The sequence below is a fragment of the Sparus aurata genome, chromosome 4, assembly GCF_900880675.1.
Source record: "Sparus aurata chromosome 4, fSpaAur1.1, whole genome shotgun sequence".
Lineage (NCBI taxonomy): Eukaryota > Metazoa > Chordata > Actinopteri > Spariformes > Sparidae > Sparus > Sparus aurata.
The window spans coordinates 11378977-11451065 of NC_044190.1; positions in this window are offsets into that span (position 1 = coordinate 11378977).

Sequence of the window (72089 nt, forward strand, 5' to 3'; positions counted from 1 at the left end):
TGGGTGCATTACTCTGAAGTAATAAAATATGGAAAACACAACAAATTAGAGGAGAAAACACATTTGATTTCTACTCAGCTAAAACTCTAGCAGAGCTACACTTCACTTTATCACAACTAAATAACCTGAACTGATGAGTCAGTGGTGATGAAGATGATGATGCTCCCCTGAAGGTGCTACAAAAGTTCTTTCTTGTGTTTTTCGTGGCCTTGAAAGACAACACAAGGAAAGAGTGGGAAGATTCAATAAAAAAAACAACAAAAAAAGGGTGAGGGTCCCCCTCTCTTTAAAGAAGTATCTACAAATTAGTGTTGAATGTGTTCCTTGTGACCTTTTGGAAAAGAGAGGTTTACAGAGGTCCAGGCAGTTACGTGAGAGAATAAGCTGAATCACAGTCTGTGCTAGACGAGACTCTATCTGTGATATTCCTCACTGGTTCTGGCTCAATCCAGCCTGTTAATAATGGATAATGATTGAGCAGGTAGATTAATGTTAACACCATTTGGCCATGTGGCCCATCTGCAGTAATGATATTAATAGGCAGGCTGGGAGATGCAAGAATCTCTGAGTAAATTCTCAAATCAATATTCTTTTCATTACGTATCTCGTGTTCACAGCCTCTCACAGCTGTGCTCAGAGGAACCTAGTTGTCTATGTGTGCAGGCTTGTGTCCCGATGTACAATATATACTATATGCACTAGTGTGTCTGTTTCTATAAGCACGTGTCTGAAATGTGCCCTCACTGCCTCAGCACGTCTGTCTATCCATCACACTGAACTACGAAGTAATGTCCATTTTCATAATGAAACACCCCATGACACACTCCCAGGTGGGAAAAAAAAGACACCATACTTTCTCACCAACACATGTTTACCGTTCCATTCCAATCCCGACAGAGCGCATCAATTTGAGTAGCAGTTACACGCTCAGAATATAAAGGTCCAGCCTGTGACTAGCAGTGCCCAATCCTTTAACAATTACAGATAACAAGATGAACATTGGAAATGAAAAGTCATCAGGGTTCCCTTTCAGTGGAGAATGAGTGACTGTATCGGCCCCCTCCATCTCTGTGTTAACCTTGGCTTTGTGTGTGCTCAAAGCCGCCACATCTTTATTGGCATTAAAATCAAGGTAGTGGCGGGTGGTCAACACCCCCTACCCGTTCATCCCCTACCCGTACATACACACACACACACATCAACACTGTTAACTCGTGTTTGTCATTTTCCCAGCAGCCCCCATTCTCTCTCGTTTTTTTTCCCCAGCTCCATCTGCTGAGGTTGAAAGGGTTTTAATTTTTGATCCAATCGCCGCTCTTTGGCTCGTAGTGTTGCAGCATACTGTAGCCATAAAGAGCAGGGGTGTGATGTTTGTGTGGGCCGGGTGTTAAATGCTACCTGTCCCTGTTAAGCCTGTCTGGCCATGCAGATAGCTTCCACTCACAGGCATTAGGCACAACTGGAATAGTTCTCATCTGCTGCAGGGAGCATGGCTGCGTCTGATAATAAGGTGTTGATAGAGGGCATTAACTTGATGGCTTCTGCAGCCTGATATACCAACAGACCGTGGGCAAGGGCAGGCTCAGGGAGAGACAGAGACAGCAGACAGTAGTCACACGTCAATTCACATATCAATCATTCATTTGCAGAATGAACGCATTGAATTGATTTACCCGCAGATTTAGATCCGGTTTCTAAAGGAGCCTCTGTCAGGTTGGACTTTATTCTGTGAGGTGTTATTAAAACTGACATGCATGCTAAATCAAAATGATAGTGTTTGTTGGCCCTAGTTAAAAATATAGTAGAGCACAAAGCAGGGAAGTATATCTGACATTAGCACACACACACAGCGTCTCCACAACTTGGCAAAGACTCGAGTCCTGAATGAAAACTCTTGTCATTGTGGACTTAATCTCAAATTCACAAACTTTATCACTGAAAGGCAGTCATCCAGCATGCTATTTAATGATGTGAAATTAATATTTTTTGATTCATTCATCCAGTAAACACTTACTACTACTGATAAAGGAACTCAAGTTCAACTTTAACTCAAATGTTACATCCATGTGGACCATTTGCACCAACCAGACGCGTGTGAGTCCCAGTCAATAGAAATAAAAGATCTCTGTTGACATTGAAATGTCAGATCATGTGTATGCGTGGAAATAATATCGAAAATGTGTTTTTCCCGGCAGGTAAAAGAACCCTCAGCAAGTCAGAGCCACTAGAGCTTCATGATGATCAACACTCTAAATGTTCACTCAAAAACCATACATGAACAAGTATGTATTTCTTAATTCTGAGTAGTGAAAGTGTAATTAACCAAGTCTTGAAACAGTTTTTTGGATGTTTTGAACTTTTAAATCAGTTTTTGGGTGTAGTAATAAAACTAAAAGATGCAACTTACGTAAAGAGCAAACAGAAAATATCTGTTATAATAAAAAAAAATCTGTTATGTAACGTGACCAGGCTTATAGTATTTCAACACTGTCTTAAGGCCCCCCGAGAGCAACGGCGCTGTTTTAAGATTTATCCACTCTAGAAAATTTTACAGGAGTTTTTAAGATTTATCTAGCTCGAATATATTCAAAGTCTGCATGTAAGTCATGCTTTTATTGTATCGCTGGTTATTTTACGACTAAATACCCTTTTTACGTACAGAGAGGCAGCGCTACTTTTTTAAGGGTAAGCAGTAACATGCATAGAAATGTGAGAGTTGCATTACTTTGTATATACTGCAAAAATGTGCTGTCACACAGAGGTGACCCTGAGATAACATGATTTGATTTTGTTATGAGATCATTTAGATCAAGGCTGAAGTGAAGGGAATTGGCCTTTCTATCCGGGGAGAGGATAGAAAAGTAAGTTATGGGGACAAAATAGTGTAATGGTAAAACAGATGCCATGAAACACTGGAGAGGTTTGGATTGTGGTTAGTCCAGAGGGAAAAAAAAGGAAAAAGTAAGACAGCGAAGACAAACAAAGGGAGAAAAAGAAAATCCACGAAAGGGCAAAGAGAAACGCTCGTCTGTCTTTTCAGTGTCTGGGCCATTCAGAAATCTGATAAGCAAGTACCCTCCAAAGCACTGCCGCCTCCACTGCCATCTCCACAGACTTAAGGGAGAACACGGCGCGCAGTGTTTATCACCCCATTGCCGTCATTAGGAATCACACAGATTAGCCTTGACATTCTCGCAGATGAGAGGGGTAACAAAGGGAGCAAGCTATTAGGATGCTAATGCGCATCAAAAGAGTTCAGAGTGGTCCTTTCATCCAGGCTTAAGCCCTCTGTTCTGCTGAAAAAGGCACAGACAATACATTTCTGACTTACCTGTGAGCGTGTGTTCATAAGTATACAAACCTTTGCATGAGTGTGTGTGTGTGTGTGTGTGTGTGTGCGTCTATTTTCAGTGGATACATATGTGTGTTGCATGCTCAGGTGGTTTCACAGAGCCAGTAAATGAGGCTACATTTGAGCTTCTTAGCAGTGACAGAGACAAAGCTATGAAGGCTAAAATACAACAATGTTCAACTGTTAAGCAGGCAAATCTGCCATTATTTGCCTGATACTCCTGCTTGTGAGTCTGCCTTTCTTTTTCTCACAAGATGGCAGTGTACTGCCTTGGTTTCTTTGCTCCAGAGGGAGAGAACCCGTCTCCTGGACATGATCAAGTCTCTTTGTTTGGACTTTGAAGTGACAGAGGTATCAGCTGAAGCATACAAAAGTAGCGTCTTTCAATCCTAATAATGTGCTGTGAAGAGATGTGCGTGGTCTTATTGATTGGACAACTTGGACTAAATGAGAAACAATGGCTTGGTAAGTGTATGTGTGTGTGTGTGTACGTGTGTGTGGACTGGAACATTGTGTCTCCCATTGAGTGCATGCATGCGCTTGCATGTGCATACACAAGCATGTATTTACGTGGGTGCACATGTGCTTCAATTGTGTCTTGAGTGATACGCAAGCACCATTGTCTCATGTTACTTTGCATTGATAATTTCAGCTTCATCCTTTGTACACGCAGCTGCATCGTTTGTTCAAAATGAGGACAACACGCCTCACATCCCTTGCTACCCTCATATGGCTGTAAAAAGGAAAAAAAAGGGAGAGCATGGCATATTAAAAAAGCCTCAACATGCAATTCTTTAAGCATGAGTATAATCCTCAGCCTGCTTCTCATTTTCTAGGATAAATGGGCATTAAAAGCCTTTAGTAAATGAGTTCATTATTTAGGCCTCTTAACGGCAATCCTGGCCTTTGAACGTGTCTTAGTTGCTCCCCAAGGAGTGCATGTGATCCATATTGTTCGCTGAATGACGCTGATAGACGATGTGATGACAAGTGTCCGGATATACATCAAGCCAGGGAGATAAGGCATTCTCTCGGGAAGGATCACATAGAAGAGTCTGAAGGAGCCAGCAGCCTCGCACAGTAGCTAAACAGAAGCCGAAATAAGCTGCGCGCAATATCTGCTGCTCGTCTTCAAGCCTCTGTGGTGTTTGCCAACTCTAGGACATAGCTGGAAAGATGTTGGTAGGCTGGTTTTTGACCGAAATATAGCATTTATTTATTTATTTTTTTTTTTTTAAATCTGTCTGTCTCCCCAGTTTAACCAGAAAGTTATTGGTAATGATAAGTGCAAAAGTCCAGTCTCACTCAACTGAAATGAACAGGTATTCTTGTTCAGAAATGTGTTTATCCCCCCATGGTCTTTAGACTTGTGTATTTAATTTGTCAAAATTGTAGTATCCAAAAACAATATATTTATATATTTTCTTTACTGCATTACAGCCCTCTTTATTCCATTAGCAAAAAAAGCCCGCTCAGCGAAGTCACGACTCTTCTCTGTTCTGGCACCTGAGTGGTTGAACAAACTCCCGACCACTGTCAGGACAGCAGAGTCACTCTCCATCTTTCGCAAAAGACTCATATCTCATTTGTTCATATTTCACCTCGACCCTGCATATTGAGGACTCCCTCTCAACCACCCACCCTAAAAAAAAAGTATAAGAACTAAAGCTAAATGCCCTAAATGTAAATGTGATAATGCTGAATCTGGTACTTTTAAGGCAGCCGGAAGAAGTATATTAGTACTACGAAATAGCAATTCCTATTTATGTGAGTGTGGATCAGTATGGTATAGAGAGAGAGAGAGAGACATCTCCCCAAAGCTCCTTGCTGCGTCTGAAATTCCTTACCAAGATGCTGTTTAGCTCACCAAAATAGTAGTTCAAATGTTAACAGTACCCAACACTAGTGTCCATGGTGGGAATTCTTGGTACTGACTGACACTGATGGTACTCATGTGTTCATTGGTGCGAATACTGTGTCGGGAGGCATTAAACATAGTGATATTCTCAATTCCCTCTGCCAGAGAGGCAGTAAACCAGCTGAGGAGCTGACATTTCAGCCGTTGCTTTGAGCACTCCCTACATTATCTTTGTGACTTCATTCTGACAGTCAGCTTACTTCACAATACATTGCAAAAAGACAAAAGAGTTAGCTAAGCACCCTTGTTTTTTTTTAATTACCACTGAGTGGAAACCTTCTGCTAACATCATCTACCTAGCTAGGCTACTTGCTTCCACTTAACCAAGCAGAATATAAACTGTGAAACATGACGGCATCTCACAAATGTTTAGAGGAGAAGAGAAAAATATTTAAAATGGGGGACAAAAATATTTCGCGTTCACTTTTGTATACTGTACAGGGCTATGACATGCTCCAGTCACTGGTGTACCAATGCTAGCTCAGTATTGCCAGATGCCAGATAACTGCTCAAAATCAACTGAAACTGATATAAAAAAACAGCCAAATAGTATTTAAACGAAACAATATAAATACATTCATTAACAATCAGAAACAGTATCGTTGTTCATCAGTTTTTTTCAATGTAATGTGATTATTAAACAACGATTCAAGTGTTCTCAGCCTAAACTTTGTTTCCTCAAATATCTCCAAAATAGTTTTTACTCTGTTTTAGTTCAGGTGTGAATAATGTGCACAATAGCTGCACAATCACTGTAGCTTGTTTACTTACAAAAAAAAAGTGAGAGGAGATTTTCAGTGTATAAGCCAAGAGACACAACATGCTGCAACTTCCCCTTTAAAAGGTGCTCCACTGCGGATAAGCAGGTGACCCCCATTAAAGAAACGGAGGCCCTGTACAGATAAATATAGAAGGTGAGAGATAAGGCGGATAAATCTGCAGTGTTATAGAAAAAAACAAGGAGATGGAGCAAGAACCAGAGCAGAGGGAGGGATTGGGAAGGTACCCTGTGTTTTTCCCAGTGTGATATGATCTATCTGTCACACATCACACCCCAGATGTTGAGACTTTGTAAGACTGACAGACCATCTTAACATCTCTTTCTCTCTTTGTCTTTATGTCTTTTTCTTTCCCTTTTTTTCCCTCTTTTTCTTTCTTTCCCTTTGCCCAAAAAGCCCACCACCTAACCGCTGGTCAGCTGCCATCAATCTGGAACCTTGGAAGTACAAAAGTATCGACTTTTCCTTGTCAGCCTCAGCAGATAGATGCTGGCTTATTATTTTGGTTCAGCCCCCAAATATCGAGACACACAGTCGAGGGACTCTTGGCTTTATTGATTAACCATTAAAAGGCTGGCTAGCCTTTGGCTGTGTGTCCTGTGGAGTGTAAAGAGACAAAACACACACAGAGGTGTTGACGGTGAAAGCAGTTTCCGGCCGGCCTTTCGCTCTGACACTTGACCTTTCAACTGGATATGGTTTAACTCTCCATGGCCTGAGGGAGCTCTCCAGGAGCGTCTTCCATTCCCACAAGTAAAGTCTCCTCAGTATCTTCACCTGCTCTTTTCATCAGCACACAAATGCTTGTAGTCAGTATGATGATGCAGCAACAATCAAATATCATCCTTAGCTCTAGCATTTATTAGCAGAGTCACCTGAGAGCATTATATAAAAGGTTATTGCATTTAAATTTAGATGGATTCAGGGATATCTAGTTCTAAAAACTATAGTAATCCGGTAGTTCACAAAGTGATTAATATAAGTAATATTCATATTATAAGTTTACATTAACCATGACCTTACTCTTTTCAAATGCGGGCATTGCATACGAAATACTCAGGTGATATGCAGGTGATATGCCAAAACTGCTTGGTTCGGTCTAGGAAAGGATGATGTCATGTACTTCTGATAACTTATCGATGCAAAGTAGAATTAGAATGGCAGCAGCAGTCCCCTTTAATTCAATCAAGTTGAATCTAATATCAAGCTCAATGGCCCTGTATCACTCTAAATTTTAAACCACCCATAACTGTTTAACCATAATTTAACCAGGTCAGTGACAGCCAGCCACTACAACGACAAAAGAATGCAGATGGGATCAAAATCCTAATTTTCAATCATCATCATTTCATTAATAGATTTTAATAAACATCTGCATCAAATCGCACTTCAGGCACTTAAATATGCCAGATTTTTTTCATCAAGATCGATCCATTATTCCCTGAGAAATTAACATAAATGTGGCCGAAACATGCAATTTCGCAGTTTGGGTCTATAGTCTGGGCCAAGACCTATTCTCTATCTAGGTTTCATGGAAATGTGTAATCCTGCTGACAAACCAACCAAGCAACCAATGGACATGACTTAAAGATGACCTTGTCAACACTGACTTTGGTTTCATGCTGGACATGAACACTGGTCCAATGGCTGAAAGTTTGTTTGACCCATCTGTCAACCGAAACCTCCAACCATCACCACAACCACAACCAGCCTGCATGAAAGCTGAGAGTCTAAAAATGTGTTATTTGTAAGCAGATTAAAGCAACTGGGCTAGTATATTTAAGATGACATGCTAAAAACATCTATTTTAAACCAATTGGACTGTGATAGGTGCCAGAGTCAGAATAGCAAACCAAATGAAACCCCAGAGTAGTATTTTTACAATACCACGGACAAGCATCACTTCTGTAACAGTACACACATTTGTATGAACATGTAGTTGAAAATGCAGCTGTAGGATACAAAATAACATTATAAATAAATGTCAGTTGCTTTTAAAGCTGCAAGAATGACAAACATGTATCTCACAAAGGGGAATATTTACAAAGTTATAAAGCAAACTTCAGCTTCTGTTTTATGACAGCACCTTTATTTCAGCCATGAAAACTACAACTTGCCAACACTCAGCTCTCATCATCTCTGCACCACATAAATTATGTATGCTATATGCAGGCAACGTTTCCTTTGTTTTTACACAAACACTGGTTTAGGGGTTGTCTCTGGTAACAAAAGATGAAATCAAGACGAAATGACTAAATGCTTCAGTTATTGTTGTGTGATTCTCCACAAATGAGTCAACACAAGAGGAAAAGCCTCGGTTGATGGAGGCTTCATGTTAGAGCACGTCCAAGTCATCACTTGGTCTTTCTCCAGTCGCAGCCAGCAGATGATCATTTTGCACAGCACCTCCGACCGGTCGGGCCAGGAGGGGATTATAGAAGCCATCATATCCCATCTATTCCCTCGTAGCTTCACTTCAGCCACTCTCTTGCCGTAACTTGGCAGACATGCAAATGATCCTGTCAATATCGCCCTCGCCTCACACCCCACAGCCCCCAACCCCGCAAATAAGTCATGCCCATTTGCTGAAATGGGGGCTGTGACCCAGGCTGCCTGTCACACTGCATACTGCTTCTCCTCAGTCACTTTGGAGATAGCACTGACAACTCAACTAAGGGATGGAGGAGAGAGAGAGGGAAAGAGTTAGAGATTCATGTTTGGCTGCATTTATTCATGGGATAATAAGAACTGCTTTGGCAGCATTTAGAGGAAACCATTACAAATTCCATGCCCATACAAATGCATATGTAGAGGAAAACAATGACATTCACAGATCTGTTCCAGTTTTAACTAAGTTTTGGTGAAAATCGATTATAGATCTCTTAATTGTACGGATTAATCTGTGCCTATGGAGACTTTACTGCACATGCATAAATTGTAATAATCTGTAATACTGCTAGATAATGTTTTGTTGAGATTTAAAAAAAAATAAAAAAAATGATCAATGATGACAAAGTAAAAAACATATTTCTGCTTAAAATGATGATATTCAAGCCTCAATTGAAGATTTTGTTGATTCAAAGATGGCAGTGATTTGGGGCTTTTACCCCTCGTGGGTATCAGTATCTGCACCAGCTATGCACACAAGAATTTTGCGATTTTCTTCCATCTTAAAATGCAGATGTGCTCAAGCTTACTCAAGTTGGATAAGGAGCATCTGTGACGATCTGTCTTTAAGTTATTCTGGAGATTTTCAAAGGGATTCAACTCAGAGTTCTGGCTGGGTGACTCAAAGACTTTTTCATATTCATTGTCAGAAGCCATTCGAGTGAAGACTCAGTTGTTTGATTAGAGTTACTGTCCAGGGCATGAATTGTGTCCTAGAACTATTTTTTTTTTTTGGGCAGATTCTCTTCAAGGTATTACCCATCTACCCCATTTACAATGAATTTCCTAACTGCCTGACACCAGCTTGATTCCAGATTCAAGATGATTTGTCATAATGAGATGCAAGATTGTACGATGAAATTACCGCAATTCCTTAACCCACATACACTAAAATAAGCTACTCATGGCTACTCAGTGCTGATGCTGAGTTCAGGAGACCCTCATCAGGAAACACAGCAGCAGATACTTCTGTCTAATGTTAAGCTTCTTTAGGAGCAAGGCTGTAGTAATGACAATGTCAGCTGGACCAACACTTTGATCCAGAATATACTATCTTGACTCAACTGGAGGTACAGACATTCATGACATTGTAACACAGGTTGTGAGTATGCTAATATGCTATTGTGCTGATTGTTGAATGCCAAAAACATGCATGTTAAAAGGCTTAAAGGTCCGATTGGTAAGAATTCCCAAGTCATCAAACACTGAGATTTTTGATATGTTGGATGCTTTGGCTGCCATCCCAAAGTAACAGTATTTGATGAGTTTGCAGAAGCACTTTTTCATTTCTGGGTGAATTATAAGCAGCATGATATAGTCCATGAATTGTGAACACACCATTCATACACTAAATTAAATGGTGCGAAGTAAATGTAGTGCGCTACAGATCACGGAGGGTAATTTTGGACAAAGCCAAGGTAGTATAATATGTTCTAGAGGCATTGTATAGATTATTTATGTACAGTATATTCTGTATAGCAGATAGCTCATATTAATCATAGTGTCTACAGCTATTTCCATAAGGAGCGGAGACACATGGAGAGATTGAGGCCATTGGCCAAATAAAATAAAGCTGCTATCGCACCTAATTAGCTGGTAAGGCCATTCCAGCCCACTGCCACCACACTGTAAATGTGACATGGGCCCGACACCAGGACAGTAAAGAGGCTGGCCAATCACAGCTTAGCTTTAAGGGCTGCACTGTTGGCTTTGAATGTGCTAAACCGGAAGGGGCTCATCGAGGGGTTGGTTTGTTGGTTGAGTGTGTGTATGTGTGAGGATGAATGTGTACCTCTGTTTCCCAGGCACTCTGCCTTCAGAAACAGCCTTGTCTTCACCTCGGAACAACGGGAGACATGACAGCCATACGGTCCCTCTGCAGCTGGCTAATTGTGTTCAACATGTCTGTGGAGTGGCTCCGTCAAGCCCCCCCACCCGCCCTTGTCTTCAGGACTGTGTTGACGATAAAAGGAGGAGACACGGTCTTATGTGTGTAAAGGGTTGATGGTCAGAAATAGCTATGACCATTAAACTGTGGTTGGATTCGGCTGTAAGGTTATTCTTCTGCTGAGCTGTCTGCGGCTACAAAAAAATAATGATATTGCCCAACATTTTGTACTGAAATAAAACATAGGCCATGACCACAATCACTCCCTATTTCCTACAAGGTGCACTATATTTGCCATCTGCCAAGTGTGAAAATATATGAACTATGTTGCCTTTCAAAATTCTTACAATGGTTCAAACCTGCACCTGTTAGCAAAGGATGCAAACTGGTAATGATTAAAAAGTGTGTAAAATCTCTATTTACCTAGACACACTTACACCCTTGATGTACTGTAGAGCTCGTGCACCCACTTCCGATGATAATGCTTTCAGCTCCGTAGATTTAGGTGTAAGGTTGTAACTTTACCTAAATCAGTTTTGGATGATTCTTTATTAACATTTGCTGCTGAACATCATGTTAGCAAAGTCATTATGAGGATTCTTGGTTGTCGATTCTGAATCGATTTTCAATTTATTGAACCGAAAAGGGGGCACTTATCTCAATCAATTGCTCTGGTACACCATGTGCCAAACTATTCACTGGTGTCCTTAATCTGCTGAAAGACAATATGAAACACAACTGGACATTACGATAAAACAGCTTTTCTTTTTGTAAACAAGTTAAGAGCATTAATTCATGAAGGAGCTAATTAACAGTCACGTATAGGCTCCATTGTTAGCTCTGGGGTGGCCATCATTGTACAACTTCACCACAAAGTTTGTTACACGTGTTGAATGCTGCGGTGTGTTTTTAGTAGCTTGTTAGCGGTTGTCAGCTCAATGTTCCTCTTGCAAAGATAATTATCCAGTCATTAAAGAAAAGAAACAGCCTGCCTTATTGAAAGATGAACTTCAAAATACGTGAATTGATTTCTTTTACCCACCCCCAGTTGGGAATGATTGCCAAGCTGTCATTAGCATTTAGCTTAAAGCACCACTTGTGCTCTGGGCAAAGCTAGTCTAACTCATCATAGGTAGAGTGTTAATAAAGACCTGCCATCAGGCAAATATTTCAGTCAGCATTCTCAAGTACGATCTGTGTGTTAGCATTTTCAAAATCCCTGTCCCTACAGGGTCTGATAATAAATGACCTTGGAGGAATGAACCTACGCGCTGGAAATGGCTTGATACCTTTACCATGTTGAATGTTAAAAGCTGCTATCTCATATTTTGCAGAGATTTAGCCATTTTAACACCAAGAATGATGCCCCAGACAATTGTAATTTGTTTAGAGAAATCCAAACAAGCTAGAGCATTTTCTCCGGACCTCTATACCAGGAATATAACGGCTGCAGCCAGATCTTTCTCCAGCGCTGACACAGCGCAGAGGAGATTGGAGGTTGGGTTACACTAATACGCTAAACTAAGGTACAGCTACAGTACTGTAGCTTCCTGTATGTTTTTCTTTTTCTTTAACAGCCATATAACTTTTCAATTGAGAATCACTGTGGTAACAGCTATTGTGTGCAACTCTTTACCACTGTCAGAGATGCCACGGGCCCGCTGGTGGTCCTCCTCACTAACACAAATGGCCTGCTGAAGGCGGTTTACAGCTGTCAGTGCATACCACTCTCCAAGGGATATTCACTGATATTCACAATGCTCTTGTCCTTTTCCTGATTGGTAGTTATCCAGCAACAACTGCATGTAAAATTGGACTATCACAGATTTGTTTTGAATGTTTCTTAGTCTCCATGATCTAAGAAATTGACCGGATCTAAATGAATACATTTGTGAGAATATATTTTGCCCTTTAACAGAAGAAAAGGACTCTCAATCAGTGGTAAGGTCCACTGTGATTATACCTGTGTCTTCAACACATCGATAAAAATATTCAAAATACATGTTTCTGAAAAATAATGATAATACAAAAAAAACTATATCTGGGATAAAATTAAAATGGGCAGATCAATCAAGGCTAAATGATAAGAGAATAGAAACAGTGGAAATCAGAATAATAGGAGAAGATGTATGCAATTACCTGTGAGAGAAATAAAAGAAATGCAAATTCCCTTCAGGATGAAAGTTAATAACACAGTGACGGCGTGTGTTTATCTGTCTGCCAGTGTCTGTGTGCATTAGTGTAAAATACATGGTGGAGGCACTTACATAGCAAAGTAATGAGGAGGGAAAAGGCAGGAAACGAAGAAGGAGAGCAAACGTCTGGCCGGCTGAGACTGCTGTCGGGAGCACACCATCGTCAGGTTTAACCTTCACACTAACAATGGAATAGACAGATCAAAGCCAATGACCTACTTTCACTTGCCTAATTCAATCTAGCCCAAATTTACCTTGAGGGAAAGAAAAGGGAGCCCCGGAAAGGGGAGGAATCCCTGGGGAGGAAGCGTGATGGTGGGAAAGATGCTATAAACATCAATAGAGAGTGAAGGAAGAAAACAACTGTGGCACAGTCCAACCTTCTATTGTGGCGTTCATCAAACATTAACAGTGAGGACGAATACCGTAGAGCAAAATGTTGCGCTTGGAGAACAGTGATGATGAAAAGCCCCCAAATGCATCTGACAAGGAGTAAATATTGAATTGAAAGATAAACAAGGTGAATGGCCTTAATTATTTATGCCAATGGGGAGACAAGGAAACGTTATAGCACTGAAGACAACATCCTTTATCTGTCTGGCCCTCTCATGAAGCAGACCCCCTCTCAGACACACCGGAGGCCAGGTCAAGGCAAACTCTTACGTGTGTGAGGAAATGTTATTTTACTGCTCGACAGCATATAGAACTGGCACAGAGCACTTCTGTGTCTCAACATTATCTCACGTTATCAGGTTTTCAATTCCCATTGTAATGACGGCTGTGCACGCGGCGGCCTCTTTATGATTGGGCCATGGAGCACACTCCATTTCTATTCATGTGGTGCCGAACCTTATTGCGAGCTGCTCTGCATTCAGAGGGTCTATTATCCCCACAGATCCATGCTCGGGATGCAAGGTTGGTCTACTTTCATTTCAGTACTGCTCCTCTTTCAAAGCCTTTGTAACACAGTACAGTCGACACATCTGTGTAAGTCTCCCAGTGTTTCCATTCTAGCTGTCCGTGTTTATTTTCCATTTGGACATGGGTTTATTTGAAGGCACAGGCAGGCAGTGATCCCAGTGCATACATTTTAAATATGCATGCTACTTATTACATTTGTGCACTTATTTTTACAACTATTTTTAAAATGCTAAAGTTAAAACAATGTGAAAGTAGAGGTTTCTATCATCCAGGGTTTTTTTTACCGCCTATTATCACTTAAACACAAATGTAGAATCTTTGAAAAAATGTTAAAATATTGCAATAAAGGTTTTTTTTTTTTATTTATTTTGTGATTAATGTGACAAAGTGCAATTAAAACAGACTTAGCTACAAATCATGAAACACATGAAGGAAGTGACTTAAACATCCACTGAGGCCACGAACATTTTTCAAGTGACAGCTAGCGTTGAACTTCAACAGATTCAGTCACTGAGTTTCACCTCCCAGCTGTGTTTGTGGTGACAAATAATATTGTTTGCTATGCAAATAACTGGGCTAAGGTTAACAGAACGGAGCAGATGGACAGACGCTTGGTAAGCGGTAACCTGCAGACGACTGCTGGAGCTGCCGAGCTCTGGAGGAAACGGCTGTAGGTTGGGTCCAGAGCTCCGGGGGGAATAAACACCAGGAGTTTTGATTTTAAATTTAAATTTTAAATTTTAAACTTTTAGGATTTAAAAGATGGATTTATTTGAACTGTCGCCTGCTATATTGAGCTGAAATCCACCTTAATGTAAGTCGGGGTGAGTTTAGGTGTCATATATTATCATGCACACAGCTTAATCGAGCACTTCACCAACAACGTAATAAGAACACAGCTTTGTGAGGATTTAAAGGAAATTAAACATGCTTAGCAGCAATTTGTTGAAGGTGATTCTTTGATAATAATGTTGGAGGAAGAGTATTTACAGGCACTCATTTGACAGCGACTCATGACAAGCCCATCGTTAGTTAGAGACACACATTAGAGCAGGTAGCTCTGTTGATGTGGACATGCCTGTCATGCCGGGCCAATGTTAAAACAAGTCAAGCCTGTCAAGCCGAGCTCACAAACGTCTATGGAGAAGTCTCACATGAGGTTCACGTTTGTGGTTTGGATGAAATCTCTTCAAATCTATACTCAATGGATTTCCTGCACGTTTTCATCTTAGCATGACAAAATGTAATAGATAAGCAAAGCTGTTTTATTCACAACTTTAAAACTATCTCCATGTCACCACTTGGCCTGATTCATGCTTATTTTGTGAGACTTGTATGCAAGCAGCGACCCTCGAGGTGATGTTGAACAAGTCATGAATGGATGTGATTTTCAGGTTAGCTGAACCCTTTTCTGACCTCTCAGGTCTCCAAAGTTGTTTTGTTCCTACATTTCACAAAATAATTGCCAAATGTGTCGACTCAAGGTTTTACATATCCCTTCACTTAATGCATCCAATTTAAGTGTTGAGAACAAAATCCACACACGCACACACACACACACACGCACCCCATCCAAATTCAACTTGGCAGCCATTTACAGGGAAGCGATCGTCCTCATCATTAGGCCGGCCACCTTCTGTGAGGATACCGGGGTTAGTGTCACCCCGGCCTGTGCCAGCGTCACCTTCCCCTTCTCATCATTCGCTGCAGCTACACAGTCCAATAGCCATTGTTTTACCTCGGCTCCTCCGGTGCGCCCAGCAAGCATTTTACTGAAAGTGATTTACAGGAAGTGGCCAAGTTCTACAGCAACCAGAATGAGGGACAGATGTTAAGTATAGTGTAGATATGATTATGGCACAGCAGACATTCAGATTGGAACAACTTTGAAAAGTACTCGTTACATCGTATTCAGGACGTACACACTGAAATCAAACAGACCATTCAACATCATGACACATTAACAACACGGACAATGTAATCGATGGGTTGAACTTTGGATCGAAAGGGGATTTTCCTTTTTCTAACATCTTGTTTACAGTGAGGCTGTGACCTTTTGCTTTGATTTACTGTCAATCTGCCACAATTTCACGAGCAGGTAATTACAAAAACTGCTTGGCTATTTTTACAATAACAAAGTATCAAATGACAGTGTGCAAACAATGTGAGAGCTGTTCCTCATTGTGATGTTTTGTACGATTGTCTGTATGGTACGTAGCCTATGACGGATACAAACCTGGACACATCCTTGGTTTGTAGAGTGTAAGCGTATGGTTTGGCTGACTAGTTTGTAAATTTGCTGTTTTGGTTCTCTGTCACTGGCCTCATGACGTAAGCCCTCCCACTAGTTCCCACGAAAGATAATCGATAAAACAAATGAATTGCTGTCCGAGACAGATTAGGGGATGAGAACAAATCAGACATATGAAATGGCGATCAAACTCGACAGTGATGCAACATTTTCTCTTTATAACTTTGTTTTGTTATGTGATGTGTCAGTGTGAACAATGGGCATGGTTCTGCTGCGTTCTTACTAACTTCAGTTGGGTATCGAAGAAGTAAACCAGTAAACTATGGCTTTAGTTACTGTATCAAACCACATCAGGTTTTATTGTCACACACACGCAGTACAACTTATAATGATACTCGTAGGTGCTTAGCTTCAGGACAAATTGACAAATTAACAATAAGATGAAAGATGAATCTAACAATAAAAATGTAAGAGAACCTAGCAATGGATACAATAAAACAGAAATATATAAAAATGAACAGTGGAACAATGAACAGAGTTAGTAATGATTTTCAGTGCTGTCTTTAAAGTGATATTTTCTTATCTGTTTTTTCTACTAGATTTTTTCATCAAGTGTGAAAAAAGAAAGGAAGATAATTACATTGGTATTCTTTTATAGATATTTTTCATTTTAACATACACTAAAAGGGCACACTGCTAAGAGGGGGATGATATCGGCTTGTTACGTTGTTTTATAGCAACTGATGTGTGATTTGTAGGAAAATAAGTCAGCGTCTAGAGCCTTTAGAAGTGACAGAGTAGCACACAGCACTGCTGTAATTTGTCTCTTCTTCTGGATCTTTTAGCAGGTCACAATCCAGCAACGCTGTCCAGATGTCTCAGATCGGTTCCCTGAGAATCTGGGCCATTTTCCCAACATTCCCCTCTGCATTCCCTCCCCAGTTAGCAGTCAAATCCCCAGGCTGACACCACTTTAAAGGACACCCTTGCTATATATATATATATATTTTTTCCCCCTCTTTCCATCTCATCTTTATCCTGACTCTTTCTTGTCTCTTTTTCCTTCCCTGAGTGTGATATATGCCCCTGTGCCCAACTGAGTGATCCTCCTGATCAAAAAAATGGCCACTGTTACTTTTTCATCATGTTCCAACATCTCCCTTGGTGTTTCATTTGTCGCCAAGCAGAGTTTTGGGCCATCGCTCGTGTGTAGTGCAGAGCTCTTCAGTGCAGCAGTGGGATAACTATACAGCACAGTGCTCACTGTGTGTTGTTTAGTCCTTTTTCCTCGAGGCTGTGTGCATTCATCTCCATGTTCTGCCTTCGCTGCCATAGCCACCGCGCGGTCGCCCGGTTATAGCTGAGTGGAAACGCAGTCCTGCACCCTCTCAGGCCAACTAATTATAGACTTTGATTATTCCCATTTTGTTTTAGTGAGTGCGGCGCTTTCGCCAACAGGCGGGCCGGCAGAAAGGCCAGCACCATTGATTGTCTCACTTTCGGGCCTAATTGAGCCAAATGGGAATGGCTGTTGCCAGAGTTCACTCTTCTCCAGTGTTTACATGCTGATCCACCAGAGAGACATTCATTACCGCCTCGCTGAAAACTCCTCTAGACACGCTTGTACACACACATACATACACTCACATTTTGCAGTCATATTGATGAAGGGTTGAAGTTCTCAGTGGTCTGCACATACAGCTGGGCCTGCAGATGCTACTGGGAATTAATGCTGTTTTCTAATGGTGCTCGGGTCTACATCACAGAGCCATTATTTCTGTCTCTGTTCCATTCTCGACATCACAGTCTGAATGTTTTGCAACTGTTCAACCCACACTGGCTTATAATTGCATACAAGTGCGCATGGTGTAAGATTTGTTGTCTGACTGAATCATTAAAATTCACGCGTGTGAAGTTGCTTTCACAGACATGTTAATTGTGGTCAAGTTATTTGACATAACAGACAAAGAGCTTCTCTTCAGGCATTTATTTAAGGGCAGTGGGCCCCGACATGACTTTCATTAATCTGTAGTCCTTGTGTCAGGAATGCAAACACTCTCTTTTAATTTAAGCAAAGGGAAATGGCATTTGTACCAATTTGAAGTTGTGCAGATTTGTTTAAATAAGGGTACTTAGTCAGTTTTGCTTTTGAAAACACTCATCGTCAAGGTAAGCATGCCAAACAGGTGCTAAATCCTTTTTAAAAAGCTGCATCATACCAGAAAAAACATCAAATTCTTTTACTTTCATTGGGATACAGGGTGTGTGTGTGAGTGCGTGGATTAGCTGAATATTGTCTGCCCTCTGATCCAAGTGTCAAGTGTTATTTTTAGTTTTGGTTCCACTCCTTTTACCACTTTTGAAAGACAAAACTGTATGTTTTGACATTTGGCACAATTGGCAAGGCAGCAGGGAGGATTCCAAGCACAGGCATCAAACTGCTGTGCTGACTGTCTTTAGCACGGGTTACAGTATGTGATAATAGCATTTCTAATGACTCTTATGACATATGCTGTTGTTTGGGAAAAAAAACCCAAACAATTGTGCTGAAATCTGCCACAATCTATGTTGCTTTCAGTTCATTCACCCATTGTAATATAGCAGTGTGCACATATTATGACTTTAAAGCAAGCCTTCTACCAGATCTTAGGACTTTCTGTGGAGTGTGCAGTTTTCCTTTGATATGTGGAACTATTCTTGATGTGTCTTTCCATCAACACTAATGCATTTTGATTAGGTTACATGAGTAGAGTGCCAAGGATGGCCATTTTCACACTGTTGGAGAAACAATTGTCCAATAAGAGCATGCAGGCAGGATTGAAAAACAGACATAAGTATGTAAACAAAGCCTCAGCACTCCTTTTTTCTGCCACTGAGCCTTGCAGCACAAAAGTTTGGGGCGTCATCATACAACCGACACCCGAATTTCCTGTATTTCATTGTTGAATCGCTAGATAACAGTATTAATCTATGGTCATAGTTGAGCTTTGGATACAAATGGGTTTGAACTCTGGACAGCTTCGGGTGAAGATTAGTATTTTATTATTAAGCCAATAAAATACCAAATAATACACAAGCCACTATGTGACAAACATGGCCTGTTTACATATTTGCCCCCTCTTGGAAAAATGTAAAGGTTGGCAGAAGAGTCACTCCAGAGACCAAACCTAACAGAGACCAGCCAGTGTTCTGTTCTGACAAATCCACACACAATAATTATACAGAGGAGTACAAAGCAGCCCATGTGACACCCGTGATGAGCTCAACAAGGCAAAGTTGCACGCACTCATTTGAAATGACGGACTGAAAGCTAGATTTTAATCATATATATTCTGGGGTATATACTGGTACTGGTGGACTAACTAGTTAGTCATTAACTTTCTATCATGTATAAGCTGTAGTCTTTTAAAAGATGCAGAGGAGGAGCAGCGCCGTGGCATTTTATACAACCTGTTCATTAACTTTATATACAGCTAATGCACTATAACTGGCAGTGTGGCGGTACTACACATTAGCTGTCTGCTGATCTGAAGAACAACTTTGATTTGTTGTTGGGTTCAGTCAAGATCATACTTTGGACACCTATTCCGGTACATTTCAATAACAGTATATTGTGTGATTGGCTATATTAACATTACAGGGAAGCAGAGACACAGTCTAAATAATGTGTATTATTGGCCAAGATAGGCAGCGGATGTTTGGGACTGTAATCATGTTAGATTTCATGACAACAGTAAATAATAATAATAATAATAATAATAACATACTTCTTTGTCGCCCATGGAGAAAGTCACCAGACCCTGTTAGCTCACCTGGTATACAGCAGTGCGTAGCCTATATCAAGGCTAGGTCCTAACTGCAGCCAACTGGGTGTGATTCCTGCCCAGGATGTTTCCTGCGTGTCATCTCCTCTCTCTCCTCCCTGCCTCTCTCCTGCTGTCACTATCTCAATAGAGCCAAAAGTTTTTTGGGGAAATACTGTGTGTGAAATGCCAGCGATGGACTCTGGATGTTTGAGGGGCACCAGCGCGCATAAAGTCGTGATTCAATCGTAGTGAAACAGTCACAAACCCTGGGTAATATAAAAAATATATTTTTTTTATTGTATTTCCTCCACTGGAAGGGCACCCTTGGGGGCAGTTTACCACATTTTGTTGTTTGTTTTATCTACCATTTTTCGAACGTGAGGACACCCAACCTCGCCTTTGAGTCCACCAGTGTGAAATGCGTTGTATGACAAATGAACACAAACTATTATTCATGCTTTTCGATGAATTAGTGTTAAATGGAATCCACCAATTTAGTATGTTTATTTTCAATGTAAAGAAAGTCACAGAGTTTATTCTAAACATGATAGTCCCCAGTTTGTTTGTGCCTCCCTGCTGCACAAATACTCCACATGTGTTCGCACTCATCGTCAGCTCGTTGCTGTGTTGTGCCTCCTCTTCTGCCCTTAAGTGTGGTGTAGGCCGACTACAGGACCACATTCACCATGTTGTCTGCAGTCAGTGGGGATTTCTCCACCTCAATCACGTATGCCACCCGTGAGGTGCACACATGAATCCTGAGTGTCGGAATTAATATGGAAATGAACTGAAGTGCCCCCCTGCTGGTGTATGATGCCGCACAGGGCCATTACTGCTCGCGAGGCAGAGCGGCACAGGGAAAAACACACAACTTACCAAGAGCAGAAACAACTCTTTAATCAACGTGTCACTTTGATCACTGTGTTAAGATTTTTACTGCTCTGAGCTACCTTGTCCCAACAAAAAAAAAAATCAGCTAACATAAACACTGTAAGCCTGAATAAGTCATCAGCCTAAAACCAAATGAATAAATATTTCTGGATGGATTAAATAAGTAATATAAAATAGTCACAAACCCATTATCACACTGCCCCTCCTCTCACCTCTATGGAGTGTATTAGCATCTTTATGCTAAAAACAGGAAGCTGAAACAGTATGAACTCAGGCTGAGATTTTTCATTGAGCGCATGAATGTCACACTTGACAAATTTATCAAGTGTATAGTGTACTTATCGACATTGTCATGTTTTGATGCCGACACCTGAAGCCTCCCCAGCAGTGTCCACACTGAATCACTTTTTGTCACAAATCTGTTTTTTAGAAAAGTCAACATTGCTGTTAATTTTGTACTATATCATGTTTATATGTATGTACGTCTATTCTGTTTCTTACCTTTTTAAGTATATTGTCTATTTTTGCTTTTGGTTTTGTCTTTTGTAATATTCTGTCGTTTGGCTGCTGGGACAAACACATTTCCCCATTTGCGGGACATTAAAGGATTTCTGATTCTGATTCAGTTTAACAAGTGCCGGGCTAATTTATAACAACATTGTTGGGTAATGTTACTTTTAAAAGTAACTCATTACGTCACAAGATTGCGACTTGTTGCACATGTCTCTTATATTGTCCAGACGGTCGGTAGCCAACTGCACATGTGCCTTTGAATGAACTGAGTCTACCTTCATTTTCTAGCCTTCTTCACGGCACATAATCGGTAACTCTGCTGCCTGATAACAGAAAAGAAAGACGCAATATAGCATTTACAGCTGTTTATTTTGCTAACAATCTGACAGCCAGCTGGGCAGAGACATGCAGTATTAGGCACACCGGTTTCAATGAAAGGTCTGGAATATGATGTCTAAAAATACAACTAATGAAGCCGTAAACCATGAGTGCTTACATAGAAACGATAAAAGAACAAATAAGATGAAAGTGCATGGGCTTTTTTCTTTTTCAAAACACATACCTACATACCTACAAACGACTTGCATTAGACCCTGATGTTGTTCATGTCCTTGGCCTAATATTCAAAATAATGTGAATTTTCCGACAAAGTTAATGCTGTCGTCTCTGCCATCTCACAACACTGAATTAACTAGCTACGTATGCACATTGGCAAAACTGTAGGTTTACCTTCCGCTGGCACACAGTCACAGAGAAACAGAATCAGTGGAAATGCTTCAGGGATTTTCTTTTATTTTTGTGGCAACAAAAGGAGTAAGAGTACTTTTATGAACAAGTAGAGCACACACCTCTGCCAATGCTCAACAATCCTCTTTTGCATATTCTCATAGATATCAGTCACCTAATCTTTTTCATCGCAATCTGATTCCTGAGAAACTATCAAAAAAGTCGACAAATGACCAATTCTCACAATATTAAAGATAGTGAGAAGAAAAAGAAAAACCCTTTTTATGTCCCTTTATCTGAATATGCACCAAAAGTTAATGGGGTCTATTCTGGGCTGAGAACTGTCCTCCATCCAAGTTTGTGTGAAAATCAATGCAGTAGAAATTGTGTAATCCTGCTGACAAACCAACAAACTAACAAGGGTGAAAACATGACCTCCTTGGGGAAGATAGAAAATAATAAACAATGAAAAGAAAATTGCCTTTAAGTTCCGCTGCATGCCATCACACATGATTTCAAGGTCACACATTAGCTTCTTCTACTACTAGTACTGTGTAATCCCTCACTGCAAAGTCACCAATTACAACAGGACAGTAGATCTGACCAGCAGCCTCATGGTTAATGTTGATCAGAGCCAGACTACTGATGCCTTCCTGAGACATGCCTGACCTTTTCACAAGTTTTAGCTTTTAAGACCTCCTCAGCTGAAGCCAATGTTAATAGTAGACGTGCTCTCATCGGTGGAGCAAGTTGGGGTAGATTTCAGTGAGATGTGTTTCATGCACACTTTTTTAACAACTCAGTAGTTGTCATTCTCTTTGATGGCAAGTCAGGTACATTTTCTAAACCCTCAGCCAGCCTGCCTTCCATCCATGTCTTAAGGTGTGTGCATGTGCCTCTGCTTGCTTCGCCAGCTTTTGGTGTGGCAGGCCTCGGAAGTTTGACAGAATGCCATACTTGTCTTCCGCATCTTCCGGAGTGGGAAACCTCTCTCTGCGCCGACACTGCAGCGTCCACCTCTACCTTAAAGGAGGCTGCCCCCAGATTTTGCTTGGCATCTAAAATGACTCACCAGCAGACTTGTATGAGAGGAACCTCTTTGGCAAGGAGAGCAGCTGCACAAGGTCTGTCCTGACAGTCATGTCCTTGGCTGATGTTTGGGCAACCTAACCCAACCTCAACCCTAACCCTAACCTGTGGATCTGTAGGACTCAAGAGCTACAGTAAATGCACTTGCATTGTTTGGAATTGCATGATTTTGCTCACCTGCTGAATATGACTCAACGTGTCATACCTCTGCCACTGGACTTAAATCCTGATGGTGTGGACTTTGGCCTGGCTTCACACCTCTATCAGTGCCTCTCTCCCAGCTGTGGCTTCATATCACAGAGGCTCTACAGCTTTCCCTCTGCTCTCCCATCTTGTTTCGGGCTGCATCTTGATGTGTGTTTTGAAGTGCTTCTTGAGGATGGCCTATCTCTTTATAGAGGCAGAAAACAGGCAATATTGCTTCTGCAAAACACCTAAATATGCTGAGGCATCTCTCAAGCTTTTGGCTGCATCTCAAAGCACCAGATTAAGTGTACGTACTCCACAAGGCACAAACAAAGCTCTTGGTTCAGTTGCAGTCACCTGGCACTTACTTGCTTGTCCTTCCTGTCCGTCAAAGACAATCCTCAAATCCTCCAGCCTCTTCAAAATTGGGGTGGACAAATGCAACAACTGACTCCTCTGCCACAAAGAATCCCATAAAGTGCTCTTTAACCCAGCAGTCTTCTTTTTTCAGTGACATGATTCCGATCACTGTTGACAAATGTTGTGTGAGGCTAATGTTTTGGCAATCTATGGGGAAAAACCACTAGTATTTCTTCATTGCTTGCACAGTTGATGAGGAATCTGTCCATCCAATGGATTCAATCAACTCTGTATGAATAGTTTTCTTGGTCTAAAAATAATAATTGAACAGGCCGATGGTATGTTACAAACAGGATACAAACTCTGGTCTCTTGAATGTGAATCTAATATTTAACCAACCAAGGCATCACAGTTTGCTCCAGATCCATTTGGGGTGGCTGGGGTTGGTGATGTCTTTTGGTACCCTCTTTAGTATTATTAGTATTATGATGTCATCATATGTGTTGTCAATCCACCATGCTAAAATCTCAGATGAATGATTAGACTACAACAATGCTCAGTGCTGACTGGTGGCTTCATTTGGACAAACTGTAGTATAAAATAACCATAGTAAGTAGATCGTGGTCAGTATAAAATAACCACAGTAAATAAATAGTGACTAATGGTAACTGATAATAACTGTAATAATGACATAAGTAAGAAATGAAGGGTAATAAGTATGAAAGAGTTGCTGAAACATACTACTGGGCACCAGCTGACTGAAATGTGCATCTACTGATTAAAGCTGCTGTAGTGTGATGATGTGAAGCGTGAACCAAATATCCAACACTTTTATTGTTCTTTAAAAATGCAGTGCCAAGACTGATCAGATATAATGGGATTCATCAAGAAAGGGACTGAGTTATCGGAAAGCCTGAAGGCCTGAAGGCCAGAGTCTCTAAGAGCTAGTGATATGGACACAGGGAGAGCACCTAGTTAAAAAAAACAAACAAAGCGAGGTGAAGAGCAGCTGGTCGACGTGCAGTTCTGCACGTACACCAAAGCTTCGTTCAGGTGCAGAAGGTAGAATGGGGATTTTCCATTGAAAAATAGCAGTGTCAGCAGAAATAAAGAAGATTAGGGATTAGTTGAGGCCATGATGTCCGAACGGACACTCCCAGTTTTTCAAAAGAGGATGCTCAATGCTTTGAACCTCAGGTCAGTTTGTTTTTTTCATGGATTTTGTCTGTGTCTGGTCTGTTCTTGTTTTGCCGGCAAATAAAGTCCTACTGCACTCAGCCTTGAGGACTCCTGGTGACTTTTTTGATCTTTGAAATCTTTTGGACCAACCGAAAAAAAATTAAGTCTATTTACGACAAAACATGCTCAAAGCTCAACAACTTTCAAAAGGTTTTCATTTAAAGGTGAGTGAGCTTTAGGGTTGTTCAAAACAGCACCTGCGTTTTTCCAATCAGACTAAAAAGCATTTGTTGAACGAATTTGTTTTGCAGAGAACATGTTGGCCACAACAGTTAAAACAAACACCAAACTTCTGCAGTCAATATATCATTAAAATATCTAATGTTTTTATCTCTGAAATGAAAAATGGGGACAGTTGTGCTTTCACATATTTTAACCATGTTGTAATAAAAGTATGCTGCAGGTGTTACTTGAAATGTTCCCTCTGAGTAATTTCTGTTATATCTGATGCTTTTAGGGTTAATATTCCTGCTGTGTTAATGTGTGTTTCATTTTACGGCTGTAGATGTTTAAGGTTGAGCTCATTTTAACCCCTTTCGGGGCTCCAGACTGCGACCAAGTGGTCCTATTTTGCGACCACAATTTGAGAAAGTGCGACTAAATTTTACATTTAGTCGCGCGTGTGTGACCAATGAATTTGCCTGTGATTTTTTTTTTTCTTTCTGCATTAGTATGTGGAAGGGATGATTCAAAGAATCTGGAATCCCAGGTGGCAGGTCAATGTGTGTTAGAGGCAGGGGCAGAGTGGCAATCGGAGGTCACCTGGTCGGCCAGCCGATGAATTTGCGCAAACCGGCCCACAGATTTTTCCGAGTGGCCGTGAGACGTCCGCAACTGGCCCTTGGGCTCATTGAAATTATTGATGTTTAAATTCTCTGCGAAAATCTCCAAGATGTACTTTATTAGAATGAAGTAGAAGTCCAACAAATAGTTATAAAACTTCCTGCACACTCATCTCTGATTTCTCCCATCAATCTACAGATTTTTGTGTAGCCTTAATCTTAATTTAATTCTTCTTATTCAGGCGTTACAGAATTTACTTTCACAAATAAAAGAACAACCTGCACCACCTAGTGGTGGGCCAATTTTCCCTGTGGATTTTGGTGCCCCATGCTGCCCCTGGTGAGAGGGGCAGGGAACGGGGAATGGCACTGTAAGCCTCTAATGTGTGAAGGGGGAGGGTCTGAAAGTAGTTGGAAGGAGAAGGTTTCACTTTAAGTGAACAATGGTGAAACAAACTCTTGGCGCTTACACCACGATTCCAGCAGATACGTGTCTGCTGCGTTACTAACCCTAACCCTACTGTTTCACTGTAGTCTGTGTGTTAACTTCCACCAGGTCCGCTGCGCTGCGTTAGATCCTCGACGTATTCCTTCCACCGCCCAACAATGTCCCCAGTCGAGGTCAAAAGCTCCCCACCTCCACTGTAAACAATAGTCCTTTTTAGACAGAAAAGGGGCACATTTGCTCCCATGTAAAGGCGGCAATGTGCCGCCCTGTCTCTCTAAAATGGAGGCGTAATAGTCCTCTTTCTCCAAAAGCTGCCACTTCCGTAGGCGTAAACATGTGACGTGATGTGAAGCATGAAGTTGGACTGTGAACAGTGACAACGAATTTGTCTTCAAAATAAGAGCTTTACATTGCACCCCATTGGAGTTTAGAAATGGGTTCTTAGTGGGGGGCTTTTATTTTTGAAAGTAGCAACCCTTTTTTAGCTTGCCGACACAACATCAAGCACATTGACACCTCTAAAAACGGCTAGTGTTGGTGGAGGGCCGCTTCCCCCTCCTGAGGCGCCGGATGTTTTGCAAGAATTTCTTCAAGGCTGACCGGTAGACCTCCTCCATGGCCTCCCCGAACTTTTCCCAGACCTGAGTTTTTGCTTCCGCGACCGCCCGTGCTGCTGCACGCTTGGCCTGCCGGTACCCGTCAGCTGCCTCAGGAGTCCCCCTAGCCAACCAGACTCCTTCTTCAGCTTGACAGCATCCCTTACTTCCGGAGTCCACCACTGGGTTCGGGGATTGCAGCCACGACAGGCACCGGAGAGCTTACGGCCACTGCTCCGGACAGCCGCGTCAACAATGGAAGTGGAGAACATGGTCCATTCGGACTCATTGTCCCCAGCCTCCCTCGGGATCTGGTCAAAGCTCTCCCCTGGAGGTAGGAGTTGAAGACCTCCCTGACAGAGGGTTCTGCTAGACGTTCCCAGCAGACCCTCACAATGCATTTGGGTCTGCCAGGTGGTGATCAGTTGACAGCTCAGCCCCTCTCTTCCCCCGAGTACCCAAGACATATGGCTGGAGGTCAGATGACATGACTACAAAGTCGATCATTGACCTCCGTCCTAGGGCATCCTGGTTCCAGTTGTACATATGGACTCCATTATGCTTGAACATGGTGTTTGTTATGGACAAACTGTGACTAGCACAGAAGACAAGTAACAAAACACCACTCGGGTTCAGATCGGGGAGGCCATTCCTCCCAATCACACCCCTCCAGGTAACACCTGTCGCTGCCCATGTAAGCGTTGAAGTCCCCCAGTAGAACAACGGAGTCCCTGGTTGGAGCACTCTCCAGTACCCCTCCCAGGGCCTCCAAGAAGGCCAGGTACTCTGCACTGCTGTTCGGCCTATAAGCCGAAGCAACAGTGAGAGACCTACCCCCGACCCTAAGGCACAGGGAAGCGACCCTCTCGTTCACTGGGGTGAACTCCAACAAATGGCGGCTTAGCTGGGGAGCTATAAGCAAGTCCACACCAGCTTGTCCCCTCTCTCAACGAGTTGGGTTCCAGAGCCCAGACTGTGCGTGGAGGTGAGCCCGACTATCTCTAGCCGGTACCGCTTAACCTCCCGCACTAGCTCAGGCTCTTTCCCCCCCAGCGAGGTGACATTCCATGTCCCCATGGCTAGAGTCATCGAGGATTCGGTCGTCGGGGCCCTCACCCATGACTGCCACTCAAATCACACTGCACCGGCCCCTTCTGAACACTCCTGCGGGTGGTGAGCCTACTGGAGGGCGGGCCCACGTCGCTCGTTCAGGCTGCGGGTCCCGTGGGCTAAGACCCGGCCACCAGCCCCAACCCCAGGCCTGGCTCCAGGGTAGGGCCCCGGTGAAGCCATTCTGGGTGACGTACACTTCCTTGTTGTTATTTTATTCATAGGGGCTTTGGAATCAATCTTAGTCTGACCCGTCACCTAGGACCTGTTTGCCTTGGGAGATCCTACCAGGGGCATTAAGCCCCGGACAACATAGCTCCTAGGATCATTCAGGTGCTCAAGGTGCCGGTTCAAAGAGGAGGCAATTGACGGCAGAGCAAAACCAGATCGGAGCCGTAATGCATAGGACACGTGTCTGGTGGAATCCCGGGGTTATTTTCTTCCCAAGGGTGATTAAAAAGGGCAGAAAATTCTGTTTTCGTGAGGAATGGCTGCATGAATTTGACTGGTTAAGGTTTCTTAGAAAGACAAATTTAAAAATGTTTAAGGCAGGGCTGCAGCACAAATTTTGCAGTCCATAACCACAATATGTGGGGAACATGACATTTGCAGGTAATGCTGCACTACACAGTTAAAACATAACATATCAAACACAGTGCTAGTCTCAGGCATAAAATATGCAGTGACCTGAACTCCAATGAAAATGCAACTTCACTGTCAGTTGCATTTAGAGGGCAAGAGGCTGTTAATCAGTGCGCTGAGGAGGCTGAATTAATATTGAAGATTAACATGGCCTTTTTCATTGCTAAGGAAGAACTACCCTTTACCAAATATAAAGGCCACCTCCACCTGCAAAGAAAGAACGGCGTGAAACTGAACTCAACATATAATATTTTTTAAATTATTATAAAATACAATTTTCAGTCAGGGGCCACTGTGCTCCTAGTAAAAGACGTTAGTCTGGAGCCCTGCCTTTATTTACTTGGGCTGTATAATCTGCAGCAAGCTTCATATTCAATTAGATCATTTTTTGTACAATCACTGTCCTGTGAGATCAACATATCTGTGAAAATTAAAAATTAAAAAAAACACCCTGTTCTCAGCTTTGTGATGATGCATTTTCCAGCTAATCCAAGAGGGCTTTCAAATAGTTTATTTAGCTTATGATGGAGGAAAGTTTTCTCGACACATTAAGAAACACTATCCTTCAGTTTATCACCAACATTCAACTGCAAAGCATCTGGAGACACATGGACAATGGACAAGAACACTATATTACAGACTACAGAGCAGGCAGACCTGTCCAATCTCCACTCTCTCTAGTTGTATTTTTTCCTCCTCACTCTCCTTTCCTTCCTCTCCAATCCATAACAGATTTCCATACTTGCCACAGTTTTGTATTTTATCAATGTTTTGGACATGTGATAAAATACAATACAATAATTAATTTACAGTCTCTGTAATCATATCTGAGCTTTTCCTCCTTTATATCTGTCACTCTTCTTTCTATCCAGTCTTCCACCTCTCCTTTCACTCTATCTGACTTGAAAAGATATTTGTGGTGATATTGTGGCTACACTTCTGGCAGGTTTTTCAATAAAATAGCATGAGCATACAGAGTACTGCAAGTGACATGGATGTGTTTTTAAAATTTTTGTTAATGCGAATTACTGAAACACGCGCATAATTGACTAAATTAGTGAAATTAGTAAGTTAGTGAAATGAGAAGTACCATCCATTTCTGATGACAGCTGCAGCTGATTACAGCTCCAACTGTTGTTATCTGGCTTTAATAGCTTCAGAGACATCAGATGAATGTATCGCAAAATTGCCATTATCTGTAACACAGAGCTAAAAATTGTTGAGAGATTTAAATAATCAATTAAATTAATCTGATGTGCCCGGTGCATAATTGTGCACAGCTCTTAATGGAGAGACGCACTTGTATCGTTTCTTGTGCTGAGGTAAATAAATAGCAAACCCTTCCTTGCCGAAACCAAATAGTGTTCCTGCGTCCGAGCTCGGTGCATGTGAAGGGTATTGAGTGGCAGGTAGCCATCTTGACCTTGTACTGAAGTGTAGGTCCTCCTAACATGCGGCAGTGCCTTGATGTTCAGACGTTTACCATCGATGCTACCGACACAGTTTGGAAAGTTCCATAGTCACCAAAAATTAGCTGCTATAGCTTCCTATCAGGCCACTGAGGGGCAGAGAAGGGACTCATCAAGCTGTACAGACCTCTGAAATGGTGACGTCTCTATGCCTGACACCATTCAGTAGTTAGATGCTCCTGCCTGTTGAATGCCACCTAAATCTAGAACATAGAGTGTGACTGCTAGTCTTTGATTTATATCTATCAGCATACTGTGCGTAGACTGGTGCAAGATGAATGGTTGTAGACGACAAACTAAATCTTCAAATCTTCATAAAGACATTCATCAGCTCTGACTCCAACAGGGTCCCTTCAGTTTCAGTCACCATTGTTTACAACGTTGCACCAAGAACACATCAAGGGAGTCAACACAGTGGCATATACACTCCAGTGCCAACTTGTGTTTGACCAGGTAATTTCAGAGCAATGCAGACATGCCGACACACATGTATAAATGTTCTCAATAGTATAGGCCACTTGCGTAGGCCACCTTAAAGCTGCAGTCTGGAGTTTTGAGAAAAAAGTGGACTTAGCCAGAATATTTGAATGCTACAGCTCGCAGGTCAGTCCTTGTTCCTCTCTGCTGTGCTGCAGCGCTGCCTTCTAAGCCCCTCCCACAAAGGAATCTGCTGTGCACAAGCAGGCTTGTAACCATGGTAACAGAGGACGCCAGATAAGCAAGACGTTGCATTCAAAATAACAACAACAACAACAACATAGCCCCTGATTGTTCTATTTCTGATCAATACAACTAAATTACAATGACAGTGCCGCATGCCAATCACTGTATGTATCCCAAGTAACAAACACTATTCCTCACATCGTGGTAGACAAAGTTACCAGGTAATCATTCATCATCATCACCATGCTGCCTATCTGAAGCATGACTACCGTTATTTCTCTAAACCAATTCAACCACTTCAGAGCGCCCTGAACACAAACTAACATTATTATAACTGCCTGGTCACTTAAAGACAGTTTTGCTAACCAGTAGCCATAAACACAAAGCTACACAACGCAACAAGCCACTTAGCTCAACTGCACCATAGCCTTGTGGTTAAAACATAGAATGAATCATATATCAAGCAGGGCTCTGTCCGGCAGAAAAGCAGCAAACTCTGCATTGCTCTTGAGTCCTTACAAATCCCGCAGCTCCTCCACCTCTGAAATGACGCTCTGAAATGTATCCTTTTTTTTTCCTTTGGCTCTGTCCAGTTCTTTGTTTTTACACTACTTTTTCTTGGTCAGTCTTCTTATTACTTCTCTTTGACGTGGGCAATGGTGGGGCATTTTTAGGCTCTTTTGTTGTTGTCTGTTCTCCGCCATTGTTTACAGTGGGCATGAAAGTATCTGACCAGGTAAGAGCAGGTACTGCGCCTGCGCGGGGGAGGGGCACTGCCCAGTATGTACATGAGGGAGGGGGGATTCTAGCAGCATATGCACGAGAGTGATTGACACTTCTCAGACACGCCCCTTGGCTCTGATTGATTGTATTTAGCCAGGAGCTGTAGATCCTTGCAAATCAAATTATAGCCACTGGGTGAAGCCACAGACAGCTGCCCTGTATCTTTTTCTACTGTCAAATCATAATGACAAGTTTAGCAAATATAACCTAAAAATAGTTACAGACTACAGCTTTAATATTGATGCTCCTCCAACTACACTCCACTCTACCATACTCATCAATGTTCTAGTATGTTCTTACTGTGCTAATCAGTCTCTGTAACACCCTGCAGTGGTACTACAGACAGACCTTTAGCATTAGATCATTGGATTATTTTGAGTATTTTTTAATACATCAGTCGTCATTTTGGCGCCCCCCTCTGCCTATAGCTAGCAACCCTCTCTCTACAGCATAATTTCCCTTTGTAGTATCGTGTTCAGCTAACCTGCTTCCGGCACACGGCACCTGTCTCAAAGCCTTCAGAGAGCACAGGGAGGGAGAGTAATATAAATCCTGTGAGATAAATCCATGCCACCAGCGAGCCCGGGACATAACAACGACATAAAGCTGTATTTCATTCCAGGCTCCTTCATTGAGGTCGGATTATCAGTCGGAGTAAGTGATGCAAAGGGAATACAATACCACCACCGCTTACATATGGATGATATGATTAAGGTGCTATAAGCCAGACTTTGACACCGACACACAATCCAGGTGGCAAATGTATGTTTATGGCATCCATATCTATGTGAACATAGCACAAGTGTGGATGTCACACTCTGGCTGTGTGTCTTGCCTTTGCTATCTGATTTGATTGTCTCAAATTCTTGGAGGGAGAATGGATGGTTGACTGGGTGACACGTGGGCTGATGGATCAAGATAATTCACTTTACATCTTTTTGATAGACCTCTTCTCAACACAGTCGTCGTTAAAATGAAAAATCCCTTTCATAAGGCGACCGCAATGTTCATTATGTCATTATGTGGGAGTGCAACATTTCGTTTTCTTACGGATGAATTTGTCTTCTTTGACTTACTTGGCAGCCATTAAAAAGAGTTGAGGAGAGACATTTCAGCCAGCCAACTTTAAAACAGACCATTATCCTGGTGCTCTGCACTCATAGAGGGGAGCGAACCTTGACTCTGATAACCCCAGCGACAAAGGCAGAAATTAACAATTATCATACCACGTGTTTCTGCTGCCATTGATAAAAAAGACCTTTTTAATTGGGGTGATTACTGTAACCATGTGCAATTTTACCAGATTGACTCAATAGGTGATGGGACTTTAATGCTAGAAAAACTCTGTCCACCTGAAAGGCTCAGGCCAATATTGATTATGGCAGCATTAAACATTTAAGTAATCGCTGCACTTAGTTAAATGATTGTGTAATGAATAATAGATGAGATAGAAGGTGGACAGGGTAACAAATGGTCTGGGGAATATTATGTGGCTGTGTGATATTCAGCCATGCCTCCACATCCACAAAGGACGCTGGCTACCTGAACTGCTCCAGCTTCGTCAGTCGTGTCATTCTGTCACATGAATCAGGATGTTTGCCTATATGAATACTGTACACACGCACACACACGCGCGCACGCACACACACACACACACACACACACACACACACACACACACACACACACACACACACACACACACACACACACACCCGATCGGGAATCATTTGGGATGAAATCAATTCACATTACTCTTGTGGAATGTTCAATGTGAGTGCAGCACTTATTCCCTAAAGTTAGATCATTATTGGGCCTTTTGATTTAGTACACAGATTAACTAAAAGCCTCTTTTCTATTCTATTCAGTTTCATTCTTTTCTATTTTATTCTATTTGATTCCAAGGGCCTGTGTCCACATAGCTATTTTTTCTGAGCGCCAGCACCTTGTTAGTCCTTCCCAATCAGCAGGTTTGTTGCAGCAGGTGGCTGCAGCATCTTTTCCTGGAGTGCGCCGCCTCTTCTGTGCGACAGAAAAGTGCTGGTGACTTCACTGTCGCTGTCTTCCTTTTTCCTGGCTTAGGCAATAATACTCCCTGTATTTTTGTCCCCATATCAAAAACAACCATGTCATGCACCCACGTCCTCCTTGTTCTAATGTCTCGATGTCAAATAAAAACGGAAATAAAATTGAAAAGCGGCAGTGTTTATCATACAGTGACGTTTGTCAAGATTCTGTTATCACAGAGGCAAGATGCACATGCAGTGTTTGTTCTCTCAGGGCTCCAGCGCTTCATCCCAGAGCTCCTGAGTCCTCTGCCAGGTGGACTTCAGGTGCAAACTTTCTAAACTGATCGATTCCTACCAGTTTGTATAGACTAGTGAAGTTAGATGCTAAGTGGAGTCATTGAAGTCATGCAAGCACAATGCAGTTCATTTATTTAAGATTAGCTTTTGATTTCCACTTTAAAATGTGAAAATTATTGAGCTTATTTTCTGCATTAATCCAAATTCTAATAGGTTCGTTAACAGAGGAACCAGGGCCATGCTCACTCTAACCCTAACCCCCCAAACATCCCTGCAGCCCTCTATTTAAATTTGCATGGTGGCCCTGAGAGCTCAGCGCAGTGCAACTGTGGAAACACGGGCAGATGAAATGAAGGACACTTCATTGTTAACTTGAACAAAAAAGAAACAAAACAAAACGTAGATACCAAAAAGTAATCGATAGAACTTGTTTTCCCACACTGTTGATGTGTAATTACCCTCAGTGTCTCGTGTCGTCCGCCAACTGGTGCAAATGTTTTCTTCATTTGATTATGTTTTGTTTTCCGTAAGTTATTATGCATGGAGCTCTCAGGGTCACTGTAATTGTATCTTCTTCCAGGCTGCAATGGTGTAGATCTTAAATATCAGCTGTCTGAGAGAGTGTAAGGTCAATAAGGCATTTCCACACGTGCACACTCCAGACACACATCACAATGACGGCAGTTTGTGTGTGGGAAGGACACCTTCTTCAATCACTTGATGTAAATGGGCTGAGGCCCGTTGCGATTTACAACACAGTCTTGTCGTGTCTGATAAATTCTGCTCTGTCTCTGTGTTTATCACGTCAAGATGACTTCACTCTTGTCCCTCTTTAGCCCTGCTGTCTCTCCCTTCAACGCGTATTTTGCTCGAAGCCCCTCATTTCCTTGGTGAGTGGGGGTGGGGGCGCATGAGTGAGACAGCTTGGTAATTAGTTCTCGAGCATGCTCTCGCTAAATATTCCTGCCTAATGACAAGGCCAAGCGGGTGCACTACGCCTAATGGCCTGGGGTTCAGTTTGATTCTACAAGCTCTGATCATAATCCAAACTTGTAGTAAAACTACGGCGTGATGCAAAAAATGAATTAATAAGTATGTGAATAAATAAAAGAACGTAGATGTTAGGGCATACTTTGAAATGTACATCAAAAGCAGTGATTTGTCAGCCATCAATAGTCTTTCCAGAGGGGAGCCTGTCTCTCTCTCTGTGTCTCCGTGTCTCTCATTTAGTTTGATGATTGCCTCCCGCAGCCCAAGGGAACGATAGCAACCACCAAGTCTATTACTTCCTACAGCACTTTACTCCTACCAATATGAAACACTCGATAACAACAGGACCTACCTCGTGTTAACTCTTATAGTCTATTAGCCAGACACCAATTCTATCCAGCAGCACGCGTCGATACGAGGGAACCCCTGAGTAACATTATCCACATTGAAATGACTCAGAGGAGAATCATGCAAGTCGGCTGCATCAAAATGGGTGTAATGAAAAAAAATTCTGGGATACGCATAAAGGAAGCCAATAAGGAAGCAGAAAACTAACGAGCAATACAAACAACTACAGCAGGGTTGATGGGCGATGCGGGATCGCCACTTTTTAAAGGCCTCCTTTGGAGACAGGTAACGTTTGGATGGAGATGTGGTGTGTCACATTTCACATACAGGTACACACACTCACGTAAACAACTGCTACGGAGTCCCAGTGTGCAAACAGGCGGACGCTGTGCATCCAGATGCTAACCTCGGCTTCTTCCCCCATGCAGCAGGGCACAGTGCATTTCATCCTCTCCAGGCTCAGGTGTTAATTTATGCTGCTGCACTACTTTCCCCCCCGACGACACAGCCTGACCCCGGCCCAGCATGTCCCATGGCGAGGCAACACCTCTGTCCAAGCAGGCCACTCTCATTTTTCAAAATGATCCTCCCTGCACAGTGACATTCAGCTGCAGAAAACTGCTGGAAGAGACAAAGAATCAAAGAAACCCACTAAAGTAAACATAATGAAGAGGTTTGTGACAGATATTTGGCAGCAGTTGTAGTTGATCAAGGTGACTGGCTGGAATAACGGTTGTAAATCACAGATGATTATCAGTGTAGAAATAGTTGCATCATGTAGCCATGAGGAGGAAAACAAAGGCGTGGGGAGACAAAAGCAAACAAAGATGCCACATGGCAGAAAGACTACATACTATATGCATGTGAGTAAGGCAACGAATACCAAGATACATGTTGCATCAAAACATTAGAATGGAGGTGCAACAGTGGGAGCTTTATTCTCTTGGAAGAAATCTTTGTTTTGTAGCAGAACGGGCATGCTAAATTGATGATAACAGCTCATTGCACTGCTGTTTTCTCTTGAAAGATGAGTAAGTGTGTAGGAGAGTGTAAGGGGACGTTTGAGGGGGTGGATGAGAGGTTCACATTGGGGCAAGGTAACAGCAGCTGATGGCCAGTTGGGCCAATGTTCGTGGTTGAGAGGGTTTCTAGGGCAAAGCCTTCTCAGTTGTTGACTGGATGTCATGAATCGCGCCGCATTAAGAGCCCAAACTTCAATTCATTGTTAATGATCTGCAGTCCATTCATTTCATTGTTGAGACATCAGTGTGCGACATGCACGCTGACACAATAAACAAAGATGAACGCTTCTAAGCACCTGCCTCTTAAGCTGTTTTCTTATTACTCTCAGTCACTCCCACCGGGCAGAGGGCACTTTGCGTATGCCCTGAAGATGCAGCTAGCGAGAGGAGGAGGCAGAGGAGGAGGAGAGCACTGTGGGTAGCCCGGTGCTCAAAAGCAATCTAGGGACCTGGCAAAAGACGGCGCCTCGCTTCAGTTCACGTACAAAGGCCCTGCGCTGCCAACAGGCTGACAGACGGGAAGGCCTCACACATAGACACGCAGCAAGCAGCACACTTTACCTAGCCCAGAGGCATTAAAGACCAAAAAAGAAACGACTCAAGGGAAAATAAAGGTGTAAAAAAGAGCTGGTAGTGGAGGAGAGATCGCCTTTATAATTCATGTCTGGAGAGGACGAGCGGAGGATGATTCGCTTTGTTATCCGTCTCGGCGGTCAGTCAGGGAACAGAGGACTTGTAGTTCAAAGGCAGCCAGCCGTTGCACCTCTCTTACAATCCTGCTGGGACTGCGCCATCGAATCCAGATCTGTTTGGAAACAGATTTCATCACATTATCCCTGTTTAGGACCTTTGTACTTGGTGCCAGAATTAGCATAGCAGCCTGTCTGTCTGTCTGTCTAAGCACTGAGCCTGGGGTATGAAATATATTTAGAGAGAAAATTCAATAACGCATCAACTCTAAGCTGGTGTATTTTTCCCTCCTCAGTTCAACGGGAGCCAAACTCATCTGAACCTGGGTGAGCACATGCATTAGTGTGGGTCCACATTAGCCGAGTTGGCACCCTAAATGGGGGGAGGGTATCAGGAACTCAAAGCTGGCCTGGGAGAGTCTAATACCCAAAGCTCCCTTTTTTATTGAAATATTTATACAGGTAAACTCACTGTATCTGTGCAGCTCCATTTACAGGAGATATCTCGGCGTCAGACCAAAGCCAGAATCAATAAAACACAATTATAGCCGGACAACCCATGGCTGGATCTTGAGCGATAGGAAGGTGGTGGATTAAAGCGTCAGGGGCTAAATGCATAGAATAGCCATGGGGACAAAAATGTGACTGTATGGACTGTCACTGCTGCACGGCCTCGGTGCCTTCACTGGTGGCATTAGCAGCTTACAGCCCTCCTCCTCACAATGCCTCATTATTTACTTCTGTCTAGCCCTTCTTTTCATTTATCCATTGATTACTGATACCCCTGAGCTTTGGCAGTAGTTAATGTGCTAATGTGCTGTATTACTCTAGCTGGAATGACATAGCTATTATGTTCCTCCTATAAACGGCTTAAATCGGGGAGGAAAATAAAAGAAGAAAGAAGGCCCAAAGACAAACAATAACCTTGAAAAACACCACCAGCGTTCTAGCCCTATATTCACATTCAAGGCAAACGCCCTCAACAAATCAAATGACCAACAAGTCAACAGCACTTGTTTTTGAAAAGGAGCCTCTGGAGAAGCATATAACCAAGGTCACAGGCCCGGGAGCCGTGGGGTTCAGATGTAATAGATTTGAATTGTATTACAAATGACTGATCTGCTGCAAATCACGGGCGTTTCTGCAACATGCCAACAGTGATTCTCCTATATGCAAGTAATCAGCTATTACACACACCTTGAGGAAATGTCAAGTCGACTCTACATGTGTGGCGTGTTTACATCGTCCGTGGATATGTGAAGTGTGCGGTCATGTGTGTCATGAGAAAAAAAAGAACAGAAAAGGGAAGCGAGGGGGAGTAAGTGGTAGGGGTCTGTCAGTGTCACCGTAAACCTCCTGAACCACCTTCCGCCCTCTAATAAGATTGAGCACCAAGCCGAGCTGAACAACTGCCAGACGCCGAGACACCGCCCGAATAGAGAGGAGATCTCTGGCAAGAAAAAAAAAAAAAAAAAGGGAGGGGATGTTTTTCAAGGGAGAGCAGGTAGAAACATTTCAATGTTGCGTCTCGCTGCAGAGGCAGCGCCGTCAACGTTTTCGGTCAAGGAGAGCTCAAAGAGCCCTTGTCAGGTAAATCAAGTATGACTTTTATTTCTTGGGGGTGATGGAAGCACGTGGAGAGCATGAGATTCATTGGATGTGGGGTGGAAAGAGGAGGACACGCACACACACACACACACACACACACACACACACACACACAGGCATGCATACTGAAAATGTTTGTTATATTATGTAGATTTTAAATGTTGAATGTAAAGTATACATAAAGTTCTCAGTTCTTTGATTAATTCCGTGTAAGGTCCTCAAATCTTTGAAGGAAATGACTATTTTTTATTTTTTATAAAGGAGTGGATTTCATGCAGCTTTAGTGCACTTTTTACTTCCTTTACAAGCTGTTCTTTACAAGCGGTTCTTCATTCAAAGTATTCTCCCCTGTCAGTCATTTCTTTCACACAGTGCTTGGATATTCTGAATAGGGCGACACTTTCACTCCATCCTCGGGTGGAAAATGTCACAGGTCTAACCTGGAGTTTGTAGCAGGCCTCCTCCCCCGCTGCTGTGAGACTGAAGGGGGGGTATCGCTGTGGCTGTGCCCTGCATTAGCCTCCTCTTCACCCGAAGCCATTTACTTTAAATGTTTTTTAAACACTGTTTGCCTGCCTCAGGTAGATATAACTTAGCTTAAGCAATTGGCAATTTGCAGGACATCAGAGCGGACCTCTGCATAATGACTGCTGAATTACTTTGGGGAACTCTATTAATGTAGCACAGCTTCCTCAGCAGTCATGGATGCGCTCGGTTCGTCTGGTAGCCTTTGGTTTACAGCAAACAGGCTAATGGAGCTAGCAACCTGTTTTTATGGCTGGTAGCTTGCAATCACATTCAGTGTCTTTAGAACATTGGGGGTTTTTTTTGTTTATTTAGGAATTAGTACTTTTTAACATATCAGCTTAAACTAAGAAACTGTTCACTGACATCATTACTGAGTATTACTTCTATCGCTTTGCTTGTTCCTGCCAATTTGTTGGTCAATGACCGGAATGGTAGGGTTGCTGTGACGACGCGTGGTGGTACGTTTAAAGACCCAGGAGTGGACACCAAATTTTGGGCAGTTTCAATGGAGATTTATTGGACAAGACAAACAGGGATTGGTGTGAGCAGGTCCGGGTAACTCAGCTGGGGGTGAGGAGAGGGTTGTACACAGTGGCCCTAGCAGAGGGATGAGGCACAGGAGTCCACTGGTGAGTTGGGGTTGTGAGGAGGTGCTGCAGCTGGGAGGCAGGTGGAGTGGAGTGCTGATCAAAGCGGTGGTCAGGTGGGGAAGCAGAGAAGCAAAACTACAGCTCAGGAGAAATACTGGAAACAAGAATACACTCTCCAGAAACCGATAGCTCGAGCAGAGATACCATGTGGACGATGAAACTCATCTGGCAGCGAGTAGACTGGAGATCAGGGCCTTTGAGCCTGTGCTGATTTGCGCTTCAGGTGTGAAACAGCAGCAGCTCCAGCACTGATAATACTCTGCCCAGCCTCTGAAACGGCAAAGAACAAAGAAAAAACACAACCACAACTAATCCAAAAATAAGTTTTAGCCTTGAATGCAGCATCGTCCCACCCGCATTCAGTCTCTGGCTCATACTTCCTACTCACAGCGATCGTTGAGTTAGGTTGGTGAGTTTTAGTTTGTGAGGAATGAGAGATCGTCAGTGAAACAAAAACGGATGCAGACCAACAAAGAGATCAATTTCTTTCTTTGTTGACACATTTTATATATAAACTGCAATTTGCAGGCTGTAATCTGAATCACGACTTCTGAGTCCTTCTCTTTGGGTATCTGCTGCTGCTGAGTCCGTGCTGACGCTTTATATAATCAAACATTGATTACTTGATCATTTGACTCGTATATACATGTATACCATAACTACTGAAGGTCCTCGCTAATATTACGTTTATGAGCCTAAATTATTCATGAGACATAGACAAAAGATTAACTGGTAGAATGCAACTCCAGAAATTGATGGGAAACAATCTGTTGTGGCTCTGATGTTTAACATGCAGGGTCTCTCCTCACCAAGTGCAGACTGAGGCTGCAGAGCGCTCTCTCTCACCAGGCAACAGACAAGTCAGATTCTGGCCTGTTATCAACTTACTCATGGAACTAAAGTTAACAAGCAGTAGCCGACATGACATTTGTCATTTAAAATGGTGAAAGCTGTCGGCAGTGTTGAAAACACTAGAAGCTGCTCCTTGAATGTTTTCTGCACCGCTCATTGCTAATGCCAATTAGCGCCAGAGTAAATGCTCCATGTGGGTGTCGGAACAGTGTCAATCAACGACAAAGTCATTTTTTTGCGTTGGCACAATTTCATTCACACATGCAGAGGAATATTGCCACTGTAGAGCCGGCTGTCTGAAAGGAGAGCAGCCCGTCAACAGCTGAGGTGGAGAATACAAATATTCAAATACAGATCGGATTTAGATCTTTAGGTTTAATCTTAGGCCATAACGATCCATTTAACTATGCCTGGATCAGCCCCAATACTGATTATAGGTTCAGCTTGAGACATCTCTGAAATGTAATGTTGTCTTGGTCAGCTGCTACTCATGTGCTCACATATTTACCCCCATAGAATAATGAGAGATGATATTTTGTCTCCACAGGGCTCAGGCATCAAATGAGCCATCTCGACTTACAAGAATGGATGGGTCGGTGCTCCAGAATTTCATTCAAATATGACGCAATAGCTCTTCTGAAGCACTTTGTGTGAAGTCAATTGTTATTCTTCCTGGAGATTGTTTCCATTTATTTTTGGGCCCTGGAAGTCATAAAAAGAATATATAAACAAATATTTAATGTTTCAGAAGAACACAATGCAGCACATAAAATGGAAATGTGCAGTACAAAGTCCACTTTGCTTCTTTATAAGTCTCCCTTCCACTCCATGAAAATTCAGCTGTTCTGCTTGCCATGTTTTGTAGCTCTCAGGCGGTGCATGTGAATGACAAGAACTCTACTGGCAGGCTGTCAGAAATCGATTTGGCACCATCAGAGCATCAGTAGGAGAGAGGCTCGGATCGTCTTAGATCAGGGCTCCACATGCTTACTGTATGTGAGGATCCTTTGGAGGTCTGTCCAAAACATGCAGCTTGCCCTACATACTGGAGGTATATAAATGACAGTATATAAAGTGACAGAGAGCTGGTGTTCAAGGGTTCCAATGCATTCACATAAGTGGTAGTTTTCTCGCTCAAGGAGCCGCCTCAGTCGTCACATTGTAAAAAGCTCTATGGTGTGCTTGTTGAATCAGATTGATAAAATCAAGTGTGTGGGCATCAGAACCTGAGAAGACATGCGTCCTGCTTTTGCTGAACCGGACAATCACCGTGGAGGGCCTCTCCAGGTCCGAGACCGGCCACACTCAGCCAACCAGATCCCATTTTGTTTCAGTGCTGTTACAACATGTGCCCTTTGAGCAGTAACAATCATTACAGTTTCATTTCTTTCTGGTGGAGAGGAGGAATACAAAAAAGGAGCTAAATGAAACAGAGAGTGGCTCGGGTCTCTGCAGGATTGTCTGCCCAGCACCAGAGCTGGAACACCCAAAGAGCTTAAAGTGATATAAATGTCCCTGAATGACAGCATAAATCTGTATGATGACAAATAACCTCTTTGAAGCCCGCACTGCAGCGAATAGGATAGCATTTCTGTATTTAAAAAAGGCAGGGGGACTTAAAAAAGGAGCCCTCGACAATGTCACAGTGGCAGTTTAAGTCTTGTAAAAGCTGCGAGAGAGAGGGGGTGAGGTGGTTATCTAAATAAGAGTGTCACGCCTGCTTACTTTTATATATTACCTTGCAACAATACCCCCCTTGACAAGGCATCCATGAGAAAAAGCAAACAAATAAAGTAACACAAATTAATATATAGATTTTGCCTACTCCGTCCAACGTGTCCCGTAATTCATCACAATTCTGCGTCCAGGTGCCAGCATAATGCATAAACTTAGCACGTCGCTGCCTAGCAAGAATTGAAATAGACTTGTGAAGAAATGAGCAATTTCCCTGTGGAAGAATTGGAAATTTTGGGAGGCCGCAGTGGCTGACCTGTCATCAATCACTTCACAGCAGCACAAACTTAGAGGCTGGTGGGAGGCTGAGAGATTCAGGCAACCACGCAGCGGTTGTTGACAGGTGATACCCACCCAACCGACCATCTAATAGCACACAGCTGAACTAACAGGGAGTTGATGGCGCTGTTCGACATTTGAGATACTGTACGTGATGTTAATTGTGGATAAACCTTAAAGCCTGCAGGACGGTTTGTATAAGACAGTGACGGTGGGTGATATGACTTCTTTGCATTTTGACGCGCCTTGAAATTTGTTACTATGGAAAGTTGTGTTGTAAAGTGAAATAGACACAACATATCAAAACGCATCGAGGTTTGTGTCTGTGTTAGCTTTGAAGACGTTTTTTTTGGCATCTAGTGTTTCCTTCACCAGAAAGACCTTTTGCAAAAGAAGGTTAACAGGAAGTTCGAGAGTCTAACCCGAGAAGAAACATGAAATTCAATAAACAATCAGTAAATAACCACAAAACAAAAAGCAAACCATACCTAACAGAAATGAACCTGATAAAAAGAAAAAAAAAAACTTCAGACAAAGACACAACTGGATTCTGCTGCCCTACATTGTTTTTGTTTCTATTTGATATTAAATAAGAAAAAGAAATTCCCAAAAGTTTGGAGCCATTAAAAAAATGAATTGAATCACATAATGTCTACATGAAGTATGTTGTTTAATGCAAAGTGTTTCTATCATGTTGAGCTGATGTTAATAATCAATTAACTTAGTCTGTATCACATACAAGTATCATACATAATGCATTACATATAGATTACTTTTATGCATAAATTGCATTAATGTAGAACTCATGCAGTTTAAATAAATGGAAATACTGTATGTAATTTTTGCAATTGAAATACATAGTCGTTGCTGAAGGGAATTCATTTTTGTTTGTGTTTTTATACGTTTGTAATCCTGAGCAGCTCGATTAAACAAGATATAACAGCTATTTTGCAGTTGGACATGACTGATTCTACGTTTTGCAAAAAAACTAAACAAAAATGCGAATATCTGAATCCTCAAATTGAAAAACCAAACACCTACCTTTTGAAGAAATATCCAAATTGTCCAATCTTTGGTTCCAATTTTTGAGGGAAACGTAATGCCTTGCTGTGAATGGTGTTTTGAGGAGAGAGGGTGCATAAACTTAAAGTCAGTGTTCGACTAAAATCACAACCCTTGCCTAATCTTATCCGAGTGGTTTAGTAGCCTGAATGGAACAAAACATGGAATGGCACGAACACAGGTCTCTGGGGTCTCCGAGTGCTTCACATAACCAACCATTTACTCGAACCTCCTCCATATGCAACACGTTCTCACTCCCAGCACGTCAAATACGACAGCTTGGTCAGTGGCCTCGAGCCTCAGACTGTGACGCTCTGCCTACCCCCGGGCCACTGACCAGGCTGCTGCATTTGACACTTGGAAGTGAGAACAGGAAGCCCTATGTGCAAAAACTGTTGCCATAGAATCAAGTCCAGCCAGATGTAATATAAAATGTATTAATTGGAAAAATAAGGAGCATAAAAGACAACCTGTTAACAATTATACGCCTTTGCATCTCCATGAAATAAAGCTTCTCATGTGTCTTTAAAGCTTGCTTAAAATTCAGCCCATTGGGTCACAGCTTGAACTGCATCGCAAGTGTGTGATTCACTTTAGTGCTTCTGCCTTTTTCCATTCCTGGAACTAAGCATCTCGTTCAGTGAAACTTTGTGTCTTTACTAGTGAAGTTCTGATGACTCTTTAAAAAATGTGTGAGATTTCGTCTTGTTTATACGTAAGCATGCATGTCTATCGTATTGATCTGATTTTCCTTTTGTGTGTGTGAGTGTGTGAGTGTCTGTGTTTGAGTGGGTGGTAATGGTGCTGGTGTTGGAGGGAGTGGGCTTTCCCTATTGTGTAGAGACCTCTCCACCATCTGGCAGCCTGCTCCCGGCCTCAGTGCCTGATCGTGCCTGATGAAGACCAGATGTTTTCCCTGGCTGCTGCTCCCCAGCAGGACCTCTCCTGCATCATCCCAGCCCACTTTGGCTAACACTCAGATAAACACACATGCTGCACACTTAATTAACACTCTCCCTGATACACATACTTGAATGTATGCAAACACACACACACACACACACACACACACACACACACACACCTTTCCTTTACCCAACTTTTTTACATCACGCATATACAGTCACTCAAGCATACTATTTCTCTCTTACAGACACACAGAGACTGGTTTAACGATGAAATCGTACATAAATTGTATGTAAGCCATTTCAACATGAGTTAAGTAGCGACCTTCAAACCAAGTAGAATATTCTGTCAGTCTAAGAGATGCTGTAGATTTATTTGTCCACATTAAATTATGTTTGATTGATCAAAACAAGCGACAAATCAAAAAGCTTTTTGTGCCTCTCTCATCCCTATGGTCGGAGTTTTTGCTCAACAGGTTTTACAAAAACAGGACAAAAACTGTTTCTCTATATCAGTGGATATAGATAGATAAAGAGGAGGATACAGATATCATTACTCCACGGATGGAAGAACCATGTTGATATGATATGACGTGTTGATGTTGACAAAAAAAAGAATTGAAGTGTGTATCACTTGTCTTTTTCTCAGTTCTATTTGTTGGAAAATCATGTGATAACTTAGCACTACAGTTCCCATAATGTTTAGGGAATGTAGGTAGGAAGTATAACGTTGCCATGGAGTTAGTGAGATCGCTGTGGACTGGTCGTTTCTTCTGTTTTTCAAATGTTCCCTTATATTTTGCCATTTGCACCATTTAATTCCGAATATGCTCTGTTTTTCCTGCTCTATGATCATTATAAGGCAAGATCCGAAATAACAAGGATCAACTTTATTCATCCATGATGCATAAGGATTTAACAATACACCAAAATTTGTATTTCAGAACAGAAATATGCTGTGATACCAATCATAGGCTTTCATATGGTTATTCTGCTCATAACGCTCATAGATTTAACAAGGGAAACAGAAGGTGCAGTCATACTCCTCATGAAGACAGACTCATTCTCATAAGTCAAACTGTTGACAGTAGTTACAGCAGTGTCTGTTTTTTAGCTGTACTTAGCTGTAGCTGTAGTAACACTCCAACCTCTTTACATGGCCCTGGTCGTCTACGAGACAACAAGGAGGGAGATTGGTGAGGCCCACAGCAGAGCGCCTGTTCTGAGCCTCCCTTGCAGTACACCCATGGGAGACGTGGTAGTCCTGCTGTACAACCAGAGGGAGGGACAGATTGCTGCTGACTACTGCTTTGTTTTGCTTGTGTATAGTCCAATCATTTCATTGCCATTCATTATTGTACTATAGAAGGAAAACAAATTGTAAATGTGCCACACATGCTGTACATCAGATTTATTACTGAAGGGCATTATTCAAGTCATCTTATCATGATGATATGATGATGCATGTTGGAGATAACACTGTCTGAAGTGGAAGTCGTGCTGAATGTGTGTGTTCACCTTTGAATGAGTTATCTAAGAAGAAATGGGATTTTTGACGCAATCTGTTACAAGCAGTTGATGAATGGGTATGTTGTTTTATATGATGTGTGTCTTGGAAAAGGTTGGTTACCGAAACAGAATTGATGGTTAGTGGATTTATGCTTGAAATGGCCAGAAAAGCTAACACATGGGCACTAACAACTTTGCAAGCTGCCAATAGATGTGCATTTGTCTGCTTCTTTTGGAGTTTCACTGCCTGGTAGTGACCAAAATCGATGAACGCAGCTTCAAACAGTCACATTTTCTCTGCCAGTATTAACTGCTGATTTGATCCTATCTTGTCTAGCTCTAACTCTTACATGTCATTATGTTCCTTCGGGTCTTGACTCACTTTAAATCTTCAAATGGTGTGAAACAAAGACCCGGCGTACTCGACAGAACAGTAAATTGCATTTCTTGGCACTGTCCTTACTCACCCACTTTAACCTCATAACTGCTTTTGAACAGTTAAGAGAGTAATTATCTTAATCTTCTCTGCCTTTGATTCTGTGCAAACCGCTACTTACTTGCAGAGGTCAAGAGTCAAGACAGGCAATCTCAAGTATGTAATAAAATATACAATAAATGAGATGGAAGAGAATGAATATGAAGAGACTGATGTACTGAGCATTGTCAACTATACAGTCCTTATAGACAGCACTTCTTTTGCTTAGATTTGGCCTTCATCCAAGTATCAACAGTTACAGTTTCATAGCTGGCCTCTACAGTATTTAGCGGTGCTGCAGCTAATCAGAAACACTGTAATACAGAAAACTTAACGTCAGCCAAGAGCGGACTGAATAAACCAGAACTGGTCCAAATTTGCAAATCTTGGCACAGTTCTTTTGATTCTGGTGGATCTAGCCCAGACTTGAGCCATTTTGGTTTATTTGGTTGGCTCTTGGCTGACATCTGGCCATTGCCTGCCTGTGGCTGAGATCAGGCCAACATGAGAGCACCGCCCAAGTGTTATCATTCCATGCAAAGTTGCTACAGTTAGTAAAAAAATCAGCATTAAATATGTATAAACCTTGTGTTTGTTCTTCATCCTATTTTTGACCCGGATTTTACGTATTATTTTTTATATAGATGACAGACACAACACAATACTCCACCAAGTTGTCCCAGTCAGGCTCCCATCGTCGATTGTATTTACAGTTGATCTTTGAACCTGTAACTGCTTTGTAATGGCTCTAAGTGACTTTACTGACTTGTTCAAATTCTGAGCTCTTCTTCCTCTTTAGCATTGTAGTGTTTGTAGCTGAGACTAGTGGGTGTTGACAGATTTCACCATTTGCACCAAAGTAGTATTGTGTAAAACATATTGATGGTTGAATTTTACAAATACAGTAAATAGTAACCAATATAGCCTACTTCTTCAGTGGAGAAAGTCCCAAGACTTCCTTAAAAACCCTCAATTCTGAGACTTGCTTGGTTAGAGGAAACTATTCACAGGACCATTTGGTTAATAAATGCTGTCTACACATTCTTAACTACTTGGGCCTGCTTGTTAATTCAGCAACTTTTGTACATGACGATATGATACATGACATATCATGCCTGATACACTGTTTTTTTCTTTAATTAGTTATTTTATTGGTTGACTAGTTTATATCCGCTGGAATTTCTTTTGGGTATCTTGTCTTTTGATGGCTGGGGCTGCTGGGCCAGATATTGTGTTTTTTGTGTTTTTGTTTCTTTTGTGTCTATGTTTTTCATTTGTCTGTTTTGTTGCTACAATATTACAGTCTCTTACAATCTTATACAATTTTTAGATTTGCCTAGCTTAATAATGTTGATACCCCGTGAACTCTTATTGTCAAAATGAATGATAAAAAATGTTATGGGTTAAACAATTATTCATTTGAATATTAGAAGACTTTTGCCAAAAACTGATTTTCTTTTGTGCTTGGGTAACCCAATATAATCCTAATATCATTACACTGTCTGCAACATGGCTTAGTAGCAAAGTTTCTGACCATGAAATCAAACTTTTAAATTATGTACTTTACATTTTGAATGCCTTTTTGATAAAATAATTTTTCATCAGAATAAATATATAACTATTGGAAACTTGTATAGACCTCCCTCTGTCCCTGTTGATTCCTCTAACAGTTTGATTTCCACCATTGAGTCTATCTAATGTACAAATTAAATGATAATCTTATGTGATTTCAACAAAAAATGGTTAAATAAATCTTCTGTTAAAGATTAAAATAATTTTGAAAAACTTAACCTAACACAACTAATTAAGGAACCCACTTGAATAACCCCAACATGTCAGTCTTTACTTGACTGGATACTTGTCACTCACCCTGATAGATATGTCAAAGCTGGTGTTTTTGTCAGACTGCTTTAGTGATCACTCAGTTATTTACTGTGTATGGAAGATCAATATTCCGAAATTGCCACCAAAATGTATAAAAATTAGACAACATAAGAAAATGAATGAATATTTATTTATTAATGATTTAATCTCAATTAACTGGGATAGGTTCCAATTAATACCCAATGTTCAAGATGCCTGGGAATTTTTATATTCAGAGTTCATTCAAGTAGTAGACAGACATGCTCCATGGAAAATCTCAAAGGTCAAGGGTAGACACTTATCCTGGATAAGTGCAGAACTTATAACTCTCTTTAGGGAGAGGGATGTGGCTTGGGCTAAATTTCGTAAAATGCTGACATACAGGCAACTAAGAAATATCTCCAAGACCTTGACCAGCAACGCTAAATCTAATTATTAGAGTGTCATCTTAAACAATTCTGGATCAGTATAAAATCCATTATAGACACTTCAGAGAAATGTCATATTAATCAAACAAGAGATGGCAATATAATAAAGTGGTGCTGGACTTGAAGGGATTGAATCCAGGTATATTAAATTAGTCTCTCACATACTCATGTACCCACTTGCTGACTTGTTTAACTAACCTTATCCACCTGCGAGTTACTAGCTATCTGGAAATATTTACATATTACCCAACTTTATAAATGTGGTGACACTCTGGATCCAAATAATTATAGACCTATATCAATTATCTGTTCTATTGCTAAAGTGTTTGAAAAAACTAATCCTTAATCAGTTATCACAGTATCTTAAGGATTATAATATCCCTTCACCAGTTCAATCTGGATTTAGACCTAATCATTCAACAACTACTGCTCTCTTAAAGTTTACTAATGATGTGTTTTCAGCATCTGATACTGGTAATCTTACAGGGGCTATTTTTATTGATCTCAAGAACGCTTTTGATTTTGTTGATCACTACTTACTCCTAGATAAACTTTATGCAGTTGGTCCATGACAAAATGCACTATTATGGTTTAACTCTTATTTACATAACAGAAAACATTGTGTGGTCCTTAAAGGGAGTAAGTCTGACCTTTATGTCCAACAAAGAGGTGTACCCCAGGGTTCGATGCTTGGTCCACTACTCTTTTCCATTATCATTAATGATCTTCCATTAATCTGTTCTAAATCTTCTGTTCAACTATATGCAGATGATACTGTCATTTATACTTCTAAACCTCATGTATTGCAAATCCAAACTGCTCTTCAATCGAATTTTCAATAACTTACAAAATTAGCTCTTATCTAATAAACTACTACTGTAGTAATTTAATGTAAAATCTTACATTATGGTCTTTGGCACAAGACATAACCTAAATCAAAATCTAATAATCTAATAATAGGGTGTAATGATGGTACTTATCTGCATAAAGTTGATCAAACTATATACTTGGGTTTATGTCTTGACTCCACACTTACATTCAAACCTCGCATTGATAATGTTCTTCACAAATTCAGTTTGGAACCAGTGTTTTATTTCGATCTAGAAGCTGTTTTACACTCAATGTATGAAAGAAACTCGCCACACAACTCATATTACCATTTTTTTACTATTCAGACGTTGTTTATCAAAATGCATCCAAAACTAACCTTCTACCTCTTAATACAGCATACAATAATCTCTGTAAATTTGCTCTTGGATGTTCTTTTAATACTCATCACTGTACAATGTAATACTCACTCAAATGGCCTTCGCTTAATATAAGAAGAATCATTCATTGGCTGCAACTCATCTTTAAATGTGTACGTTTAAACTACCCTCATTACCAACAACTGTTTTTAGTGCCATGTTCCTCAATATATCAATGAGGCATTCTACACAATACTTCTTTTCCAGTACTATGTTTAGACAGAAAGAATGGATTTCCCAGTTATGGAGGCCTGCGAGTTAGTTCAGACAGCCCAACTCTCTACACTCATCTACCAAACGCACCCTGTCATTTTGGCGCTCTATTTAAACTGTAAAAATCTCCTATCTCTCCCTCTGCCTGCCAAGGCCACCACTGCCCTGCGTCAGTATTGCTGCATGTTCTTTGAGCGTTGCTCATGCAATCCTTATCTTACCATCTGTCTCAGACTCAGAGAGTGAGTCTTGTTCCTCAAGGGAAGAAGTTGGCTTTATTCCCGAAATCCAGATTCAGTCCACTGAGGTTCGCCCTGAGAATTGGACGTGCCTCGCCTGTGCCAGAGCTCTTGCATCAACCACAAACCACAAGCCGGATGGCCCGCACTTCACATCCTAGAGGAGCTGCACGCCCACAACATTACAGTTACAGCTGGCCTTAACCATGAAGAGCTTTTCAAATACTGCCTTATCCAGGAACACTCCATCGATGCCCAGCACTGGAGTGTGGTAACTCAAACAGCTGTCCTCCCCAAAGGTAAAAGTAAAGTTCCACCAGAGAATTCCACCTCAAAGGGAAATCAGCTCTCAGTGTCATTAACGCCATAATACATAAATGAGAAAAACTATGCGATCACCTCTATAACGCACACAACCCGGGACCATCTTCAGCAACTTTGGAGATACCTGTCTGGGCCCTGCTTCCTGCTGACATCATACCCAACAGAACCCTGGGAACTGAGAGGTATTATATAATTCTAAATCAATGGATGAATAAATGTGTTAAATGAATAATTAAGATAATAAATATGAATAGCCTGAACGACTTTTACACACTTGCTTCAATAGGCTAACGCTACTTTGTTCATCTGCAAATAACACTTCTGCTTCTGTTGCTAATGCTCTTGATGACATGAAGATTACATGAAGATTTCTGCATGGCTGTACAGAACGTGCATTCATTATTTACTGTATTCATTAAGCTTTGCTCTCATTTTGACAGGTCATGACATAATGCTAGTGAAGATTCTCTTTTGTTGTTCATCTGTTGGCGTCTTTAGAGATGCCATTTGTGAAGCATATTCCTAACGCAGGGTTAATGTCACATATCCTTTTATTTGCATCAAACCCTAGTCTGCTCCCTTTGCGGCTCCTTCTAACACACGACTTTCCTTCATTCCAGAACTTTACCATGAGAACGGTCAACAATCAGCCTCAGCCTAAGAATCCAGTGTTGATATGCCAGCCTCCAAAGTGTCAGGCAGTGGTGTCATTAGGCTCAGTCATGTATGATTATCATCAGTGGATAATAAAAATAATGCACTGATAATAATCACTCCACCACCCCTATTGACCTGTAGGAGTCCGAGCAGAGGAGCACAGGGAGTGAGAGGGGAGAGACCTCTACTGGAAAGTTGAGTCTAAAGGATTTCACAGGATAGAGTCATTTGTGATGCGGACAGTCTTGGAATTTTTATGGAACTCAATATGAAAATGAAATATGAAACATTTCAGTCAAGGTGCACCATATAAGACTTATTTAACTTGAGCTTTCATTGAGGAGAGTAATGATTAGAAAGTGGAGAAAGCCAAGATATATATATAAATATATATGTATAAGCCAAATTAGCCTAACCCCAATATTTTCAAGAGTATCTTAATTCAAGTAATTAAGTAAACATTTTCAGGGCTTGAAATTACAAACATTTTAGTCACATATGTGCCCAAAATGTAATCTGTGCGACTTCAAAATATTTGGGAGCAAACAATTATTATGTTGTGAGCGAAAGTCTATTTGATCTATTTGAGGTGTTTGTGAAATGTTGTGCTTGCGCTCTACGTTCGCTCACATCCTGTGCATCTCTTTGGAGCTAAGAGGCCGTCCAGACGGAAACGGTCTTTTGTGAAAACGCACATGTATTGCATAGTGTGGTCGATCGTCCACACGGATCCTGAAAACGCAGCGCCTGAAAACACACTTTTTTGAAACCGGGTCTCAGGGTGGAAAAATCCAAAAACGCAGCCCTTGCGTTTTCATGTGGACAGAGAAACCGCATACTTTCCGAAATGACGACGCCATTTCCCCACCCCTTGACCTCTAGCCTCCGACAACAACAATGGCGGACAGCTGCTTGTGTTTGTGTTTCTTGCAACTTAATCGCCTTGTAGTCGAGTGTGAATCGCAGCAGCAGTTTGACCTCATTATAGGTCCACACAAATGCTTCCGGTTTCCTTGCACTGGCTATTTTCATCTTCTTCTTGTTGTGTTCGGTTTCTACTGTCTGTTTGTTTACAGCGCACAAGCTTTATGTGCATGCTCCGTCTCTTCTTCTCCATTTTTGGTGATTTTCAAGCGCAGTGTTTTCAGTCGTTTTCAGTGGATCCGTCTGGATGCAAATATTCTTGAAACTATGCCGAGAAAGACGTAGGAAAAAAAGATCCTTAAAACCTAGTGACGCCCCTGGTGTCGGATACCTTTTTCTTTCAGGATATAAGTCTCCTATCTGTATCAATTTTAAATGAGAATATTTCTCAAGTTCTTTACTATAAATGAATGCATGTGTATAGTTGCTGTGCTGACAGTGTCTATGTGTTGTAGGAGGCTATGTCCTGCAAATCGAGGAAATAAACATGAAGCATCACTTGACTCCAGCGAATGTTCAAGCTCTCTCCAAAGCTCTCTCTACCCTCCTAATGGATGCTTTGTTTGTTACCTTATTACGGGTTAGGTTCAGGGATTTCCAGCAGGTCTGTGCGACTCCCAAAGTGACCCACGTTTGTAAAAAAAACCTTCAGTCAGCCACGAAGTAGAGAGAGCTAGAAGTAGTGGACGAGCTCCAACCAGTGAGCTTTACAAAGGCAACATGGTCAGTACGTTGTCAAAACCTCTTCTGCGGCTTCAGAGTAAGCCCCGTAGGTGTCGCTACCTAGACCCACACATAGAAGTTTCCCTAGATAGTATATTTTCATGCGGCTGAGGTGCTCTTCATGGGAAATGGCCACACGGCGGCTGGTGCAAGGCTCACACATAGCAGTTTCACAAGATAGTTTATAGCCTTCATGGCTGAGGTGCTCCCCTGGATTGGCAACACCATGGCTAGTGCCAGATCTTACACATGGCAGATCCTCACATCAGTGGTGTTAGGCTCTAAATCATTTCAGTTTTGGGGGGTTCAAGATGTTTTGCTCATCACTCGGAGCCTAGATGCCAAAACTCTAACTTTGTTTCGCTGCTTTAATAAACATTTCAAACGGGACTTGTCTGACTGAAGTAATGTTGGCATGTTTTCACAGGTTGGGAACTGATTATGGCTACTATTAAATTGCACAGCCGCAGGCTGCTGGTGTTTGTTTACACATGTATTACAATTATCCATAGATAATCACAAGAAGAGATAACTGGAACTGTATGCAAGTCAGTAATTCATCTATACTATAGTATTAATTTTTAATAGATGTCTACATCCACAGTGTATGTTCTCTGTATCACGGCAGCCAGCTGCTGCCACCATCAACCTTTTTCATTGCAACAGAACTACTGCAAGAGTCTGACTGAGATAAGCTTAGCCTCCTCTTCACTGCCTGGAGGCATCACTGCTGCTCACTCCGTGTGTGCGGAACTGCATTTCGGACAGCCAAACAACTTAACCGTTTGCACAATAAACAGCACAGATTATATTACATTTTATAACATTTTGTCACAGTCAAAGCAGATTTGTAGGATTCAGAGTTCAATGCTGAGGAAATACAAAAAGAAGAAGCAGGGGCTCAGGCTGCTGCTGCTGCCTTGCTAGCGGCTGGCTAGCAACACATGCCACAGTTACGCGTTGCTGGGAGCCAATAGCCAGAGTTGGCTGGTAGCATCTGTATAACATTAACGCTCCAGCACCAGATAAAACACCTCACTGTACAGCAAGTGGAATGTGCTTCTGTGCAAATGATTTGAAAACTTTCTTTGAAGATTAACTGACAAAAAAAAAAGAAAAGAAAAAACAGCCAACAGAAATAACAGTCAACTCTGCATGATGCTGTTTGGCCAGCAGCTACAAAGCATACCAGCACAGATTGGACATCCATGTTGATAAATGGGGAACAAAAAGAGGAGATTACAAATCACTTAGGAACCTAGGAGCAGATCAACAGCTCATACTTGTTAGGTACTTAGTCGTGATTTGTTAACTTGTTTAATGAAGTATGTTGTGTTTTGTAATTTGTTGATTTGCACAAAAAACTGTTGAAAAAGAAGTGTGGTAATGATAATGGTGGTGTTAATGATGAAAGTGCTGCAGGCGACAGCTTTGAGCGAGACATCTGTGCTATCAGTTCTGATGAGTTGATGATCTTTTCTCACTGACAGCACCATCTTTATTTTATTCAGCTGACAGCGTGTAAGAAGTAAATAAATATATAACCCGTTAAATATACAGTATGTATAATGAAATAACTTAGCAAGACCAGTGTCAATTTTAAAAATTAACTACTGCCTATCAGAGTGTTGGCACAAAACCAGCACCAGTGTGTTCAGAATGTTAAAAAAGTATCTGTGCAGAGAAAAGCATAACTGAGGTGCATTTTGGAAATTCCACGTACTGTATTTAGGAGGCTACTGTCAAAGGAGATAGAGCAATGGCCATATTACACCAGACAGCATTCTGTACTTGAGTGTTTGAATTGTTATCCCATTCTGCTTGGGAAAAAAAGCTTAGCCAAGATGATCCCATTTTAGGCTTTTACAGTCCCCTCTCTTCATCTCTCCAGAGGCTTTAGCGCATCTTCTCAGCCCACAATGACTCATTGGTTTTGAAACTGAAATCTTTTTTCATGCAATTAAGTGCTGCTCTCTTCTCTAATCCTCCACTCTGACACACCTAGAGACAAAGAATCAGTATCAGTTCTGGTTCACAAACGGATCGATCTTTAGGTCATTGAGGTAGCAATGCAAAAGCGTGGCCCTCTGTTTTAAAGTGCTTGTTAGGGTCTTCAAAGGGTCACCAATTAGCTTTGGAGAAAAAAATTCAAACTCTGAATTTTCTGATTTACAATATTAATGAGATAATAATACAAAAACATTTTTTTTTTTTTTGTTCATAACTGAATAAAAAAAGCTGTTTTAGAGGAAAAAAAGGGCCCCAGAAAACCGTCTGTAGCCAGAGAGGTGGCAGGGTCCGCCAAATATAAAATATGAGTAAAACAATGTGAGATTGTGTTCTCCTTTAAGGTCAGTTTGTTCATTCAGTGTATTCAGTCACAAAAATTAAGAGTTTGTTTGTTTAGTTTGTTAGTTTGTCCAACCATTATTATAGCATGCACACAATTGAAACAGAAAGAAAACAATCCATATACATACTGTAATAAAGGTGAAACATTCTCTACCACATGTAGACATGGTTTCATACCTCAGTCACATCCAGGTGTGAGACACAGGTCTGTGTATTTTGCAGTGTTCGGTGTCTCTACCACCCATGCCGAACATTCAAAAGTGTAAATATGGAAAACAATAAGCTGCCATTTGCCTGGGTGCCCGCTGACGTGCCCACCTCGAATCGCAGATTTAGAATCTATTCTGTTCCCCTGACTGGAGCTGACTGGGTGTCCACAGGGATTCAACCGACCTCCCCAGCATAGCCAAAGGTCACACAGCAGAGGTATGGCTTTCTAATGCAATGCCCTTTTGTGGCGTCTGAACTGCCTGCATTGTATTCCCCTCACATAGACTTCTTGCGGGGAGAGAGGCTTTGAGAAGGCGGATAAGGAGAATGGCATTGACGGCAGTTCCAAAGGGCAATCATACAGATAATTCAGTCCAATGGTCCTCTTTATTGAGATTAAGGCACCAGCACTTTTGATATTGTATAAACAAAACAATGGGCATTTCACCCTGCGATGGCCCAAGGACTCAGCGAGAGATGCAGAAAAAAGCATTTTTGACTCTGACAAGAGCTCAAGCAACGCTGTGTTCTGATAAAGCCGGCCAAGGAGAGCTGTGCCTCCGCCAAGCCGGCATCATCATCCACTGAATGTTGTTATGATGTCATGATACATTTGGCAAGTTTATTTGTACGTTTGGCAAGAGACAAACTCATTCAGTAGTGTTGTGATCATGAAGTTTTCAGGAACTTTGCAACTCATTTTTATTCATAGTTATTTTATTTTTTTTAAACCATGCTAATGACACGGCTCTGAGGAAGGAAATATCCGTCTGTTGGTCCACACTTTAATACCTCCACTGTTGGATAGATTGCAACTCAAATGGATTAAATAGACAGTTCGACCCAAGCTCAAAAATAAATATTTGTCTTCTTACTGGTAGAATTTGGAGTGGATTGCCAAGTTTGGGATATCAGGAGTAGAGATGTCTGCATTCTCTCAAGACTAATGGAACTAGATGGCACTCGGCTTGTGGTGCATAACGCGCCAAAAAAATACATTTGAAAAACTCAACAGCAAGGTCTTGATGACCTTATTGAGAGTAGTTTCAAGTGGGAACTATTTTTTTTCTACTGACGAGGCTTGTGCTCATTACAGCGCGTGATGTAAACGTTAATGGCTGAGCTGTAACATTTGCCAACTTCGTTAGCTAAACTCTCGTCCATGCGCAGATGCAAACTTCTTTCTGAGAAGTGATTCAGTTGATGGTCGAAATAAAAATACATCCCTTCCTGAAACTTATCACAACAAGGTCTGTGGAATATCTTGATGAATCACATCATGATTTCTGGAACGGGACATTGATGCTGAGTTGTTCAAATGTAATTTTGCTGCTTTGAGTAATACAAGCTGAGTGCTGTCTTGCTCCCTTATATTGGACAGAAGGCAGACATCTCTACAGCCAGTATCTCTAAAACTTGGAAAAAGTCCCCCCAAAACAATTTACATGAATGGTGACACTAGAGGTAGGTAGTGCAGCGTAAGTATGAAATGTTAAACTGTCATTGTGCTAACCCAATCGCCAGAATAAATGTTAGCCAGGTAGGTTTCTGCTCAACCATAGATCAGTTGAAACTGGATGATTCTTTATTTTGGAACTCAACATTTTTGGCCGCAGCAATATGGCTTTATATACCCACAGGTCTCCTGAGAAAATACCGGTTTTGTCACCACAAAAGCGGATGGAAACTCCCCAAGGTGTCCTTACAAATATCTGGTCAGTCGTCACCACTATTCCTCCAAACTCCATGTTATGGATCTAGGCCAATAAGCATATAATGTGAATGTGATATGCCATGTTTGCACAAATGTCGGACCTTGTCTGTTGTTAACTGCTTACATTAGATCCTGTCGACTGGGCTGGTCGTGCATCCTCACAGAGCGGTTAGCATAGCTGTAGACTTGTAGTCTTGCTTTGAGTGTAGTTGGCTTTAACAGGTTTCAACAATGAAAGCAATTTACGCAATCCACTGGGGAAAGTTACATACTTCAACTTAAGTTAAAGTTAACTGGAGTTACATGGATTTCACCTGACTGCAAAATTATGGTAGAGCCTCTTTACTTCCACACTTCTCCAGCGCTCTAATGCATGGGAGCAAACAAAAACAGCTCAGGGCTAAACAGTGGGCTGGCAGCTAAAGCATAGAAATGATAACAACACATTTTTTGTGGATTATCACCTCTGCGATATAATATGTAACAAGTCAGTGATGTCCCTGATGATGAGACAGACAATTATTTTGACAATGACGCGTCTCACTGCTTCATTGAAATCACTAATATCTCTCTGAGTGTCAGCAGCATTGCTGATGCTGTGTGAGACCAACAGCTTGTTTGTATATGTTCAAATATTCCTTTAATGTCTGATGCAACTTGTTGCAAGAGCAGACAATGAGAGCAGGAGAAGGCTGCTACTAGATATGGGATTAGGGGGAAAAAGTAATTTATCCCTTCCTGGCAATTAGAGCATATTATCTTTGTAATTACTATTATTATCACAGTTAAAAAGGAAAGCATTTGTAAAAAGTGGTGTTCACGACACTGCACATTACTTCCTTATTATGTTAAAATTCTTATTAAAAATCTGAAAGTGCAATTATGTCAGCTGGTGAAGAGTCATTAAATCTAGCATGAAAGCCTCCCTGATATCAAATGGTGAGATTCAGCCTCTCTTCTCGCCAAACTCTGTCTCTGCAATACAGCCGAGCTCTGTCACGCTCTGCAAAGGCTCAACAAAGGACACTGCAGTCCCATTAGCCAAGTAAACAAATCAGAGAGTGAAATGAGATGCTTTTTATACTGAAACAATGAATTTCCCATAGGAGAAAATATGGCGGGAGATGAAACCTAATAATGAGGCACATGCTCTTATAGAAACCCTGAGATAGGAGGGCTTGAGTGAAACAGGCCCCATCCATGCTAAAGAGATGAAAAATCCCGACGACGGTTTATGGATTGTAATGAGAACACTCTGTGTTTGTGATTTACTCACAATTCTGGAGTATGCAAGATGAAAGAGCTACAATTTTATATTCACAGCCAGACGTATGCATTCCTCTGATCATTTATCTGATTTTGAGATGGATTTGACCAGATTACATCACTTTTGCCAATTTGAGTGTCAAATTAAAGGATTTGCCGCAAAAGAGATGGATGCAAACACATTGTCACAGATGAAAAAATGTCAGTTCCTATCCTCACTGATAGCCATTTTTATATAAAATGTGAAAACGTACATTCTAAGTGAAAATCAATTTGCCATCTCAGATTGTCTGATTCCTTCTCTCCTACCAGTCCGCCTGCAATTATTGCACAGCAGTCGCCTCTACAAGAGTAAGGCTCCCCTGAGTGCAGCTGCCTTTTTTTTTATTTCCTTATTTTATTTCGAGCACACGGCTCTGAAGCCAGAAAGATTAGAACTGGATAGCGGCGACCATCGTCTTTAGGAGGGTGCTCTTGGGGGACGTGAGGTTGGTGGCTTCATCTCTGTCCGAGACAGAGGAGACCCTCCCTACAGCTGCTTTAACACAAGGGTGCTCTAAGTATGTCTGACAGAGTATTGATTATCTCAGGTCGCATGTGCAGGAGGACTGCATTAGCTCACAAACAGCCAAACAGACATCTCACACACACACGGGCCCCCGTTGACCTCAAGACAGATGGTTGGAAAATACTGTCAAATCACAGTATGGAGCCAGTGAAAGTACAGTACACCTGTAAAATACTTCCACAGCACCTCTTATTCTTAATCAGTTTGAGGATCCTGAAATGTTTTAAATGATGCCACAATTTGGAGAGATCACTTCATAGCGAGCTTGTTGAGTGCCTGCAGAAGCACACTTCAAACTCTCTAAGCCACTCACGTAGAAACGTTCTATAATGATTTATGTATGTATGGATCTTGACTTCAAATGTAAACTCTAAAATCTTGACCACATACTGAGATGTTATACACATAAAAAACTCCATCATTTACCCCCATGCAACGCCATGAAATATACATGGTGCTGTGTATGTAGTGTTTAGAGAGGTTCCAATACCATTTTTTTCCATTCCAATACAGTACCGATCTGATACCTGTGGCATGTTCAAAATTAAAGAAGAAGAAGAAGAAGACAGCGGTATGCATTACAAACCCTGTATGGATGTGATATATGACCTGGCTCAGGTAAAACCTTGCAGAGAATGATTGCCCTACAACGTTCTATTAATACCTTCTTTGACGGTCAGTCATAACTGAAAAAAAACAGCAAATAAAGAAATCAAGGAATAAATAACAATTCCTTCAAAAACTGTGAATGTGCATTAGTTTTTTCAATATAACCGTTTTTGAAAAAATAGTGCAACATCAACTTTAATGAATCTAGGACTGAATAATTCCTTTAAACTTACTCACAGAACTCGTTTGGGTCCCGTTTCTAAATTACCTGGTATTGGATCGGTGCATAGACTCATGTACTCGCTGATACCTGCATTTTCGGCAGTATTGGCAGCATTTCTGATACTGGTATCGGACTGGGTCAAACCCATGTAGCAATTAAAGACCCAAAGTAGTGTGACATAACCATATTTGATAAAGATTGAGAGTGGGACGAGTGACTTTGGTTGATGCAGGAATCACATGGACATTACAGCTGAGTGTCTGTAATGGGTAATGTATAAGGGAGAGGCGGGCAAAAAATGTGCTGATTTTTAACCCTATAAAGTTGTTAAAACCTGGCTACATTTGCACACATTTGCAACAAAAGTACATTTGTTATGGTAAGGGAAGTATTCAAGTTTCGTTTAGATGCTCCTGTGCTAGAGGTGTCAGTACCAACACTCCACCTGGTAGTGCTGCTAGCTGCATGGCTAACCGAGCTTACAATGGATGTGTAAGAATAAAAGACCTAGCAGCAGTTAGAGGTTACTCTTGTGATATGCAGCCTCTATTTGTTGGGAATATGAATTCAAGGTGGCTAATTCTAACATATTGCATATCATTCATGTAAGTGAACATTTTTCACATACATTTAGTATCAACATCCTGAATAATATCTGGTATCAGCTCATACTTGGACAGCCCTCTTCATTGTTTTCTCCAGGTTTCCTCCTGGGGTCACACATCTCATGAATTTGTACTTTTTTGTGACAACATTTCACATCTTTCTCCCACTTTATTTATCACAACCTGTCTCTGGCACTGTACAGCATGGTGTCTACTGCAGTGTTGCGTCTCGTCCATCTCTGCAAGTGAGAGACTGAAAGAGAAACAGAGAACGACATAACCAAGGGAATTTCAGACCTCCTGTAAAGAAGAATTCCCATTTCTTATGGAAGGTTTCAAAGGAAAGGGGCATGCATTTTGTAAAATCTGCCGTATCGAACATCAATAACCATCGTGAGGCTGGCAAACATACGGCAGTGGTATGCATAGACTCTCCATAGGGTAGGGGAAAACATGAATGAGTGAATGAATGTAAACTGATGAATTTTAGTTTCTGCCAGAGATGCAAAAGTAAAAGTATTATTCATTCTTTAAAAGTCACCAGAACTCAGGAAACAAAGTCTCTGAACATCCAACTTTTCTAGGGAAGGTATTCAAGAACTCTGTTTTTTAAAATTGTCCCTGTATTTGAGGAAGGCAAGGTCCTCCATTTTCCCTTCAGCAAGTTTCTAACTTCATGTGCAACTGTATCAGTTAAAGTGAGTTTATCTGCCAGCTGCAGCTGAAAGTAAGATGAGAGTGGAATCTGCAGACCGGAAACAACAAAATAACGCCCAAAAGAGGCTAAAAGGCGGGATAGTTGTTAGTGTGTCTGACACTGCAATCTCTCCTTTTCATATGACCATGTCATTTGACCCTTTAACTAAACATACAAGAGTATTGGTTACGCCACTTAAGGTTCGATGTCTGTGACATTTGTGTCTTTAACTCAGCAGACTGAGGCTGATCTAATGATCTGAAATGCAATAGAATACTGCATGTAAAAGCCCACCGTAAGATCCAGTGCATGAATGCTGCTCTCTGCATCAACAAAGTGACTTATGAGGCACACCAAGTTGACATTTGTGTGTTTGATACATCTTTATCAAATATCAGTTGTAATTTGACAGTAAAGTATGATACCTGTGCTTATTGTACAAATCTGGCTATATTATCTTCGGTTGTCAGATCGCTATCCGCTGTGATTGCACTGTGTGTGTTTATACGTCTGCTTCTCCCCATTGTACCTGTATACAGCTGCTCCTTCCCACTATCTTTATTACACATAATATTAATGTAGAGCAGGGCAGTGGTTGACATTTTTATTGAATTATTTACAAGGGAAAATAATGACGGCGGGGTTTGAGAACTAAACAAATAAATAAATCAGATTCCTAATCAAATCCAGGGATGATGTATGTGGAGCAGGATGTTATTAGGTTAGGTGATAGGTGTCAGCACTCACAGTGCCAGCAGTGGAAGAGTGCATGCATTTGTACAAGGGAAATAATTGGAATTTACCTCTGAGATTGTGTGTGTTTCTGTTGACATCTGATTCTCCCTCTCAGACAATCAGATGCAATGATTCAGTAATCACAGTTGGAAGATTTATTAGACTTTGAAACTGAACACAGTTATAGTGACTTCAGAAAAAAATATTTGTTGTTGAAGTTTCTGATGTCCTTATATCCACCTTGTATTTATCAAACTGACTATCTTTGATTATTGATTGCACATAAAATACAGAATTGTTATTGAAAACACAAATTGTGTAAATGTTTCAATTGCATTATTCTTCCATCAAGTACGGTGGCCCTGTGGGTCAAAAACAACCTGTCAGGGTACAAAACAATAGTTGGTGCATTTTGTGAAATGTGTTTGTGTTTTCTGAAATGTCATGTTTTGGGATATGTTCTTGTGTTAAGTTTTTCTGAATACTTGTATTGATTTCTGAAATATTGTTTTGTTTGTAAAATGTCGTGTTTTGTAAGATGTTTTTTTTTTTCTGCATTTTGAAAAATGTTGTTGATTTTTCTATAATGTTGTTGTGTTTTCAGGAAGACTGTCTGTTCATTCACCTCTCTCCCTGCTCCCTGACCGCGGCCGTTTCACTTGCTCTCTCTCTATTTAATTAACCAGATTTTGCCACAAACACCCATCAGCCAGTCATGTCACTGCTGTCAACATTTGAAACCACCCTCCCCTCTGATGCTGTCAGCACTCAGGCATTGTGCCATGATGAAGTGTGTAGGTGTAAAGTCCTTTAAATAAAAATATGGAAAACATTGTTTTTCTGCAGAAGGAAGATTTTTTGGGTTTCTCTGCACACAACTAACTGCACAGAAAGAGAAAACGAGGCATCCCTTGCTGCAAACAAACTCCTTTACAAGAGGCTTAAGACCTCCTGCTATCACCTGAGCCTTGATGTGCTGTCCATTCTCCTCTCACTGGTCCTACCACAACAACAAACCCCCCATGAAAACTCACTCAGACTTATTCGTTGGATGTTTCTCCCCGCTTCCTGCCTCAGCAGTTGTTTTTGCCAACAATTACATGAAATATAAATGTGAACATTTAGGAGTAAGTAGGACAAAAACAATGTTTTTGGAGTAGTTGTACAGTTGATTGAAGATTGTTGTAGAGTTTACTGATGATTCATCGGAGACTGGGCAGAAAGAGAGAGGAGGAGATCCTTCTTTCATTTTGAATCCTGACCATTCTTGCCACTCTGCTGCTGTTATTTTGCTCCCACCATTCAACTGAGTCGACGCTCGCCTGACCTCTCTGCAAGAAAAACATCCACGTGTCTTCGCTCTGTGAGAGCTGAGATGTTGCACCTGACACATTTTTCGACTGCCCCTTTTGCTCACTCCGATTGCATTTCCACTACATCTTAGGAACCATGAGCATTCATGTAATTTAGGCTTATAAAAGAAAGCAGTGGATTTTTATGACATGCCTTTTTTCACTCAACAAGACCACACCAATCATCATTGGTTTGTTTTCTTGTAATTTGCTGTGATGTTTGGTTGTTGGGAGGGAGTCCTGCAGAGCTACAGAAAGACTATGAACTAAAATAGTAATGAACTGCTGAGTGTCTATAAGTATTTTATGTATTGGCAGACTTGGAGGTTTGGGTTTCGACCAACAAGAGCATCATTATCTCCGACTTCTCCTCAGTAAGCATGTTCTTACCCACCTGTGTTTACACAAACTATCAGGGGGTGCATTCAGTTTAAATCTACGTAAATGTTCTTGCATTTTAATAGCGCTTATCCACACACATTCATACTCTGATGGTGGAGGCTGCCATCCATGCACCAGCTGCTCATTAGGAACAGTCTGCGGTTCAGTATCTTGCTCAAGGACACTTCGACATGCAGCCGGGGGGACCCAGAATTCAAACCAGCGACCTTCCGACTACTAGACGACCAGTTCTACCTCCTGAGCTATAGCTGCACAAAGCTCCTGTGCTAGCGGTGTCAACACCAACAATCCAATCTGGCAATGAAGCTGACGTATAGCAAAACATTTATTTGTGATTGCCTGATGTGAAAAAACATGTACATGTACATAACATGTTTCTAAGGAGATAAAATCATGGCAGAATAAAATGTCTGATAAGTAATGAGGGGACTGTAATGTTCGCCAAATCAGTACATAAAATAAAAGTGTATACAACTTCAATGTTAATGAATCAGTTTTTTCACAGCAGAGCAGCGAACATGCCAATAACATTCAATATAACAATGAATGAAACCTTTTCTGTCCCACCTGCTTGACCAGTTAACATGACATGGTTCAAGAATTATATAATCCCCCTCATGAAGGCAATAATAAGTGCATGGAGGAGGTGAGGAAGTCAATGGACAATTAACTTCAACTGACACTGAATGGACAATATCTTGAAATGCATTTACAGATATACGCCAGCTGGACTAGCTGGAATGAAAGGAATTAAAATTAGACCACTGTTCACAGCAGAAGCCTATTATCCTACCACACTGAAGAGAGAGAAAAAGAGGGAGATATAGAGTGTGTGTGTGTGTGTGTGTGTGTGTGTGTGTGTGTGTGTGTGTGTGTTAGTGAGAGTGAATGAGAAAATGAAAGAACGAGAGAGGAGGAGAACAAGGACAAGACCACAGACGATGGGAAGCAAAGTTGAGAGCCATTAGTAAAAAAAGAAAAAAGAAAAAGAAAAATCCACCCTCAAAAAATGACCTCAGGTGAAAATGAGATAACTTTCCCTCTTTTTATGGTTTCCACAATGAGGTATTATCAGCTCCAAAAGGGCATAAGGCGGGAAAAGTGAGATGGAGGAAGAGCGTGTAATGGTGAGGGAGGGATCTCCATTGATATATCCATCCAAACTGGAGGGCCTGGAACTGACAGGGCCCATGAGGAGCTTCTGCAAAGAGCCTGTGAGAGATAAGGGGGTCATTATTCCCAAAACTTGGATAATCCCTTGACGGCAAAGTCCCGGCCTTCTGGGAGACTTCTGAGCGTTTGTGGGGAGAGGAGGAGAAGAAAGAGAATGGGAGGAAGAACATTTTAGCTCTATATGTAATCCTATGTTAGTATTTTTTATTCACACATCATATTGGTAGGTTCATGAGCATCAAATCTAACATTGTGTTTCATATTTGCACAGTTAGAGAAAAAAAAAAAAGAAAAATACAAAATCCTGTTGGCTATCTGCACTAAATATTCTACAGAAATATGAGAAATTAGCTTGTTATGTTAATGTAAAATCAATATTGCCACAGTTTCTCTGTACAGTTGAATTACTTTACTTACCTAAATGGCTCATTAGTCCAAATTAAATGATAAAATATGTCATTTGTTCATGCCCATGTTGTGACAACACTATGGTTAAGGTTTGGTTAGGTTAAGGCCCAAAACTACTTAGGTTGATAAACAGTAAGGAAAAATAAAAGAAACCGTTCACGCTAAGCCTGTTTGTGGCAGAGCAGGAGCAGGACTGTGGGCCATGTTACAGGGTCCTAAAGGGACTAAACCTGGTCTCACTCTCAACATGTCACATGTTGGGAGGGACCACTTTAGTTCCACTTTTTGAAGCGCCACTCTAGTGGAGTGGTACAAAGAACAAAGAAAGTCGGAGTCAGGGGGAAGTTGGTTTCGCTTACACTGGAATTTTTTTACTCTGGACACTGGGGTTCCAATCCCATTTGTGACCAAGAGTCAAAAGTAGTTTGTCTTTAAGTATATATAACAAAAGTCACCAAAAGGTAGATGACAAAACTTACGTTATGAAAGTGACTTACTTACGTCACATGAACGGGGTACTAATGCGTCAGTCGAATGTAGGTGTTTCAACTCAAAGTACGATCTTTACCCAAACCTTACCAAGAAGTGTTGGAGCCTAAACTAAACCAGACTGTGACTGTCTTGACATTGTTGATAACAGCCCAAAAGTCAGTATATGTCATAATATGTGAACTGTTTGTAAGCAGGCTTTAATGTACAAGTTGCATATTATTTATTATTGCTCCACAGTACTGTCATTCACGTCCAGAACTGACACAAGAGGGTTAGTTAGAGCATCATAATTAGAAGCTTAAGGCTGAGCTGCTGTACTTGATGAGTTGGGAGTTGGAACGTGTTAGAAAGAAGCAGTGTTGGGGAGTAACAAATTACATGTAACGACGTTACGTAATTTAATTACAAAATGTACGTAATTGTAATCCGTTACATTACTGGGAGAAAATATGTAATTAAATTACAGTTGCTTTTGGAAATTTCAATGATTACAACTTAAGTTACATTTGAAAAATCGCCACAAAAGCTCGGATTTATCAAATAGTTTTTCGCCCCCCTGGATTCATGTTTGTTTTTAGTTATTTTCATATCAACATCCTCCTGCCAAAACTGACGCTTGTGATTGGCTCTGTCTGGTCATGTGCCATTCGACTCAACCTACAAACCGCACGGAGGCAGTCAGCAGCAACAGTGTCGGCGGCGCACAAGATGCTCCTGGGCTGGAAATACAAAAAACACTTAATACAGACAGAAGCCAGGCTTCCCTGTATACAAAGGTGGCTCTCTGTTAACCCGGCTAGATCACCATGGTAACTTATGCTTAGCTCATAACCTGGTCCCGACCAGGTTCTGTTCAGAGTTTAATCATAAAATCGGCTATAAAAGCGCCGCTGTTTCACTATTTAACTCATTTACAACTGGCACACCTTTCCTTTGAAAGTCCAGTGGAGCTGGATCAGAACGGAGCATTTGTACGGAGGGAGAGATCGCGCTGATCCGCTGCTGTTTACTTTCTCTCTGAGCGTCTCCGCCTACAGATGTTCAGCTGAGGGGATACGCTGCTCAGCAGTTGATCCGACTCGCGTCAGGAGGTCATTTATTAGGCTATAGCCTATTTACTTTTATATACAGTCAGTCACCACTGAAAGAAGTTGTGCGCTCGCAGCAGGACACGATACTTTAACTTAATGTGGCCATGAATAAATTAATTGTTTCGCCTGTTATGTGTTGCCCAAACGCAAATCTTGAGTAGGTCTACTCTGTTTTCTCACATTTAAAAAGGTCTTTGTACAGAGACAACATGAGATTTGCTTGTAGCTACAGCACCTAAAAAACCCACTGTAACCTATTTTCATACGCACACCCAGCCTCGCTTTCAATAAAACACACACTGGCATTTTATAATTGCGATCAATGAAATATATGAAAACAATATAAAACAAAGTTTAAAACAACAGTTGTTGTTGCTCTAAAGCTTCATATTTAAAAGCAGCTCAATGTAGAGCTGTCAGAAATTAAAATCAGCCTCCTCTTGTCATATTTGCAGGAACACTGTTGCTTCAGGCTGTGATCAGGCTTTTTTGTATCGCTCATACTCTCTCCATTAAAACAACCTGCTCCTCTTGTCTGAAATCAGCCCGTTGTCGCTGCATTTAGTGAGGAAGTGAGCCTCCTTCGCAGTACAGGCCTAAGGTCAGACTCATAATATATGGTTAAACCTTTGAACTGAAAGGTTTATCACACTATAGGTCTTAAAATGTGAAAATGGTTAGCAGTTGAGAGATTTCATTCAAAATAAAGAAAAGTAATCATAATGTAATCAAATGTAATTAGTTACATTACTTTGAGAAAGTAATTGAAATAGTTACACTACTATTACATTTTCAACAGGGTAACTTTTAATTGTAACCAACTACATTTCCAAAGTAATCTTCCCAACACTGGAAAGAAGTGACTACGGTTGAAAAATTAACTAGTCAAGTGCTGCTGCTTCCTGTTTACATTTCTGAGTCTCTGCTGGGGAAATCCTTCTGAAAGCTGTGCTGGTATTATTCCCATAAAAGCTGTTTCCATCTGATCAGTTTAGAGGGAAAATCAGAGAGAAATGTAATTCCGCAACAATGGCTTCACTTCTCTCCAACTAACTCCAACTCCTCATATTCTTCCTCCTGCCTCCAAACATGTCAAACCCCAACTAACCAGTCTGTGCAATGAAAAGCACAGAGAGGATATTGACTTGAACCCTCAAGCAGACCGCAGAAAATGTCAGGATATAGTTGGAATTTTAAACTGTATTTAAACAAATGATATCTCTGAGCTGCCCCACTATCCTGAAGGTTTCAGTTAGTGAAGGATACCTATCGTGACTCTAGCTTGAAAATGGAATGCTGTCTTCCATGTCAAAGAGTCACATTTACTAGGTTAGCCCCGTTGTCACAGCAAGGAGGTCTTAGATTGGAGTCCTGGCTGGGGCAGGGCCTTCTGTCCGGAGTTTGCATGTTCTCGCTGTGTCTGCGTGGGTTCTCTTTGGGTACTCCGGCTTCCTCCCACAATCCAAAGTATGCAAAAAGTTAAGTTAAATTGTTACTCTAAATGTCCACTGGTGTTAATGTGAGTGTACCCCGCCGTCTCCCAGTGTCAGCTGGGATCCACTCCAGTGACCCTGTTAGCTGTGAAGCTGTTTCAGAAAATGGATGGATATACAGGAATATCCCAACCCCAAAAGTAAATAGCAGGTTGGGGCCTCTAATGTCAAACCAGACATTCAGAAGTTGCTACACTGGTACATTTATCTGGCGCTGGGGGGATGACAGGAGTAGAAAAGGGCAACCACCAAAGTTATGTTTGGGGCTGGATTCAGTTTTGCACTCTACATAAAAGTTTTGCAATTTCTCATATCTGAGATATCAATCCGTCTCCATCTCTGGCTTCTCAGTGACCACCTTGGGAATATTCTGCCCCTGTACCTCGCTGTAGTCGATGAGCTAGGTGGCTGCAGATCAGAATTAAGGGCAGCCAGGCAGAAAATGGCTACAGAGGCCATGCTGGCAGTGGTGAATGCACAGCATAAGATCATTTTCAAAGGGGCCCTTAAAATGAACTGTGCCGCAGTGTTAACGCAGTCAGCTAACTGCTGCATGGTTAACTTCCAGCGTTGGCATTTCACTGCCGTCCAGTTGGTATGTGATGAACACTCGGTTTTTTGATGGACTCTAAGTTGCACTTCAGATGTTGTTTGAGAGTTCAAGCATCCAATTATGTTCTGAGCCATATGCTTGTGACACATCTTCAGTTCACTGTCCTGGAGCCCATTCATTCAAAAGCACAGACTGGGAAAGATGTAGAGCAGATCTCATGAGGAAAAGCTTTTTTGCCTTTCCCTGCTTACCCATGAATTGCATGTTAGTGTGTTGTTATGCATGCCATGCAACGTGCTCTGTTTTTTTTTTTTTTTTTGTACATTATGTCCTTGTTTTTTTTTTCCATTGTAAACCTATCACAAAGCTCAGTGGCTCCTGATCAGAAGGACACCTTTCCACTGTGAAACTATTTCAGCCAATCGGTAGTGACTCCGTGAGACTGAAGTCTAAAAACAGCATAGTCAACTTGAACACAAACAGAGACCATCACAAAAGCAATATATTTTCTGTACTTCCTCATGGCCGTCCATCTCTTTTGTCTCTGGTGGGTAAACAAGAAAAAAAACAAACAAAAAAAAAAACAGAAAGACACACAGGGAAAGAAACCAGCAACACTGTCAGTTAATTTTCAGATCTGGTAATCTTCCAAGTTCATTAACAAAAGCCCGTGTCTGACTTGCTGTGGCTTTTGTACGCACCGAGGAGTTGTTGTGATACACCACAATGAATAAGTGATAAGCTGTTTGGGTAATTTGCGAAGTGACACAACTTTTATTATTTACGCCGTAAACCCTGATGGGTGTGTGGGGGGTGGGGGGGGAGCGCAGATAACAATGAGTGAATGTGACAGGATTGTGTGGGCGGAATCCACTTAGAACTATTACAATCAAGCTTCATTTACATGAGCCGCCGACAACCTTCAGTTGACTTTGGGGGCTGCATTTGGGAATAGCGGACATGGGTATTACAGAGCATACTGATGCATTTGTAATGGGGGCAGGCAGCAGAGCCTAATGCTGACTTGCTCCGCAGAAGGAAAAAAAAAAATGCTCCAAATGGAAAGAGATCAATTTCCCCCTACTTCGCACTGCGTGATGGATTTGACATTCATCAGTGCCCTGTCAACTAATGCATTTGGTTTTATATTACACCTGAGATTTTTTTCTCTCTCTCTTTTCTATTTATGGCTTCATGAAGGCAGATTAAAATGGTAAAATCATGAATTACTATTTTTCGGTGGGGGCTTGAGAAGCCAAGGAAATTTTGCTTTTAGAGAGTGATGGAGTATTTTATTTTGAGAGAGAAGAGTGATATTGAGGGCAAAGGAGAAAAGGAATCATTCTTTCAGGGCTCTGAAGACTAACCTAGATTAATGGTGTTTATTTATATCATTTTTTTAATATCATTTATTAATATCTTATTTTCTTTTCAAAATATCTCCCATTGAAGACATTGAAAAGGAAAAGGTTTAACAGCTGCAGGACTGTAAAATGCTGTAAAGGCTATTTGATTTTAGAAACAGTCAACCTGCAGACTGGCTGGTCACCTCCCTGGTACCATACATCCCTCTGACGGCAAGTTCCATTTTGTTTATATCATGGTAGTACTACCAGCACTCCCAAGAGCTGACAGGAGAATGCCTTTCCTTTTTTTTTGCAATGTTGATAATTCAAGCAATGATCCGTCATTATGGGAGAGCCTGGCACAGTGTTTCACTGTATTTACAAGCTGCTTGTGCTGTCCCATACGGATCCATACCGCCTTCAGACGAGTGAAAGGACTTAAAAGCTGGAGTGGCTCTTAACAGTGTGCATTTAAAGCAGGATCCACTCATCGTGCTATTAAAGAAAGATATGATTCATTCACAAACGTTCAGAGAAACGTGTTTTTCTTGAGTATGCTGGGAGCTTGTGGTGTCTCACTGACAAGCTAATCCAAAATTGTATTTTATGACTATAAGAAAAATCCACCGAATTAAAAATTAATATATGGGGCAAATGAAAGCTTCAAATTCAGTGTCCTCCATTTCATTGTCTCTCTTTAAAACCAGTTCCAGCTGCTGCCTGGCCTTTCCCCCTCCTAACACTGGGGGGAGCTGTTATGTTGGTGGCACAGAAAGAAGGGACATGGATGGAAACACACAGTGGAAGTGGAGTGAGACGCTTCATGCTTGGTGAACAATGCTGTAAACTGACACTGATGATTTAAGTTTGTGCATGCAGTTACAACAGGTTTCATCAATTATTCCCCCCTCATTGTTTGAATTACTTTTGTTTTTTTTATGTATTTGTTCAGCCACCAAGTGCACATATAGAATTGTCACTACAGCACTTTCTACGAACTCCCTGTGCAAGACTGTTATTTGCTGAAATGGATGAGTCTTAATCAAAGCGCGTCTTTCATCGCAGCAGAAAGATACCCTGGCTGCTTTGCTTTGCCCTTTGCAGATTATGATTATGATTATTATGATTATGATTAGAGTTTGTCAAGTGTAAACAACTTGTTCTGATAAACACTCTTCATAAACGCTCATCCCTCTCTTCCCCAGACATCCTCCTTGCAATCTCCCAGCGAGCCTCACACCGCCTAATTTATATCAAAAGAGACATTTGATGTCTTTGGCAGAAATCACAAAGCACACTGTTTTTCACATTACGGAGGATAAAGGAAATGACAATATGCGCTCGGGGAAACAGAAAAAGCGATAGCAGCTCCTTTTAATCACATCACAAAGTTTTGTGAAGAAAATGCAGATTATAACAACTGACATCAACATTTACGCTGCATTGTTTTTTTTCCCCTGTTTTTTGTTTCCAGACATTGCCTTTGGTGTATCACATGTTAGCGTTTTGCGCGTATCACAGACAGAAGCCATGTGTGTGCAGAAGGGTCCGGCAACATATCTATATATGCTGTTTCTCCAGAAAAGATTTAATTTCACTGACAGGGTAAATTTCCTCAGGCAATCAGTCGGGGACAAGGAGCACGGCGATGCCTCACCCCCTCGTAGGCACGCTGTCTGCCTCTCTGTCCTCTCCTTTTTACTCCTTGACAGAGCGCCGTGCTGCCTGGCAGAGCATGAGAGAGCTGGTAGCGCTCTAGCTTCCTTTTATTTTCCATCAAGGTTATACTGGTGAAAGTGCCAACAGTCTTTAAAGCTGGTTGAAGTTGCGCAGCACGTGGGCTCCATTAGAGATCACATTTTTCAGTTAAACGACTTATCTCTTAAATTAGCATCTTTCTTTTTTTAAATCATGAAACAGATGGAGGATGTCTCTGCTCATTCTTTCCTAA